The sequence below is a fragment of the Mustela lutreola genome, chromosome 14, assembly GCF_030435805.1.
Source record: "Mustela lutreola isolate mMusLut2 chromosome 14, mMusLut2.pri, whole genome shotgun sequence".
Classification (NCBI taxonomy): Eukaryota; Metazoa; Chordata; class Mammalia; order Carnivora; family Mustelidae; genus Mustela; species Mustela lutreola.
In genome coordinates, this window is record NC_081303.1 from 70,602,242 (window position 1) to 70,653,369 (window position 51,128).

General features: G+C 49.0%; 1 protein-coding gene across 3 annotated transcripts; it reads left to right on the top strand.

Moving 5' to 3' along the window:
- The first annotated feature begins 777 nt into the window (after nt 1-777).
- On the top strand, nt 778-22,805 carry F11R (F11 receptor). 3 transcript variants are annotated; one of them, XM_059145254.1, is made up of 10 exons: nt 1,052-1,214; nt 18,110-18,175; nt 18,339-18,446; nt 18,611-18,757; nt 19,033-19,235; nt 19,645-19,747; nt 19,895-20,002; nt 20,220-20,232; nt 20,493-20,541; nt 20,653-20,830. In XM_059145254.1, exons 1-10 carry the CDS (start codon nt 1,154-1,156, stop codon nt 20,686-20,688), a joined length of 894 nt encoding a protein of 297 aa, XP_059001237.1. In that variant the 5' UTR covers nt 1,052-1,153; the 3' UTR covers nt 20,689-20,830. The 3 variants fall into 3 exon arrangements, with proteins under 3 accessions (XP_059001238.1, XP_059001237.1, XP_059001239.1); XM_059145256.1 differs by lacking the exon at nt 19,895-20,002 and adding an exon at nt 20,051-20,120; XM_059145255.1 differs by lacking the exon at nt 20,220-20,232 and having other exon boundaries at nt 778-1,214; nt 20,653-22,805.
- Nucleotides 22,806-51,128: the final 28,323 nt, after the last annotated feature.

The window sequence follows — 51,128 nt, forward strand, 5'->3', positions numbered from 1 at the left end:
GGTGTTGAAAGTTCTTGAGAGAATATAATCCTGCTTTACCCACTTTGGGGCTGAAGTCTCCCTTCCCCTTCTCCTTCCTTTCTTCTGTGTAGTCCGCTCCAAGCTTAATGCTGTGAATGGGGTCCGGGGTTGGAGAATTCTGTCAAGGCATCATTCCACGTACGTCCCAGTCCTCTCCCCACACCCCCCCCCCCCCTTTTAAAAGATTTTACTTGTTTATTTATTTTTAAATTAAAAAAATATTTTAATTAACATATAATGTATTATTTGCCCCAGGGGTACATGTCTGTGAATCATCAGGCTTCCACATTCCACAGCACTCAGCATAGCACAGACCGGTCCCAGGGTCCATCACCCTATCTCTCCCCCCCCACCCCCCACCCAATTCCTCCTATCAGAGAGATCATATAGTAACTGTCTTTCTCTGGTTGACTTAGATTTTACTTATTTATTGGACAGAGAGAGACACAGCGAGAGAGGGAACTCAAGCAGGGGGGAGTGGGAGAGGGAGAAGCAGGCTTCCCGCTGAGCAGGGAGCCCCACGCGGGGCTGGATCCCAGGACCCGGGATCAGGACCCCAGCCGAAGGCAGGCGCTTAAGGACTGAGCCACCCAGGCGCCCCCTCTCCCCCCACCCCTGCCTATGAATGTGTGTTTTTCACCGGCCAACGGTTCCGTACAGTTTACACCCAAACACAAACCCAGGAAAACGCGGCGAGGCGGGTCCACGGCTTCCCCTCCCTCCTCCTTCGAGGTAGCCCCTCCGCCCCCCGCTCTGCCTCAGGACCCAGCCAGTCGGAAAGTCCCTACTTCGGGATCGCCGCCCAATCAGGGTGTCCTCACCTGCGGAAGGTGAGCCCCGGCCTCTGACGCGACAGTCCCCTGGGCCAATCAGAGGCGGCTGGGGCTTGGCAGGGCGCCCGGCGCTCCGAGTGCGAGAGGTCGCACCTGGCGGCGGTGAGTCACTCAACGGAGTGGCGGCTCCCTGCACCAATCGGAGCGCGCGGGGCCGGGGCGCCGGCCAGTCGTCGCGGGGGGCGGGGCCGGGCGGGGCCCAACCTGGCGGCCGCAGTTTAGTCCCGGAGCGGCGGTGGCTGAAGCTGTGTCTCTGCGCGGGGCTCCTGCGGCCGCGTCGTGTCGGGACCCTGATCGTGATGGGGACAGAGGCGAGAGCCGGGAGGAAGCAGCTGCTTCTCTTCACATCGGTCATCCTGTGTAAGTTCCCGGAGTTTCGGGAGGAATCGGTGGGTCGGGGCAGAGGTTGGAAGGAGGCGCTCCCCACGCCTCTCGCCCGCGGGAGGGGAGGAGTTGAGAAACCTGCCAGCCTCACCCTCCTGGTCCCCCTTTCCTTCCCTCCCCTCCGCTGCCTCCCCTCCCCCTCACTCTGGCGCTGGCTGGCTCCCCTCCCCCACACCCGTCCCCTTAGAACCCCCGGGAGGGGGCCGCGGCCTCCGCACGAAGCCAGAAACTACGGAGGGGGTAGCCCCACCTCCCCCAGCCTCACTCCTTGGGGGGAGCCCTGCGCACATCCACCCAGGCGTGCCCCTCCACACGCGCCTGGGAAGGGCCATCCTGCCCCCCAGCAGGCGCCCGACCAACAGCTCACAACCCGAGAGAAGCCTGAGCCTGGCACCGCTGACTGTCCTCAGGGAAGGTCTAATGGAGGTCAGGTGCGGTGGGCATCTCTTTGCCTGGCTGTTGCTGAGGGGCTCTCTTTAGCTCCCCTGGATCTTTGGGGTGGTGGTGGTTGTTCTGGGAAAAGTGTCTGGCTGCAAACTCCGAAGAGGAAATAAATTTGAAATATCGCCTTTCTCGGAGCAGGGACTTCAAGTTCCTTCCTGGGGAAGCTACCTCGAGAGTCCTTCCTAAGTGTTGTTGACGGAGTGACTATTCCCAGGGGGAGGACCTGCCTGTGGGTTGGCTGGGTCCTTCTCAGAGCCAGGGCTCTGCCCTCCCCCAGCCGCTCCTGGGAGTTTTTGTTTCCTTTGTAAACTCCCCTTCCTGTGGAACAATGAGGCTCACTTGCGGGGGCACACGGCTGTCTATAGATAGGTTTGGGCGGGACCGAGTGTGTGTTTAGGGTCACCTCGTGAGGCAGCCTGGGTCCCCAGCTTGATCCGTCAGATTCTTGAGTGCCCGTGCCTCCGTGGATTCTTGTGTATGTGATCTGTAGGAATCTTTGTTTTTCCCTCGAGGTCTGTGCTTTAGGAAAGGTAAAAGAAATGAACAGTCACAATCAGCATCGGTGGTAATAGGGCAGTTCATTTTGTTCAGGTTTGAAGGGTGGAAATGGATTCCCTGCTCTTAGACAGCTCCTTTGTCTCTTTTCACAAAAACAGAAGCTCTTGGGGTAAACTGGACCAGAAGCAAGTCTGATCCTCTCCCTATTGTGCAGATACGGAAATAGGTCTGAAGAGGGGAAATGACTTTTCCAGATTGACGAAAGGACCTGGGAATGGAACCAATTTTTCCTGAGCCCCTTCTCCTTTTTCCACTGCTGGATCCAGCATCTCAAGCACCCTGTGGCACAGGAACCATGATCTCAAACATCAGCTTGGGATAACGCCCCGGGTCCACTCTCCTGCCTTCTCTCCCTTGTCCCTTTCATTCTCAGCCTCCACTTTCCTCTTTGATTGAGTTGCTGCTCTTTTCCTGTTCTTCGCCTTTCTTACTTCTGCCTGTATCTTCAAACTGCTCAGGACACCCATGGTTCTTCTTTGGTTCTGGGTGGTCCTCCTGGTGATACTCAACCTCCCATCCCCCACCTCCCTGCCCCCCCTCCCCCCGGCCTGAAGTTTCCCATCACTGGCATTGTCTGACCATGTGTGTTGGGCTTACAAGCTTTCCAAAGCCAGCATCTTTCTTCCTTTTCCTCTTTCTTTTTTCTCTCATTTTCGGCATTGTGACTTACCCCAATAAGCACATACTGGCACAGAAAGAGTTGGGATAGCCCCCATCCTGACCTTGGGAGTGTCCTCTAGTCTGTTCAGGGATTCAAATGGAGCCTGAGGCCTGTTGCATTAGCTTGACAGGACTGTGGGTCCTGGGAAGTGACCATGTCACATTTCAATGTGGCTGGACCCCAGGGGGAGTGATTTGATTACTACAGTGAGGATGGAAATAGGAATCAGGTGACCTCACGGGGTTCTAGTTTGGCTCTCTGCCTTATTTGTGATCTTAGGCTAGTGCCCAGTCTTTCTATCTGTGGAGCAGGAGTAATGATACTTGCCCTTTGGGTCGACCAGGATAATAGCTACATTACCTGTACAGGAAGGGATAACTATTATTGGGCAGCTGTTAACCCCTTTGGATTTTGTGAGGAGGAAATAATACTGCCCCAGGAGAGTTGGTCAAAGGAAGCAATGTATCCCCCTGCTAGATCCCAAATGGCAAAGGTTAAAAAGGTAAGGGTTCTTTCCTGGGTGTCTGGTCTGTCCTCTGGACCTGGGATGTCTGGAGCATATGTGGGTGCCCTTGTGTTCCTTCTTCTCCCACTATGGCTATTGCTCATCGCGGGCCCTGCCATCAGGGAGGAAGAAAGGACAGAATATGCTCACGTCAAGCAAAGGCCCAACCCCAGCCTGGGAAGCCTTGTGGAGAGGAAAGCCTGAGCTGCTCCAGGAATTGGAGCCCGCATACTGAGGGAATGAGGTCTGGGAAAGCACAGCCAGTGACCAGAAGCACCGTCTCCCACTCCCTGGGGAGCCTGCACTTGGAAAAGTTTCCAGCCATCTCCCCGGCACAGGGTCATGTGTGAATAGCATGACTTCTCATGTAACCAAGGGGAAGAAGGAGAACCTGGGTTGGAACCCTTGTTCTCTCCCCCAATCCCACTTGAGTGGGGGACCCCACCTGACATTCCAGAAGGCAGGAGCGGCTGCCCCGTGTCTGAGTCAGTCTGTGTGCTGGTCTCCTCCGCTGATGCTTCTGACTCAGGCCCTTTCACCTTTGCTGTTCAGCTTTGCCTCCAACTACAACTGGTGAGTCACTTCTCTTCCGTCCCTCTGCTAGCCAGCTGAATTTACTCCTCAGAGACGGTCCCTCGAAACCTGAAACCTAGTGGCTGACGGAGCTCAGCCGGAACTAGGAACTGGGAAATGTGCAAATGGTGCAAATGCGCGGTAGTGGAGTTCCAGTGCCTCCCTCTGTCTACCTCCCGGCTCCAGGATGCTTTCACTTCTCGGTGTTTCTCGCTAGTGTCTTTGTCACCTGGGCATGTCTGGGGTCTCCAGGCCAGTTTTGGTTTGGGGTAGAACACCTGTAAATAAAAGAATAAAAAAGTTTTATTTACTTAGAACAGGTTGATACATTGATACACACTACAGACATTGTGTTATCTCAGGCACCTTGTTTATTTCACTTGGGATGTCCTGGAGGTCTTTCCCGGTTGGCATTAGGGGCGTTGTGGTCTTGGTCTTTAAGATCCCATGGGCGCCTGGGTGGCTCAGTGGGTTAAGCCGCTGCCTTCGGCTCAGGTCATGATCTCAGGGTCCTGGGATCGAGTCCCGCATCGGGCTCTCTGCTCAGCGGGGAGCCTGCTTCCCCCCCCCCCTCTCTGCCTGCCTCTCTGTCTACTTGTGATTTCTCTCTGTCAAATAAATAAATAAAATCTTTAAAAAAAAAAAAAAAAGATCCCACCGCTGCCCACCGTGCCCCTGCAAGTCACCCAGTCAAGGGCCACCTGTTCTGTGGACACCAAAAGGGCTGACACCTTTGTTATGATTCAAGATTGTAGATTGAAAAGCTACACCCATTTTGCACGATTGAGTAGGAAATAATGGAGCATAGTTTTCACATCTGTTAGTATTGAGAGACTGTGGGGGCCTCTAAACTCATTTGTTTCCCTTTCAGTGGTTCAGGAAAGATCTGGATGACCACTTGTCAGATGTAATTGTGAAAGAGGGTACAGCACTGTGAGGGGGGGCAGATGGTGGGAAGCCACGTGAGTGGATGCACACTGGGCTTGTCCAGGCATTGAAAACCCAGAATTCATCTGTCTGGGACTCCCTGATAAGCAGGGTTTCTGTCTAAAGTCCGGCTGTGGCATTAGTTTCGCAACGTTGGGGTTAGGGCAGGAGGAAGCAGCTGGCTGACAAGGAAGCTTGACGCCAGGCCCCTGGAGAGAGCCCTGTGCGGGTGGGGCACAACCTTCCCTAGTACTGGGGAGATGGGTGGGGAAGGGGAGGAGCGGAGCAGGTAGAACTAGAAATGGGAATTCTGCAGAGAGAGGGCAGGAGGGAACCATGAAGTGAAAGCTTTCCTGTCCCACACTGCTAATCCATCTTCTGCTGTCCTGAGGGCCGTTCCACCTCTGACGTCACTCCAGGTGCAGCCAAGAAGGGCGGTTTAGGCTCAGCCCACCTGTTGCTGGGCTCGCAGAGCCTTCCTCTTGCCCACGCATTCCTTATCTGTTCTACCCTAACCTTCAGGAGCAAGTTTCTTCTTTACAGAGTGACTGGTGGGGAGGAAAGGGGAAACCGGGGGCAGAAGCCCTAGGTCCAGGTTCTTTTTTTTTTTTTTTTTTTTTAGGATTTTATTTATTTATTTGACAGAGATCACAAGTAGGCATAGAGGCAGGGCGGGGGGTGGGGCGCGGAGCAGGCTCCCTGCTGAGCAGAGAGCATGATGTGGGGCTCCATCCCAGGACCCCGGGATCGTGACCTGAGCTGAAGGCAGAGGCTTTAACCCACTGAGCCACCCAGGCGCCCCGACTGGGTCCAGGTTCTGATAGGACTGCTTTGCCAAATGCATTTGTTAGTCTAGGAAACATGGGTGTCTGCAGGGTTTTGAGCACTGTGCTAGAGAGTAGGAATAGAGCAGTGAATAACATCTCAAGAAGTCCTGAGGGAAGCTCAGGGAACCCACGTTAGGTAAACGGAGTATCCTTTCAGAACCAGACGCCCTGGCTCTTCCTCCTCATTCCGCCGCTCCAACTTCCTTACGGCGGGAGGGTCCTGTGGAGCTCGGATGCGTAGAGGGGAAGTTTGGGTGAATTCGTAGAGAAAACCAGAGAGGCCGGCTGGCTGGTTTCCCTCCTTTTCCTTCCCTTTAAAAAAAACGAACAACAAAACCCCATGGAATTCAAACAAACTCATGGCACAAAAGCAGCTTAAGGAACATTCTAATAATTAACAGGATGTATAAAGGAAATAAGGTTTCTTGATAAAGCAGCAAAAGGGAGGAGCTTCCCTGTGGTGGGTTTGATTGCCTGTACAGGGGTGGTTGGTGGTGGGTTCTGTTAAGTGTGGACACCTTTGCCCTCTGTGACCACCTTCTCATCACGGCGAGCTTCAGTGGGGGGCACAGAATGCTTCTCGGGGCAAAGCACAGTGCTCGGAGCCGGAGAAGCACAGAGAGCTTGGATTCTCTTCCCAAGGAACTACGACATGCACTGACTAAGCCAAAAACAGCAGAATGTGCCAGGCACAGTCATCAAAGTACAGAGTGTTTTGGGGGCATACGAGTAAAGAGATACATTTTTATTAAGAAATAATATGTGTTCAGTGCAGAAAAATGGGAAAACGGGAATATAGAGAAACTAAAAATTACATGTGATCCTATTATCAAGAGATAAACAGTACTGGTGTTTAATTGTAGTCTTCTCTATGAATTATATAGTATATATGTATATATACCTTAAATAATATGTACATGTATTTTTAAGCAAAGTGGGCTTTAAACAAATTCCATTCTGTAGTATTCTACTGCATGGCTATGTCAGAACGAACTGTTCACCTTTTGTCGGACTTTCAGGTTTTTTTCTTCCGCTGCGCTAAATAATACGAATACTGAATAATGAATAATAATGTGAAATTCTCCCTGGACATACATCTTTTTTTTAAACAGCTGCTGCTTTTGTTTTTTTTTAAGATTTTTATTTATTTATTTATCTGACAGACGGAGATCACAAGTAGGCAGAGAGGCAGGCAGAGAGAGAGAGGGAAGCGGGTTCCCTGCTGAGCAGGGCTCCATCCCAGAACCCTGGGATCATGACCTGAGCTGAAGGCAGAGGCTTTAGCCCACTAAGCCACCCAGGTGCCACCCTGTACACATATCTTTAAGCTTATTTTCTTAGACTACATTTCTGGAATTTGGGGAGAGATTAATGTTGACTGGGGAAAGTCATCATGGATCAAGGGGCATTTGAACAGGGTCTTGGAGGTTGGGTGGGCTTTCCTTGGTCTGATGGAGATGATCTGTAGTGTCATAGTTTTGGAGCCTCAGAATTAGACAGACTTGGGTTAAGATTCCCTTTCCACCATGGGGCACCTGGCTGGCTCAGTTGGTAGAGTTGTAAGACTCTTAATCCCCAGGTGATGAGTTTGAGCCCCACATTGAAATAGGATGCCCGTCTTACTTTGCTGTTTGTAGCCGTGTGATTTTGGACAACTGTTCTAAGCTCAGTGTTCTCATCTGAAATGAGATGATAACAGTAGTACTTGTCTCACAGCGTTTTTGTGATTAGAATCTAAAGAGACAGGGACACCTGGGTGGCTCAGGCGGCTGCCTTCGCTCAGGTCATGATCCCAGCAACCTGGGATCGAGTCCCACATCCGGCTCCTTGCTCCGCAGGAAGCCTGCTTCTCCCTCTGCCTCTGCTGCCACTCTGGCTGCCTGTGCTTGCTCTTGCTCCTCTCTCTCAATCTCTGACAAACAAATAAATAAAACTTAAAAAAAAAAAAAGAATCTAAGGAGACAGTGCGGACCCCTGGGTGGCTTGGTTGAGTGTCTGCCTTTAGCTTGGGCTTGATCTCGGGGTCCTGGGATTGAGCCCTACATTGGGCTCCCCTTTCAGGGAGTCTGCTTCTCCCTTTCCTTGTTACTCCTCACCATTCATGCTCGCTCTCTCTCTCTTAAATAAATAAATAAAATCTTTAAAAAAAAATGCATAGGGCACCAACCTTAATGGGAGGGCTCACTGTGCCATTTCTGCCATGAACCTCCATTGGTCGAGGCAGTCCCAAGACCTTGCCAGGATTCAAGAGGAGGGAACCGAGACTCAAGTCACAGTGTAAGAAAAGCATGTGGGATGAAATAAACATGAAGATCCATATGTCTATTTTGGAAAATACAATTTGTCACAGTTTTATTATTCAGATACATAGCGATTTTCAAGAACTATACACTCCGTCTTACAGATTTCTACACCATCAGCTCTCTTCTGAATTGTATGAAAGCATGCAGGGATTGATTGAAGTATTAATGGCTACATCACCACCTCGGCTCCCTTTCTCTTGCGCTTCCACTTCCACCCCCTTGTGCCGCTGCCTACCTACTGCTGGCAGCTCCAGTCCTCACCAGGTCACCTGTGCTGGCCTTTCCTCCTGCCCTTTTTCTCTCCTGGAGATTTATCAGACTTGCCTAGACTCCAGGATCTCTCTGTCAAATAAATAAATAAATAAATACAGTCATTTAAAAAAAAATAAATGTAGGGGTACCTGGGTGGCTCAGACATTGGGTGTCTGCCTTCAGCCCAGGTCATGATCCTGGGGTCCTGGGATTGAGCCCTTCATTGGGCTCCCTGCTTGGCGGAGAGCCTGCTTCTCCCTCTCCCACTTCCCCTGCTTGTGTTCCTTCTCTTGCTGTGTCTCTCTCTGTCAAATAAATAAAAATCTAAAAAAAAATAGTAATAATAAAATAAATAAATAGATAAATGTAGATCCCACATATACATGAGATCCTATGGTATTTGTCCTTCTCTGTCTGACGTATTTCCTTTAGCATAATGGCCTCAGAGTCTATCCATGTTAACCCAAATGGCAAGGTATCATTCTTTTTTGTGGCTGAGTAATAAAACATTGTATACATGGACCACATATTCTTTATCCATTCATTCATGAATGGACACCTAGGTGGTTTCCATATCTTGGCTATTGTAAATAATACTACAGCCAACATAGAGGTGCGTGTATCTTTTCAAAGGAGTGGATTTATTTTCTTTGGAGACACCCAGTAGTGGAATTGCTGGATCCTAGGGTAGTTCTGTTTTTACTTTCCTGAGGCGCCCCGAACTGTATTCCGTGTTGGCTGCACCAATTTGCATCCCTGCCAGCAGTGCACGAGAGTTCCCTCTCTGCATCTTTACCAATACTTGTTACGTCTTGTCTTTTGATAATAACGTGAAATGACATTTCATCGTGGTTTTGATTTGCCTTCCCTGAAATGCATGATGTTGAGCATCTTTTCATGTACCTGCTGGCTGTCTGTAGTTCTTCGGAAAAACATCAATTCAGATCTGTGCCCATTTTTTTTTAAAGGTTTTATTTATTTATTTGACAGAGAGAGATCACAAGTAGGCAGAGAGGCAGGCGGAGAGAGAGAGGAGGAAGCAGGCTCCCCACCGAGCAGAGAGCCCGATGCGGGACCTGATCCCGGGAACCCGAGACCATGACCTGAGCCGAAGGCAGCGGCTCAACCCACTGAGCCACTCAGGTGCCCCTGTGCCCATTTTTTAAATGGATTCTGTGGCGTTTGTTGCTATTGAGTTGTGAGTTCTTTATATGTTCTCAATTTTTTGAATAGTAATCCTTTATTAGATAGGCGACTTTCAAAATTTTTCTCCCATTCAGTAGGTTGCCTTTTCATTTGATGATGGTTTCCTTTGCTCTGCAGAATGTTGACTCTTGCACTGTGTGGAAATGTCATCACAAACCTAGGTCAAGTTTGTCTTTGTCGTCACTGGGGATTCAGCCAGAATGTCCACTGCTGAAATTCAACGTAGACCTGTGTATTCATGCACCTGGTCCGCCATCAGAAAAGATCACAGACTGGGGCTTAAACAACAGTTATTTATTTTCTTTTTAATTTTAAAGATTTTTTTAATTAAAAATTTTTTTGAAGATTTATTGATTTGAGAAGGGGAGAGCATGAGGCGGGAGAGGGGCAGAAGAGAGGGAGAAGCAGACTCCGGGCTGAGCTCAGAGCTGGACGCAGGATTCAGTCCCAGGACTCTGGGATCAGGACCTGAGCTTAAATCAGATGCCTAATGGACTGAGCCACCCAGGCGCCCCAACAGTGATTTGTTTTCTCACAGTTCTGCAGTCTGGAAGTTCAAGACTACAGGGCTGACGGCCTCTGTTCCTCTGAAACCACACTCTTCGCTGGTGGTCTTCTCTGCGGGAGGCACTTTTGCTGTCTCTCTGTATAAAAGACACTGGTTAGATCGGATTAGGACATGTCCCAAGGGCCTTATTTTAACTTAATCATTTTGTGAAAGGCCACATCTCCAAATACAGCCCTATTTTGAGGTATGGAGGTTTAGGGGGATCACAGTTCCGTCCCTAACAAGCATAAACCATTGTGGAGACTCCCTCTGCAGAAGGGGCAGTGCTCTGATGAGCATCTCCTCTGGAGCTCCTGGGAGGCTCAGTCAGTGGAGCGTCTGCCTTCAGCTCGGGTCATGATCCCAGATTCCTGGGATCGAGCCCCACATGGGGCTCTGTGCTCAGTTGGGACCTGCTCCCTCTGCCTTCTATACCCCCACGTGTCCTCTCTCTCTCTCTCAAATAAGTAAATAAAATCTTAAAAAAAAAAAAAAAAAACACCCAGGATCTCCTCCTCTACTGACCTGGGCTTCTTTGGCGCCTCTCGGTTGTATCTGTCGTGAAGAGGGTGGAGGTGTTTTAAATGGATTCACATCTTCCCCCACTTTCTTCTGCTGTTTTATTTTTTATCATTTTTAAAAAGATTTGTTTATTTGAGAGAGAGAGAGGAGCAGGAGCAGGTGTGAGTGGGGGGTGGGACAGGGGGACTCCCCACCGAGGGCGGAGCCTGCCTCCGGCTTGTTGATCTTGTGGGCTGTGAAGTCAGGACCTGAGTCGAGATCAGGAGTTGGATGCTTTTTTTTTTTTTTTTTTTAAGCTTTTGTATATTTATTCAAAAGAGAGAGTGAGAGAGTATGAGCAGGGGTAGGGGGGCAGAGGGAGAGGGGGAGGGAGACTTAGACTCTGGGCTCAGCAGGGAGCCCGATGCAGGGCTCTATCCCAGGATCCTGAGATCATGACCCGATAGGAAGGCAACCCCTTCCCTGACTGGGCCCCTCAGGTGCCCCTCTGCTTGCATCAACAACCTCCTGGCACTTGCACTTCTGTCTTGCACACTTGCATGGGTGCAGAAAAGCAGCCTCTACCTTGTGCATGGGGGCGCCTACAGACCTTCTGCAACCAGGGGCCGAAATCAGGCCTTGTTGCAAAATGGCTGTTGGGAATTGCGCATGTGCAGAGAAGTTTGGAGACTGTTTAAAAACTACGAGATTTTAAAACACTTGGGGCACCTGGGTGGCTCAGTGGGTTAAGCCTCTGCCTTCGGCTCAGGTGGTGATCTCAGGGTCCTGGGATCGAGCCCGCATCCGGCTCTCTGCTTAGCGGGGAGCCTGCTTCCCTTCCTCTCACTCTGCCTACTTGTGATCTCTGTTAAATAAATAAATAAAATCTTTAAAAAAAACAAAACAAAACAACAACACTTAATTTGGGGGGGGGTACCTGGTGGGCTCAGTCAGTGGAGTGTGTAACTCTTGATCCCGGGGTTGTGAATTTGAGCCCCACGTTGTGTGTAGAGATCACTTAAAAATGAAAGAAATCTTAACAAAAAACCAGACCATTTAATTATTAAGTTCTGAAGCTAAGTTGAAGAAAAAGATTAATGGAGGGGCACCTGGGTGGCTCAGTCTGGAGTCTGCCTTTGGCTCTCGTTGTGATCCTAGGGGTCCTGGAGTTAAGCTCCGAGCTGGGCTCTCTGCTCAGCAGGGAGTTGCTTCTCCCTCTCCCTCTGCCCCACTCCCCTCGCTCCTGCTCTGTCTCTCAAATAAACAAAATCTTAAAAAGAAAAAAATAGAAAAGAAATAAATTAATGGAAAAGCATCATTTCCCCCCCTGAAAGTAGAACAGTTTATTAAACTTTAAAAAAAAATTGAGCTGTGGGTCAAGTTTGTTTTTCATTTGGGCCTACCCTGTCTGCCAGCTTGAAAAATGGGCTTATCTTTGTAGATAAACTTTAACAAGTAGATGTGGTAGTGAATGGTCTGCTATGACCTAATTTGTTAAGACTCTGAGTTGTTCAATGTCAACTCGTACCAGGCATTATGCTGAAGTGCTGAGTACCCAGAATAATAAATAACACACGGTGCCTGCTCCCTGGGGGTTTGCTGTCTGGTAGGGGAGCCGTCCGCTGGCACAGATGATGTCATTAGAGTGGGAAGTGTTTCGCCTGGGGTAGTTAAAGCCTCAGAACGAGGAATGAGGTCGGAAGCCAGGTCTGAAGCCAGCTCTGGTAGGATTGGGGGTGGGTGGGTCATTCCTTGGGCAACAGTGCGGATGCGCAGCTGCTGACCAGATGAAGAAAGGGGAAAGGGTGCTCCGCAGAGCTGGAGCGGCAGGAGCAAAGCAGAGCTTGGGAAAGGGCCCTTTGCTGGGAGTTTGAAGGAGTCTCTGCCGCTGGAGGAGAAGCTGAAAGGGTAGAGACTTACCAGAGGGGCAGGTAGTGCTAGACCACTTGCCTGGGTGAAGAGTCTGGATTTTCTCTTGAGAGGCAATATGCGATCCTTGAAAACTTGAAGCAAGTGTTAGATGTGTGTTTTTAGGAAGGGTGTATGGTATCCAGCTGCCTCGATTTGAATATGCACCACCACTTAGCTGCCTGGGGCCTCAGTTTCCCTGGGTTAGCAAACAGAGAGGGCAGGGCCTCCTGGGTGGCTCAGTCGGTTAATCGGTTAAAGGTTAATCGGTTAATCGCAGACTCTGGGTTTCAGCTCAGGTCATGATCTCAGGGTCTTAGGATCGAGCTCTGCCTTGGGCTCCACACTCAGCGGGAGTCTGCTGGAAGTTCATTCTCTTTCTCTCTCAAATACACAAGTAAATCTTTAAAGAAAAATGGAGATGATAATAATAGTATCACCCAAGTCTCGAGGTTGTTGTAGGGATAAAGGAACATCCAGGTAATATGCTTGTAGCAGTGCCTCGCACACAGTAAGCGCTCAGGAAATACCAGCTCTTCCTCAGGCAGTGGAGTGGAGGACGGATTTGAATGGGTCAAGACTAAAGAAGACGAAAAGCAAGTTTACCCGAGACACCAGTCGCAATCCTTCAGATGTTGGTGGTACTAAACAGCGGTGGTCGGAATGGACGGCGCAGCGCTTGCTGTGGGATTGACAAGAGTGAGGGAGAGACGGTGACTGCGGAAGGCTTCCCGTTTGAGTGAGCAAGTAGTAGATGGTGATACCACCAGCCTGGAGAGGGGAGCGGGGGTCGGGGGTGGAGGCTGATGCGGGACAGGGTGTGTGAAGTCCTGGGGGAGAGGGCCGGAGGAGGCTCAGCCCTGGACAGGTAGGCACCTGCGGCTGTGCTGGGAGGTGGGCACCGGAGCTGTCCCCAGGTGGGTGCAGATGAATTTCGGGCTGTGTTTGAGATTTCCTAGAGAGAGTGTGGGAGGGAAAAGAGGCCTGAGATGCAGTGCTGGGAATCACTCATGTTAAGGTATTGACAGAAGAAGCAAGATTCAAAAAGGAGAGCGAGCCAATTCAGAGCGGCGGGAGGACCAGAGGGGGCGGCACACAGAAACTTAGGGGCTGAGTGACTTCTTTTTAAGATTTTATTTATCAGGGGTGCCTGGGTGGCTCGGTGAATTAAAGCCTCTGCCTTCGGCTCAGGTCATGATGCCAGGGTCTTGGGATTGAACCCTGCACCGGGCTCTTTGCTCAGCAGGGAGCCTGCTTCCCTTCCTCTCTCTCTCTGCCTACCTCTCTACCTATTTATTTTGAGAGAGAGAGAGAGAGAATTTCAGGCAGGCTTTGTGCTGAGCTGGGAGCCTGATTCAGGGCTCCATCTTACAGCCCTGAGATCATGACCTGAGCCAAGGTCGAGAGTCAGGTGCTCAATCGACAGAGCTGCCCAGGTGCCGCCGGAGTCATTTTCGGGGAAGGCAGCCGTCTGCAGGGCCTAGGCGTGCATTTAATACGATGTCCCCCCAAGAAGCTGTTATTAAATCAATGTAAATCATATAATCAGGGCTTCTTAGAATTGAGGAATGCCATAGCTGGTGATCTTAGTAAAAGCAGTTTTACTTCCAACGTGAGAGCCCAAGACTACTGCAATAGGCTGAGCAGTGAACCAGTGTGTGGGGCTGGAACCCCCAGGAGGCCTGTGGAGGGAGGAGCAGGAGGCTGAGGGCAGGCTCAGTGCACAGGGAAGGGCCAAACATCGACTGAGGCCTTTGAGTTTTGTGGCTTTTCTTATTGTGAATTTAGAGTAGATCAAGCATCACCATGAAAAGGACAAATTTTCCTTCTGCTTTGTTTAGCACGTGCATGAGTGGGGGGCATCTGAGTGTGTGTCGTGAGCCAAGTACGGGTCCAGGCTTCAGGGCAGAGGAGTGGGGGGCATGACGGGGCAAGGGGAATACGAAATAGATGAGGACAGTCGGAGGGGGACTGCAGTGTCCTGATGGAGGTCGGGTGCAGTGAGGGCCGCTCTCTGCTCTGCTGGTCTATCTGAAAGTTCTAGAAAAGAGTTAGCCTTTTCAAGGCAGATACCATGAGAGAGGACAGTGGTTTGGTGGGCTGGGACATCAGCATTTTGCAGGCAGAGTTTATATTTATTTATATGTCTTTTTTGAAAAGATTTTATTTATTTATTTGACAGAGAGAGAGAGAAGTCACAAGTAGGCAGAGAGGCAGACAGAGAGCCAGACGCGGGGCTCAATCCCAGGACCCTGAGATCATGACCTGAGCCAAAAGCAGAGGCTTAACCCACTGAGTCACCCAGGTGCCCTATTTATATGTCTTACTGAAGAAACTGTGAGGTCAGAAAAATAAGTGTGTACAGAGGATCTATGGGCAGATGAGGATAATAATAATAATAATAGAAGATAAAGTAGTTAGTTACTTGGTGCTTCCTGTTGTAGGCATTTTATTTGTATTAGCTTGTTTAACTCTTAACCACAGGCCTTTGATGTAGAAACTGTTATTATCCCCATTTTACAGATGGGTGAACCGAGGTTCAGAGTGACTAAGGTAGCCTGCCCGGGTCCCTCAGCCTAGGAGGTCCCAGAGCTGGGATTTGAGTCAGGCAGCCTGGTTCCAGAGGCTTGTTCAGGAGGGACGAGCGGAGGCCGGGTGGGGGGGGGGGCTGGGGAGTGGTCCACGATGGTGAGGTGTGGAGGGCGTGCGGTGTGAGGCCCGGCCAGGGCATGCAGCGACTCGCAAGCACAGTAGAGCTTGCGTATTGGAGGTCAGGCCACAGGAGGTCAGCTGCGATCCTGCCTCTGAGGGAGGTGGGGGGGGTGTGGCAGGTACTGACCCTGAGATGTCAATTACTGAACCAAGACATTTATTAGGGAGTGCTCTTGGGGTCCACACCTAGGGAAGGGAAGGGAAGCAGGACTGGGCAGAGGGAGAAGTTCAGTTGTATCGAAGCCTCAGCCTGTTCCCCAGCAGAGCTTTGGGGTGGGAATAGCCTTTCTGTGTTTTCCCAAGTTGGGGGGTTGGGGCATCAGGGCAGTAGAGCTGGGGCTCTCTGGAGCTGCCCTCCTGCTCTCATTCATTGCTGGGGCACTGCCCCTGCCCTTGTGCCAGGCATGCCCTGGGCCCGGCAGTGTGCTGTCTGTCCCCAGAAGGGCTGGGGGCCGAGGGCCTCATCTGGCAGAAGTCCCAGCAGCTGGAAAACTAGTCCTTCATTCCTGAAGGGAGATCCTGCTCGAGCATCCTGCCGCACATCACAGGTAGCAAGCTGTAACATTTGAGGATCTTAAAAACAGAGTTCCCATCATCAAAGCAGAGGAGGCTGACTGGGGCGAAAATCAAAACATTTCATTATCAGCATTCCCAATAACAGCTGAGTAAGAATGTCAGTGTGCCCAGTTTTCAATTAAGTGAAGGCTGTGTGATTTCGTTTCTTGTCTCTCATTACGTTTGGTTGTAAATTTGACATTAAAATGTAATGCCCAATGTTGTACAGATACAATGTAATAATACTATTAGAGATAATTCACAGGTGAAACGGACCTGACTTTTAAAAGAATAACATTTATTGTGTAGTCTGCCCCCATTAAGCCATGGCTTTTCTGAGGAACCGCATGGCTTATAAAAGTGCGGTATGAAAAGGGGAAAGGGCATCGGGGTGGCTCAGGCAGTTGTGTCAGACTCTTGGTTTCGGCTCAGGTCATGATCTCCGGGTGGTGAGACCGAGCCCCGAGTCAGGCTCCCTGCTCAGCTGCCCCTTCCCCCAGCTCGCTCTCTCTCTGATAAATAAAAAATCTTTAAAAAATAAAAGTAAAAAGGGAGAAAAGAGAGTGACGGGGGAAGCTGTGTGCTCATCTGAGCTCTGGTCTTGTATAGTTACGAAAACATGGGCTAGCCCCTTAACTTTTTAGATATATAATTTTCTCATACGTAAAATGGGAGAGAGAGAAACTTAATCTGGACTAATTCACGGTGTTGTGTCAAGTTGAGAAAAATGTATAAAAGTATTTCTAAAATTTAATTTAATTTATTTAAAGATTTTATTTTATTTTATTTGTCAGAGAGAGAGAGAGAACACAATCAGAGGGAGCCGTAGGCAGAGGCAGAGGCAGAGGGAGAAGCAGGCTCTGTGCCGAGCAGGGAGCCTGATGCAGGACTCAGTCCCAGAACCCCAGGATCATGACCTGAGCTGAAGGCAGATGCTTAACCGACTGAGCTACTAGGCACCCCTGTATAAAAGCACTCTTTATATATTAGTTCGAAAACAAAACCAAAAACAAAACCCCTCAAGGACTTTAGAGAACATCTAGTTCAAACCTTAAGTGTTTCAGGTGAGAAAAAGGAGGCTCAGAAGTCACCAGACTGAATTCAGTTACGTGAGTAATCACAGAGAGGCAGAATGTGCTCGCATTAATCTAAGGAAGACGGACTCTTAGAATTATAACGAACGCACACTTGGTGGTTGGTTGAGCGTGGAAACCCTGAATGGGATGTTTGTGCAAGTGCAGGTCTGCAGCCGAGTCTGGCTCTCCCAGAGTCTGTCTCTGGTGCTGCCTGTCGAGTGCTGGACCCCCTTCCCCGCCACTGGCCGTGGTGGCCGCACTTGGTTAGCCCTGCCCCCCCCACCCCCCCACCCCCCTGCCCCAGCCCTTCCCCCCAGTACACACCATGTCTTCCTTTCCTTCTCCACTGGGCAGGAGGAGATTCTTGGGGGAGGATCTCGCCCAGGCCTGGTCCTGGCTCCCTCTCAGGCCCGGCTGTGTGATCTTAGGCACGATTCTTTCCTTCTCATTGGCTTGGTTCCTCGTGTAAAACTGGATAATAACACTTGTCCTGCTGATCTGCCACGCTTCTTTCAAGGATCAAACGATGTAATGCATGTGAAAACACTTTAAAAAGCACAAAATGCCCTACAAATGTCAAGTGTTGTTATTATCCTCATTATTGCTCCTTCCCTCCCTCCCTCCACGACTCCCTGCCTCCTGTCTCCCTCCCCCCTTCCCCCCCTCCCCGCCTCCCCTCCCCGCCTTCCCCGTCTCCAGCTTTGCTGGCTTCCTGCCAGGAGTGTCTGACAAGTGGTTGCAATTAATTATTTGTTGAGAAGCTTTCTCTGAACCATGAAATGTCAGTGCGGAAGCTGTTCTTGGATGAGTAGGAATCCAATTAGATTATTGGGAGTTGCTGGGGCTCCTGGGTGGCTCAGTTGGTGAAGCGTCTGCCTTTGGCTCAGGTCATGATCCCGGCGCCTGGGATCGAGTCCCATGTTGGGGTCCCCGCTTAACGGGGAGCCTGCTTTTCCCTCTCCCCCTGCATCTACCCCTGCTTGTGCTCTGTCTCTCTCTCAAATAAATATATAAAATCTTAAAAAAAAAATTAAAAAGATTATTGGGAGTTGTAGAGGGAAACAGAAGGAGTAAAAGAAATTACATTCGAAAGAAATACTTCATTTCCATTGATAATGGAAGGATTGGCCTGCCGTTATGGCAGAAAGCAGTTAAAGAAAATGTTTAGGATATTGGCGATGTGAGACCCAGGAGGAGCTTGGATCACAGAATCTCCTCACCTTGGAGAAGCCATGGGAGGTGCCCAGCCTCCGAAGCCCCGTCAGCGGGGATGCTCTTCTGTCCCCTCCTGATGGGGCTGCCCCTGTCCTCCTCAGGCTCGGCGCTGAGCAGGGGGGCGGTGTACACGTCGGAACGGGAAGTCTCCGTTGCTGAGAACAAACGTGAGTGCAGGGCAGCTCGGGGGTGGGGGTCTGGGGCGGGCGGGAGCAGGTGCAGGTCCCCAGGGACTTGGAGAGCATCCAGCACGGGCCGCTGTTGGGGGCCTTTTCCCCTTTCCCATGTGCTGCTGCTCCTTCCTCCTCTTCACTTCTGTCCCGTCTGCAGCCGCCAAGCTGTCCTGCTCCTACTCCGGCTTCTCCTCTCCCCGCGTGGAGTGGAAGTTTGCCCAAGGTGACATCACCAGCCTCGTCTGCTATAACAACAAGATCACAGGTGAGTTGTTCTCCTTCCTTTCTGATGGTCCCGGCTGTGGAGGGACTGATGGGCCTGGATTCCAGGGGAGAGCTGCGGCCTGGGGCACATGCCTGTCCTGCCACCATCGCCGGCGTCTCTCATCTCCCCGACTCATTCAGCCTGTCCTTCCTCTCTCCTGGTAGCTTCCTATGAGGACCGAGTTACCTTCTCACACAGTGGCATCACTTTCCATTCTGTGACCCGGAAAGACACGGGCACGTATACGTGTATGGTCTCCGACGAAGGCGGCAACACCTATGGGGAGGTCACCGTCAAGCTCGTCGTGCTTGGTATGCGCCACACCTTTTCTGTGTGGTCTTGGCATTCATTGCTTCCCTAAACCCTCACAGGCTCTGGTGAGCTTCGGAGCTCCCTGATGGTGAGGACGCTTCTGGCTGGGGGCATTCAGCGTCCCGGTGCCGGCAGAGAGGGGCTGAGCCCCTGGGTGGGGGAGGCTGAGGGCATGGTGTGGGTTGGAGGCCAGAGCTGAGGAATGGGGTATCAGCGGTGTAGCCTCTAGGCAGTGCCCTCTGACCTGGGCTCAGCCCCTTCTGTCCCCTTACAGTGCCTCCATCCAAGCCTACTGTCAGCATCCCGTCCTCGGCCACCATCGGGAGTCGGGCAGTGCTGACCTGCTCGGAGAAGGACGGCTCTCCCCCGTCCGAGTTCTCCTGGTACAAGGATGGGGTCATGATGCCCACGGACCCCAAGAGCAGCCGCGCCTTCAGCAACTCCTCCTATAGCCTGGATCACAAGACCGGGGAGCTGGTAGGGTTGGGGTAGCGGGGGGGGGCGGGGGCACTGACAGAACCCTTGAAGGTGGGGAGGAGTAGCTACAGGTGGATTTGGCTTCGGGGTCAAGAGACCAAAGATGGGCACTTGGACACATGGCGGGATGAACACTGCATAACGCGTAGAACAGTGGAGTCATCCTGTCGTACACCTGAAAGTAACGTGATGTGATTTGTCACCGCTAGTGCAGTTAAGAAGCAAAAACTGAGGTGCACCTGGCTGACTCCGTCACTGGAGGCTTGCGCGTCTTGGTCTCGGGGTCGTGAGTTCAAGCTCCACGTTGGGCGTAGAACTTAAAACACACACGGAAAAAAAAAACACACGAAAAAGCAGAAGTAGGTCCTTGGCTTCTCGGGCAGGAAGCCACCTGTTTTCTTCCCTCCAGGTCTTCAACCCCGTGTCAGCCTCTGACTCCGGCGAGTACATGTGTCAGGCACAGAACGGTCACGGGACCCCCATGCGGTCAGACGCTGTGCGCATGGAGGCCGGTGAGCGCGGGTGTGCGGAGCGGCGGCGGGCGCGTGGACCTGGGGTGGGGGTCGGGGTCGGGGTCTGCTCTCCCTCCTGGCGTCGGTGGTGGTGTCAGCAGTGGGAGTGAGCCGTCAGGGCCCTGACCTCTCGTTTGTGTCCCATAGCGGAGTTGAACGTGGGGGGCATCGTGGCAGCTGTCCTTGTGACGCTCATTCTCCTTGGATTCTTGATTTTGGGCATCTGGTTCGCCTATAGACGAGGCTACTTTGACAGTGAGTATCTGCCCTCAGAGGCTGTCCTTTTTATCGCCCCCGTTTCAGGGCACGGTTCTTGGGTGCCTCCTGAGCACAGAGCGGATAGTGAGCCCACACGTGCGGGGTTCTCTCCCGGGTGAGCGCCACTTACCGCCTGCGTGCTGTTTCCCCTCTCTTGCGTGTCCGGCCTGCTTCTGCCCTGCTCTTGCTCATGGTCCCGGTTCTTCTCTTTCAGGAACAAAGAAAGGGTGAGTGAGGTGCCGTCGTGGGGATCCCTGAGGTTGAGAACGTGGACGCCTGTGGTTTGAAGCTGAGATGGGCCCAGGGGAAGGGGCTGGAGACGGAGGTGGGGGCAGCCCCGTGTGGGCGGACATCCGGCTCTCTACCTGTCCCTGTAGTCTGAGAACTCTGTGCTTCTGTGACGCTGAGTCCAGCCTCCCCCGCTGGCGAGCAGCGGCTAAGGGGAGCACTAGGGACTGAGCATCTCCATCCTCTGGCTTGTCTGCAGGACCTCGAGTAAGAAGGCGATTTACAGCCAGCCCAGTGCCCGCAGCGAAGTGAGTGTGCTACCCTGGGACAAAGAGGGGGCTTCTGGCCTGTGTCCCCCGCGCGGGAGATGAGCAGCTAAAGGCCAGGATAGAGTTGATTTGATGTCTCTGTTTCCCCAGGGGGAGTTCAGACAGACTTCGTCGTTCCTGGTGTGACCCTGGTCCAGCTTACCTCCTGTCCTCTGTGCTTGCCTTACGCTGGTGCTACCAGACTCTGGCCCATGATATCTGTACTTTCACAGAATGCCTTACGTGTCTTCTAGCCCCACAAGGGTCCCCACTTTTATCTTAGTTAGGATGTGTTTTTTTGTTTTGTTTTGTTTTTTTTTTAATAATGTCGGCTGTGGCCCCTTCCTTCTGCCCCTCCCCTCTGTTCCCACCACTGCTGAGTGGTCTGGGACTTGTTTAAAGCTTTCGATCCCCATCCCTGTGAGGGATCGGGCAGGAGTCCTGATTGATACGCGTTGACCTCCCTCCAGGCAGGCGGCAACAGTGGCAGGCACTCTCTACCCACCCACCCCAACCGTGTCAGGGCCCAGGAGTAGTGACCTTGAGCTTATCCCCGGCCCTTTCCTCCTGCTGAGGAGGTATCTGCGGTTCCAGGGTGGAGACTGGAGACCGAGCTGCTGACGGCTGACAGGTTGCTTGGGGACCGCACCCCGTTTGTTCTGTCTTCCCTCGGGAAGTGCCACTGCGATCCTCTTGCACTGTCCTCGACACAAGCAGACCGGCACCAGCTGTGTCTTCGGGGAAAAAAACAGGAGCTTTGGTTCTGTGTGGAGAGCACAGCCAGCTTTCAGGGGACACGGAGCAGAAGCGCTTTAAAACCACAGAGAAAAGGAAGCTGGAGCTGGAAGCTCAGACTGTCGCCGTTGGCTGCAGCAGCTGGGCGGACGCTGTTGGGATACGTCTGCAGGGCGGTGGGAATGTGTGCAGGAGCTCTGAGCCCTTTGCGGAGCGCGTGTGTGCCTGCGTGCGTGGTCTCAGTTGCTGAAATCCCGTGTGTGCAGGAGGGCTTCGTGGCTCTTCGGTGAGATTTTGTTGGTGTGTGTTTGGATGTTGCTGGAAATAAAACCTTGGTTTATCAGAGCTTCTTGCTGTGGGAAGTGGGGAAGTGAGGTTCCCGGGCTCCGTTGTACAAACGGGAAGCTGCCCGAAGCGCCATTTGCCTGCAACCTGGCCTGGTCCCGGCTCCCTGTCCCACCCCTTCCTGGTTCCTGTCCCAAGTGGAGCCTCTGGGCGTCCGACCCTCAGTCTAGAGCCCTCTTGTGGCAGAGGCAGAGCCTTCTGCTGGAGGGTGCCCCGGGGAAGCCGAGCCGGTGCTCGGGGCTTCTGCAGGGTCTCCTCCACCGCGTGGGAGGAGAATGTGCCCACCTCCCCTCTGCCAGCCAGATGCGTTAACAGACTAATCTGCGGCTGTGGGGAAGCTCCAGAGCCCGAGGCAGGAGGATTCCTCAAACCTTTTGAAGAAGTTCTTCTTTAGTAGTAGTTTAAAGCAGCAATTACTACTTTATTTAAGCTGGATGGTGGGGGGGGGGCTGTTTGAGGAAAAGACCGTTTTGAGAGCAGGACAGAAGACTGGGTGGTTGGGTGGGAGTGAGCAGCAGTGAGCAGGGCGGCCTGCCTGTCGTTGCTTCCTTCTGTCCATCCGGAGCCTTTTCTGCCCTTAGATTTCTGTTTCCCCATCTACCACGGCCCCCCCAGTCCATTAACCAGCAAGAGGGCAAGTACGGGGTTTCCCAGGGCTGACGTTGCTTCTTTCTGTGGAGGACGCTGAGCCCCACTTGGCCATGTTTTATTCCCTTATCTGGAAATCCCTAACAGAATCGAGTGTTCTATCAAGAATCCAAAAGGAAAAACGAAACCAACCAGACCATCAGTTAAGGGTCATGCACCAATAAAAAGTAAATATTCCAGATGGAAATAAAATTTAATGAAACAATAAAAGTAGGGATTATGGAACGGTTCAGTAAGTGAGATTTTTAAAGTATGTTTCAGCTTTGGGTCTTGCTTGCGAGATGGGGGCGGGGGGGTTGCAGAGAGAAAACACCACAGGAAAGCAGAGGTAGGTGATTCATTGTTCCTTTAAGTCTGAGGGGAAGGGTTCCTCACTCCCTCAGTGGCTTGTGGTGAGCTGGAGTCCTTTATTACCGGCCTTGGGATTTACTTCTGCAGCTTACCGCAGCCTCTATGAGTTGGAAAACACCTTGTCTTGTTTTCATTTTGAAATGTCAAAACTCATTTTTGTAATAAATGTTTATTTTTCACATTGAGTTTGTTTAAAATCCTGAGGGTCTGTGTTAAAAGAAGAGGGTCTTTGGAGTGACTTGGAAATTCAGAATCTTCCTGATAGCCTTATTAAGAGATTTGAGGAATCCTTCCACAGAGCCTGATAATGTGTCTTAAACCTAAGAGTTGGCCTGTGCCTGAATGGGGTTGATGCAAATGGACATTCTCTTAAATTGAAGTAGCACCTGGGGGAAGCAGTTCTATGGAGACAGGTGTTTTGAGAGACAAACCCAGTGTGACTGGGGAGAAAATGATTGTCAAGGATGTCTGCTTTTTTTTTTTTTTTTTTTTTTAAGATTTTGTTTATTTGACAACACAAGTTGGGGGAGTGGTGGGGAGTAAGTGGGGGAGGGAGAAGCAGGCTTCCCACTGAGCAAGGAGCCTGACCCAGGGCTCATCCCTGGACCCTGGGATCATTCTCTCCGAGCCACCCAGGTGCCCCAGGATGTGTTCTGTCTTAACAGATTCTACAGACGGGGCACCTGGCTGGCTCAGTTGGTGGGACATATACCCCTTGATTTGGGGGTTGTAGGTTGTAGGTTTCAGCCCCATGTTGGATGTAAAGATTACTTAAAATCTTAAAAAGGGGTGGTTAAGTGACCAACTTTTGATCTCAGCTCTGGTCTTGATCTAGGGTCCTGAGTTCAAGCCCTGCACTGGGCTGCCCACTGGGCATGGAGCCTACTTAAAAAACAACTTTAGAACAGAATCTATAGAGGAAGAACAGGAGGGAAATAGGTTTGGTCCATTTCAGAATGAAGGGACAAGTATGTTTTATGGAGGTATGGGACAACTTAAGGGGAATAAGTGAAGAAAAATGCAACTTTAAGGAAAAAAAAAGCTCTAGTTCTGTAGATCCTTTGATTTATTACCCCTTTGGTATTAGCTGTAAAAATTTAATGAACTGGGAATTTTTCTTTCTTGAGGGGGAACTTGTTGAATGATTATTATCACCCATTCAATTATTTACTGGTATTACCAATTTCTCTATTGCACAGGTGGGGAAAAGAGGCACAAACGCTAAGTAACTTGACCAAATTCACAACCAGTATTCGGCAAGTGAAAGGTCTGGGATTCAAGAGAGCTGGGAGAGAAGGTTCCGAAAGGGAAAGAATTCGAAAAGAGGAGGAGCTGGAAACAAGTTCACTTTCTTTTTAGAAGTGGATGTGTGGGTGTTCAGAGAGAGGACATTGAAAGTAATGATGTCCACCTGGGCTCCCTGCCCCCCACCCCCAACTGTGACGGTCACTTGAGTCTGACGTCCCAAAAGCACCTATAGGACAGAATAGCTTAAGAGTGCCACCTTCTGGAATGAAGGATAAAGCCACTGCACGTTTGCCAGTGACACAGAGGCAAGGCATGCATATATTTGTGGACGGCAAAGAGAAGAGCAACATCAGCTTGCAGAATGAGAATTCAAAAACATCTCGATGGAACAAACGTGGATACCAGAGGGGAGGCGGGTGGGGGCTACGGGTGAAACAGGTGAAGGGGAGTGAGTCCATCTCTCTTGACTGCTGAAATACATGAAGTTGTGCACCTGATAATACGACACTGTATTAGCTACACTGGAATTAAAAATAAAATCTCGGGGCGCCTGGGTGGCTCAGTGGGTTAAGCCGCTGCCTTCGGCTCAGGTCGTGATCTCAGGGTCCTGGGATCGAGCCCCACATCGGGCTCTCTGCTCAGCAGGGAGCCTGCTTCCTCCTCTCTCTCTGCCTGCCTCTCTGCCTACTTGTGATCTCTGTCTGTCAAATAAATAAATAAAATCTTTAAAAAAAAAAAAAGATGGGAAAATGTAGAGCATCTGGAACTAGGCAGTCCGTCTGCTGATGGCATTTACCCCCGTATCAGCTTCTTGAGGTGCCACACTTCAAGATCTTGGACTATAGACCAACTGGAACCTGTTCATAAACATGACGCTGATGGTATAAAAGAGTCGACAGCAAGGTAAGAGTCAAAGACTCTAGGAAGACAAAATTATGGCCTATAGATTTTAAAGATTACTGTATGGATGGCTCAAGGAAGAAAATTAGGACCAGTGGCTAGATGTCTGAAGGAGACAGCTTATAATTCAGACTGTGCTCTTCAGAGCTCTCAGGAGCATGGTGAGGGCCAGCTTTGGAGTCGCGGACCGTGCTTGACTCCCCCCTTTGATGTTGGCAGAGTTTTCTCTGTCAGTATCTTGTCACCTAACAAATGGTGGTAATACCCAGCCTGTGACGTTTTTAGAATCAAATGAGGCAAGATCTGGAAAGCACTTTATGTTACATCACACAAGAGCTGAGCATGATTGCTTTCAAACTGGGTATTTTAAGCCAGATGTTGGCAAATTTACAGCAAATGACCAGAGAATAAAATTTTTATAAGTATTACAAAAGTTTATTTAACAAAAAAAGTTTAATAAGAAATGTGCTTGACCTAATTTTTATATTGCATTAAAACGTGCTGTAGAAAAAAGACATGGCCGCATTTGATTTCTCTGGTTTATATTCTGGTTTAGTTCATACTCTGTGGAAGGCTCCTACTGTGATGATAGTCATTCCTCCAATTATCATCATTCCAGTGTTGCTCTGTCTCCCACTGGCCGCCACTTCGCACGCTCATCCTCACAGATTTCATGAAGGGGTCCAATCATGATATTCCTTAGATGTAGCTGCTACCATTTAATTCCAACGATAACTTCTTGCCCATAAATTTTTCCAGCTCAGCATGTGGGCATTCACCCGGCAAGCTCAAAGATACCTTCATAGAAATTTTTTTAGACTTTTAGACATACAGTCTCTATACAACTTTGTATAGCAAGAAAACATGCATAGACTGTGAATGAACATGGCTGTGTTCCATTAAAACTTCGTTTATGGGGGTGCCTGGGTGGCTCAGTGGGTTAAAGCCTCTGCCCTCGGCTCGGGTCGTGATCCCAGGGTTCTGGGATCGAGCTCCACATCGGGCTCTCTGCTCAGCGGGGAACCTGCTTCCTCCTCTCTCTGCCTGCTTCTCTGCCTACTTGTGATCTCTGTCTGTCAAATAAATAAATAAAATCTTTTTTAAAAACTTCATTTATGCACATAAAAATGTGAATTTCAAAATTTCCATGTCATAAAGTAATGACCTTTTGGTTTTTTCCCCATTACGTAGAAATGTAAAAAGCAATCTTAGACCCTAGGCTGCACAAGAACAGGTGATGGGACAGCAATTAGTATTTTACTTGAGGTTAAAAGAAAGTGCCTGACCCCATCTTTTTCTAATTAAGTTATTTTATTATTTTTAAATGATTTTTGGTTACTTAGGCATTATATTTATTTAAGAGAGAGAGAGGGAGAGCATGTGTACACACTCCTGAGCAGAGGGGGAGAATCCCAAGCTCAGTCTCAGGACCCTAAGATCATGACCTGAGCTGAAGACAAGAGTTGGACACTTAATTGAGCCATCCAGGTGCCCCTCTAATTAAGTCATTTTAATTTCAGTATAGTTAACATACAGTGTTGTATTAATTGTAGGTATACAATATAGTGATTCAACAATTCTATACATCACTCAGTTCTCATAAGAGGTAACTCCATTTGGTTTTGAATGCAGACTAAGATTCCTTTGGTCCAGGTCTGTAACCTCTCTAGGGAGAAAGGAACTCAAGACAGAGTGGGTGGAGCTGGACAAGTATAAAGTGAAATCATCAGAGGGCGCAGGAGAGAAAGGAGGGAAGGGAAAAATCAATATGCCAGTGAGCAGTGATGGGGAGGAAGGTCTAACTGATGGAGAGATCCATACCCATTGAGTTATTTATTTTATTTTATTTTTAAAAAGATTTATCCACTCATCTTTTTTTTTTTTAAGATTTTATTTATTTATTTGACAGAGAGAGATAACAAGCAGGCAGAGAGGCAGGCAGAGAGAGAGAGAGGAGGAAGCAGGCTCCCTGCTGAGCAGAGAGCCCAACGCGGGGCTCGATCCCAGGACCCTGAGATCATGACCTGAGCCGAAGGCAGCAGCTTTAACCCACTGAGCCACCCAGGCACCCCTATCGGTTTTTTTTTTTTTTTTAAGCAGTTGTTAGTTTTTTTTTTTTTTAAGATTTTATTTATTCATTTGACAGACAGAGATCACAAGTAGGCAGAGAGGCAGACAGAGAGAGAGGAAGGGAAGCAGGCTCCCTGCTGAGCAGAGAGCCTGCTGTGGGGCTCGATCCTAGGACCCTGAGATCATGACCTGAGCCAAAGGCAAATGCTTAACCCACTGAGCCAATCAGGCTCCCCTGAAATCAAGATTCTGATACTCATCTGACTGAGCCATTTTATTTTATTATTATTATTATTATTATTATTATTATTTTAAGATTTTATTTATTTATTTGACAGAGAGAGATCACAAGTAGGCAGAGAGGCAGGCAGAGAGAGAGAGAGGAGGAAGCAGGCTCCCTGCCGAGCAGAGAGCCCGATGCGGGACTCGATCCCGGGACGAGAGATCATGACCTGAGCCGAAGGCAGCGGCTTAACCCACTGAGCCACCCAGGTGCCCCGTATTTTATTATTTTTTGAAAAGATTTTATTTATTTATTTGAGGGAGAGAGAGCACGAACAGGGGGGAGGAACAGAGGGAGAGGGAGAAGCAGATTCTCCGCTTAGCAGGGAGCCCAACATGGAGCTTGATCCCAGGACCCTGAGATCATGACCTGAGCCAAAGGCAGATGCTTAACCAACTGCGCTACCCAAACAATCCAGCCACCTAAGTCATTTTAGAACAACACCTATATTCAGTTTCTGTTTCTAGTTGATTCCTAGTTAGTTATTAAACTATGTGGAAATAATGCAATAGTTTTCAGTAATAAATCTATTATTTATAGCTCCTTAGATGATGTCACCAACTTCCTTAAGGGTGGGGAGCCTGTGTTATTGTATGTGTCCAGTGTCTGGTACATTATGCCAATCACTAAATGGTGAATGAGTAAGTATCCCATTCCAAAATTTGAATGAGGTAAATTGAGATAACTAAAGAGCTGCTCTGTTGGCTGTCAGTATTGTTACCTCTTGTTATTTGTATGTAAGCCAAATGAAAATAAGCAGGAGGGGAACGGTGGACAGAGGATCTCAGACTCTGAATTTTTAAAGGTTGGCACCACGAACATTTTGTTGTTGGTTTGTGGGCAGTGGAGACAGCAGAACAGGGTGCAGGGCCAAGAAAAATAATGAAGTGGACTCATTTACTTATCTCTGGCATACGGAGTCCTTTCTAGGTGGCTGAGCTCCTGGGTTGAGTGCTATTCCTACCTCTGCTTAGGTGGCCAATAAGGAGCACATTGAAACTCCCTGGAAGACTACCTGCACACAAAAAATCTAAGTGCTGAGAATGAGATCTCTTTACCTGCCCTTGGAAGGTCCTTGGCAGGGAGAGTGTAGCCAAGGGGATAGATGAGGAGCAACAATAACTCCCAAGGTTCAGACCTTCCTCACCCCTTTCCACCAATGTTTGGGCAACATTCCAAAGAGGTTGTAACTTTAATTATTTGCAAACAGAACACCTGCAGTCAATGTCTATGGTAGGGGAAGAAAAAGCATTTTTCCATCTACCCTCCTAGGTTCTCAGGTAGGGGACCTGTGATTCAGAGTGCAAAAGGCAAATTAACAAGTAAATATATTTACTTTAGAGAGAGCAGGGGTTAGGGGTGGGGAGCAGAGCAAGACTGAGAGAATCTCAAGCAGACTCCCTGCTGAGCGCAGAGCCTGATATGGGGTTTGATTTCATGACCCTGAGATCATGACCTGAGCTGAAATCAAGAGCCTGACCCTGAACTTACTGAGCCACTCAGGCGGCCCCAGACTAACAAGTATATCAACCAGCATATCACGAAATTACATGGGAGCCCTCTGAGATGAGTAACTCAAAGTAGTGGGTTAGAACTCAGGCTTCTGTGGGGTGCCCAACTGGTTCCGTTGGTAGAGCATGTGACTCCTGATCTCAGGGTTGTGATTTTGAGCTCCATGTTGGATGAAAAGATTATTAAAGAAGAAGAAGAACAACAACAACAACAACAATGACGACGATGACGACTTGGGCTTCTGTAGCATCTTAACAAAAGAATAACACATTTTTAGATATGTGACAAGACAAAGGAAAAAGAATTTCTAGGGGAGCAAATTATGGGAAAATAAATATGTGCAGAAAATGAATGGAAGATAAGGGCTACATTTTTTTTTTAATATATAATTTTTTCTTCCCTATGTAATCACTTTACTTATTAATTTCTCTTTAAATTAATCTCTACACCTAACAACACCTAACATGGGGCTTGAACTCACAACCCCAAGATGGAGTTGCATGCTTTAGTGACTAAGCAGGCAGGAGCCCTGATAATGGCTGTTTTGTAAGGGTTGTTATGTAAGTTCTTCTGGTGCCATCTCTGGGCTAAGGTTCTAGAGCTGTCACCAGTGATTAACTTCTGTCCTCCTGGTGGGAGAGACAATTTTACAAATTGATGTCCTGCCATTAAGTCGATAGGGGAAGGGCAGAGAGCTTCTTTTGTATCTACTTCTTAGCTGCCTTCAGCTCAAAATTTTAATATATCTGAGTGGCATCTTTTGGGGTGGCATATTCTTCCATGCTTCAGTGTGTATTTTTTTGGAGGGGAGTATTCTATGAAGCACAGGTTGAAATCCTTAAGGATGTCCAGGCTGAGAAAGGTGGCATTAGCAGTAGATTGGGGCATTTGGAACTTTGATCCCCACGATGGGCATAGAGATTACTTTAAAAAAAAAAAAAATCTTAAGAAAGAACCATCATAGATTAAAAAAGATGTGAGAAGGATGCATACTCTTTAGAGCTTGAGATAAGCCAATTTAGGTGAAAAGTGGTCATCTTCTATTTTCCCTATATGGAGCTGCAAATTTAGGAGTCACAGAAGAAGTGATGTAGCTGAAGTTGTTCCACAGGGAGCAACAATCTGGTTGGAGGGCAGGAGCTTGGAGCTGTATTTGCTTAGTGCCTTTCAGCATAGTAGTTAACCTAGAGTCCAAATAGTGCCAGGCACTGTTCTACAGGCCTTATTTATTTATTTAGACAGATGTTATTTATTTGATTGTCAGAGAGAGAATGAGAGCACCAGCAGGGGGAGCTGCAGGCAGAGGGAGAAGCACGCTCCCTGCTGAGCAGGGAGCCTGACGCAGGACTCCATCCTACATGATCTGAGCCTAAGGCAAACACTTCACTGACTGAGCCACCCAGGCATCCCTGTTCTAAGTGCTTTAAAGGCATGAACTCATTTAATACTTCACCCAAGAGGAGACACTGTTATTATCTGTATTTTCAGGTGAGGATTGGAGGCAGGTGGAGGTTCAATGCTCTGCCCAGGGTCCTACAGTTGTATGTAAGTGGTACCAGAATGTCAGCTGGATAGACAGGCTCCAGAGCCCGATTTGGAAAGAACAGTCTTTGCTGCCTGTACCAAGATTACAGAAGCTAGTTACCTGTATGGAAAGAGATATAGGAAGGCTTTCCTAAGCCTCCCCAGCGCTGTCACTCTACAAAACTCCAGAATGCTTTTTGGTCCATTGGTAAATAAGAGAACCCATGTCAGGAGGCACCACCTCCCAGGTTCACAAACTCACTTGGGACCTGAGGCACCACTTACCAGAATTCATTGTGAGTGTCGTGCCTGGGGGAGTACAGTCTGGGGCTCCAGCATGCGGCTCCCACCAGTGCCTTCAAATCCTAGGACGGATTGGAGATTTCAAGAAAGCATTCCTTATGGATGTTGGGAAATTTCTCTGTTCACTGAAAAATTTTTTTAGTCCTAAGTCATGGCCTGATGGTGTCACCTTTGGCCTTGGGCATGTGGAATTGAGCAGGGGGTAAAAAAAAAAGAAAGAAAGAAAGAAAGAAAGAAAGAAAGAAAGAAAGAAAGAAAGAAAGGAGAAGAGTGCATTATGGAGGGAGCAGGTGCTCACAACCTCTAGCCCCCAACGCTAGCATAGAGCTAAGTTCTAGGTGGTCTACAGGTTGCTCTCTGACATAGTCTGGCTGGTTGTGTTCTGTCCAGATTCCTCTGTGGAAGTTCTAGCCTCTAAAGGGGATGGTATGAAGAAGCGGGGCCTTTGGGAGGAGGTTGTGGCTTGAGTGTGGAGCCGCTAGGATTAGTGTGTTATCAGAGAAGTGCCAGAAAACTCCCTACCCCTTCTGCCATGTGAGGACCCAGCAAGAAACCTGTATTCTGGGGGTGCCTGCTGGCTCAGTCAAAAGAGCCTGTGACTCTTGATCTCTGAGTTGTGAGTTCGAGCCCCACACTGGGTAAAAGGATTACTTAAAAACAAAAGCAAAAAAGTCCGTGTTCTGGAAGAGGGTCTTTGCTAATTCTATCGGCATTCTCATCCCAGACTTCCAGCTGTAGAACTGTGAGTCGTAAATTTCTGTTGTTTACAAGCCACCCAATCTATGTTCTGTGGTTGTGGCAGCCCTAATAGATGAAGACATCCTCTAACATTTTAAAGAGTCTATAGGCAAAAGGACAAAACTGCAGGTAGATTTGTGAAATAAGGTTGGTAAAAAAAGTGAACACAATTTCTGGCAAGACAAAGGAAAATTCCTGTACCTTTCCCAGTCTGGAACTTAGTGACAGAGGCCCTGCTTGCTTGCTGTCTTTTTTTGTTTGTTTTTGTTTTGTTAAACTAGGGAGCCCAGTGGAGCTAGAGCTCACAACCCTGAGATCAAGACCTGAGCTGAGTTCAAGGGTAGGATGCTTAACCAACTGAGCCACCCAGGCACCACAAATTTTATTTTTTATTGCTTGCTGTCTTAAGTTGAATGCTGGCTCCCTGCCAAATCCCTGAAAATCACCATCCAGAAAGTGAAGCTGGCTTGATTGTCTCCTGTAGCTGGGGGAAGAACAACGTTGAGAAAGTAGAGGCTCGGCGGGGGCAGGCAAAGGTAAGATGTTGAGAGTTTTGGAGTCTTTTTTTTTTTTTTAATTTTTTTTTTTAAAGATTTTATTTATTTGACACAGAGAGAGATAGTAAGAGAGAAAACACAAGCAGGGGGAGTGGGAGAGGGAGAAGCGGACTCCTCACAGAGCAGAAAGTCGGATGTGGGACCGATCCCAGGACTTGATCATGACCCAAGCCCAAGGCAGATGCTTAACAACTGAGTCTCCCCCTGAAGTCTGGTTTAAACTAAGTCATTGTGGTGGGGCCTCTGCAGCAGGTAGGGGAGAGTTTCCTAACCACCGTTGTTTGAAGAGCCATTTTACTCTAATGAGGCTTAGTTGGGATGTCTAATTACCTGCAACTTCATCTTCTGGGCAGAGTTTTGTAGAATACTAAGGTCTGATAATGCAGGCCTTATAGTCAGGTCACCTAACATAGACAGCAAATGGTGTGGGTTTTTGAATATAGCTGAGGTTCGGTGGGGTGAGGTCTGGAGCCCACAGCCAAGAAAGGATTCTTGACACGTCTCTGGTGCAAAATGGTGGTTTATTAAAGCAGGGGAACAGGACCCGTGGGCAGAAAGAGCTGCTGCCCCAGGATTGTGAGAGGTGACTGATTATATTCTTGGGAGTTGGGGGTGAGGAAAAAGGGAGGTTTTCAAAAGAATTTTTGTATGTTAAAGAGGACCTACAAGATATTGGAGGCCTTGAACTGCCAACGTTGTTCTTCCCTCTAGAAGAGCATTAACATGAAGACAGTGGGGAGTTCCCTTCTGGAAATTAAGTTATTGATAAGAATGCTTTTTTCTTGTAAATCACGAAGACATTCTGTAAACCGAGGGAGACTCCTGTCTTGCTGGACTGTGATCTCTGTAAGCGAACCGTTTGTTTTTCCTTCCCTTGGTTTTAGGGCAGCTGAGAGTGACTGAGGAATGTCACCTGGGAGTTTGGGGATGGGAGTCTCCGGGGTGTCAGCTTGGGCTCTGTCCTCAGCTTGCCTTCTGCTCCCACAGGTGCAGACTGGTTTAGTACTCAACTCAAAAAGTTTGGAGTGTGGCACGTGCTGCAGCCCAAGGAAATGGATTGGGATGCAGGCTTATTAGAGAAGAAAGGACAGGAAATTTAATAGGTAAGGGTAAGTGCAAGGGCAGGTATCCGTGCAGAAAGGGTACTTTTCCTGCAACTGGATGCTGCCACCAGGGGGAGCTAGACCCTTCTGGCAAGGCCCTTCCTTTGCGATGCTAAGTTACGGGCAGGGTTTTCAGGAGGTAAGTTAAGCAAAAGGGAATAAAAATAGTTCATCTCACCCATCAGACGGAGGAAAGTTAAAATGTTTGTGTAGGGGAGGAAAATAACTTTCCTTTACTCTTCTAGGTTCTTGGGAGAGACCCCTTTTTAATAGAAGACAGTTTAACAGGAGAACAAGTTTAATAACATGTATACCTCCTGTGTGCTTGAGATACCCAGCAAAACTGAGTAACTTCCCCAAGAGAGCTGAGTCAGCATCTTAAATACTCCAGCTAAAGACAAAGACGTTGGGGCGGCGGGGGTGGGGGTGGGGGTGGAGGAGCCATTCTTTAGGAAGCTTTTCAGGTAAGCACGATAAACCAGGGTAAGGAGGTTATACAGATTTAAGTTTTGAACTTCTCTAAAGATAAAAGTTTCTAGTGATTAGGCCCCTCCCCTCTTCCTGGTGCAGTGCGGGAGACACCCTTACATATGGAAATTTCCCTTATAAATGCAAATATCTCTTACAAAAGGTCACATCTACCTATTTTTCAGAGCTTTTCCTGCAGACTATGTTTCCTTAAAACATCCCGCTCGAGGTCATTTTTATGCCAAAGAGGCATTTTTGGCGGTGACATTCTGCTTCCCTTCACGTGATTGATGCTCGATTTGGCAAGGCTGTGGGGAAAGAAGTACTGGTATTGTTGGTGGGGATACAGAAAGGTATAACTGTGACGAGGAGCAATGTGGCAGCATCTTAATGAAACAACATATACATTGAACGTTTAACCTGGCAGCCCTATATCTGGGAATTGATTCTGAAGCTTGAGCTCTTAACAATACAAAAATACATGTACACAAATTTATTTAATCGCGGCATTATTTGTAATTGCAATATATTGGAAACTACCCCCCAAAGTTCAAATATGTAGGCATTTGGTTCAATTACCTATGATATATTCATACAATGAGATCCAATGCAACTGTAAAAAAAAAAAAAAAGATTTTGAAGGGGAGAAAATATCCCACCCCAAAGTATGCCTCCGGCATACTGGTTTTTAAAAAATGGTTATTTTTAAGGACTTGCAAGCCGAGGAGAAGCTGTGAAAACCTGTGAAAACCGAGAAGTGACCCTTTTGTAAGAGATATTTGCATTTATAAGGGAAATCTCCATTTGTAAGGGTGTCTCTGGGGCTTGTATCCCGAAGAGGGAATCTGCATGACAACCTTAAGTCTTGTTTACTGTGCTTCTCTAGGTCTCTCCGATAATGGACTCCTCACCCCCAACAGCTTCTTTATCCTTTAAGGTGATTTTCCTAGGTGTTCCCTTGTATACAGGAAGTATATATCAGTAAACTTCTGCTTGATTTTTTCCCCCTGTTAATCTGTTTTATATCCATTTAATTTTTAGAACAAAGAACTTAGAAGAGAATAAGGAAAAAAAATTTCCTTCTCGACAATTTGTATTAACTGATTTGAAGTATTTTCCAGGATATATTTGCTAAATGAAAAAAAAAAAAAAAAGCAAGGCTACCTTTGTTGTAAGAAAAGGAGATAAAGTAAGAAGGCATACTGTATTATTTTTGCGGAAACACACAGGATGATAAAATTAATGAGACCGGTTATCTATAAGAGGTGATAATAAGATTAGGGTGAAAGAGGACAAGGAGTTTACTTCTCTGAGCGGCCGTTTGTCTAGTTTTGGCTTTTGGAACTGTTAAATAGTAAAAATTCAACTGAGTAATTAAATTTTTTTTAATTAAAAAAAAAATTCGGCTCCATGCTCAGCAGGGAGCCCAGCATGGGGCTTGAACCACCGACCCTGAAATCAAGACCTGACCTGAAATCAGGAGTTGGATGCTCAACCAGGTCACCCAAGTGCCCCTCAACTGAGTAAATTTCATGTTTTTAAAGGCTTTATTTATTTATTTGTTAGAGAGAGAGCACACAAGCCCGGGGAAGCAGCAGGCAGAGGGAGAGGGAGAAGCAGACCCCCTGCTTAGCCCTGTGTGGGACTGTGGGACTGGATTCTCAGGTCCTGACCTGAGCAGAGGCAGACACTTGACTGACTGAGCTGCCCAGGTGCCCCTCAACTGAGTAAATTTTAAAATACCTAATGGGTTTTATTAATCAAGTCGTGAATAGGAAGCACCACTTCTCCCAAGTAGAGGGGCGCTCTACTTGCAAGGGCTACAGAAATTGAAAGGTTTTTAAAGGTGGGGGGGGCACCTGGCTGGCTCAGTGGGTTAAGCCTCTGCCTTTGGCTCAGGTCATGATCTCAGGGTCCTGGGATGAGCCCCGCATCGTGCTCTCTGCTCAGCGGGGAGCCTGCTTCCCCCTCTCTCTCTGCCTGCCTCTCTGCCTACTGTGAACTCTCTGTCTCTGTCAAGTAAATAGATAAAATCTTAAAAAAAAAAAGCGGTCTGGTCAGACACTTGTCTGGTGCTTAGTTTAAAGGTAGAGAGGGCATGGGAAAAAGGAATTAATAAAGAATCTATTGCTTTAGGCAAGGTAGTCTCCTAAGAGTGGTAGGGGTCCATCAGTAAAATTCCTAGTGCTTACCCGGAAGTCCTTTGTTGACTGGTTAGAGGTTAGATTTCTGGGGGTGGTTGAAACGACTGTTAGCTTAGGCAGTAAGTTTTGGTCTACTGACTTGGGGCCTTAACCTAAGTGACACCATTTGGTTTTCTTTTGAACAGAACCATGTTAATGTTTTGCAGATAAAAAAATAACTCAGTGAGGGCTCCTGGGTGGCTCCATTGTAAGGGCCTGCTTAGCCAGAGTGAGCCATTTTGTAGTTTATGCAGTAAACTTAGATTGACCCTGCCGCGCCCCCCCCCCCCCCCCCCGGAACTTACTTAGAAACAAGTCTGGGAAACCAGAAAAATATGACTGACCAGACCCTGATAACAGAGCCCATATACCAGAACGTGTCAGGTCAGGGGGAGGTAACAGAGCCCAGAATACAAGTCAAGGTGGAGTCAAGCCACTTGAGTCAAGCCAGGTGGAGACATCCAATCAGGAAAGCACCTCCCTAACCACCCAAGAATGTGGGCCCTGCCTTTTGGGCACCAATTCTGACCAGAGTGATAGGCTAGTTCAAATAGCTACTATAGGGTGAATTGTAATTCAGTTGGCCACCTGTGTGTGGCCAGGCTCAACCACATGACCTTTACTCTATAAAAGTTAGTCTGTGAGGCTGGGAGGGGTCGCCTCTTTGCAAGAGATGGCCCTCGCTAGTCAGTTTGATTCTTGATGCTTGGCGCGAAATAAAGCTTTGCTTGACGTTCGCTTTGTATCAGTCTCGCTCCTTTGACCATGGACCCAACACAATCAGTTAAGAGTCTGCCTTCAGCTCAGTCATGGTGCCAGGGTGCTGGCATCGGGCTCCCCACTCAGCAGGGCGTCTACTTCTCTCTCTGCCTTTCACCCTACTCGTGGTCTTTTCCTCTCTCTTGCTCAAATAAATAAGTAAAATATTAAAAAAAAATAAATCAGTGTGAAAGAACTGGAATTACATGGGAGTGCTTGCCAAGAGACTCCCATAGTTGTGAGAAGGAGCTGAGCATTGGTCACGATTGGGCTAGGATAGTCTGGAAACCACACTCAAGAGACAAACACAGCATGGCCAAGGTCTCAAGTCCGGGCTGCACATTTTGGGAGAAGGTACTTCTAGAGATGGTTCAATGTGCTGGGTGAGGGGTCAAACTTTAAGAACCACTAAGTGACTGATTAAAGGGAGAAGTCTCCAGAAGCAGGAAATTAGAAATTAAGGCATATTGGACAGCAAAAATGAACACAATTTGTAAAGTTTTTTCCGGCGAGATAAACACAACACCAGGCAAAGTGGGTGCAAGGCAAGATTTATTAAAAACGCTCTCCAGCGAAGTTTCAGGGCTCAGGAGAAGGGGAGCCAGGAAAGTTGCGCCGGGAGGAGGTGGGCACCCTCGGGCGAGGTTCCGCCACTCTGGAAAGCAGAGTGGCGGAAGTCGCGCCCAAGGCAGGGAGGAGGGGGCTTTTAAGGGGTCTTGGGGAAAGCTCAGGGGGTCTTTGGGCAAGTTTCCCTTATTTGGATATCCCGCTGCTCATCCGGATCCCATTGGTCCACAGGAGCCCGGGGCGGGGGTCTCAGGTTCCTGCTTGGGCCTTTGTTCTCCTGTCCGAGCTCAGGTCTTGTGGCGGGAACTTTCACCATCTTTGGTAGCCCCCTTCCTGCCAGCCCAACACAATTTAGTAATGAACTTCAAGTCCCTTATTTTACTAGGAAGCAATCCATGGGTTGGAGAGTATCTCACAGTAGTGTGGTCAAAGAGAGAGTCTTCATCACCTGGCTCTTGTGGGCAGTGTGGTGGCAAAGCCCTAGAGCATGCGTGTGGTGGGTAGATGGTGACAGGATTCATAGCCCATTGGCCTCGGCAACCAGCCAAAAGCAAGCACTGCTCCAGAGACCTTTGTTGCCAGCCACCAGGATACAGAGGAACAGGGCTTGGAGGGAAGCTCGGGGCAAAGGAATACACTCAGAAAATAAGAAACAGCTTGGGACTTTTGCTACCCAAATTCTTGCAGCTAGGTAAGAAAAATTGTGAAGGATTCTGAAATGGCAAATACCGAGCAACTGTCTAGACCAGAGGACCCTCTTCGGGGTTTGTGGTCTCTGAGAAGTGTGTATTCCTCATTATCTCTGACTGTTTTGCAACTCTGTGGGGAAAGGAGTTAACTGGGAAGTCTGATGTTGATGTGATGGTCCAAGAAATGCGAATGATTTTTATCTGGTACTGATCTGATTGGGTTTGCCTCTGTAGAAGGGAGGTGATTTCCATCAATTACATTCTTGTCCTGTATGACTAATTCATTAATTAGTTAATTAATTAACACTAATTCATTAATTAGTTAACACCTTCCCTCCTCGCTCCCTCCCTCCCTTCTTTCTTTCCATCCTTCTTTTGTATTTCTACGGGAGCCATGATTTTACCTTAAAAGCAAAAATAAAAACAAAAAGCTTTTCAGGATGCCTGGGTGGCTTAAGCCACCAGACTTGATTTGGCTCAGGTCTTGATCTCAGGGTCCTGGGATAAGCTCCACCATCAATTACAGCATGGTCTGCTTGAGATTCTCTCTCTGCCCTGCCCCCTCCCCCACCCCTTTCTCTCAAATAAATAAATAAATCTTAAAAAAATAAAAGTATCACAGGGCTCCTGGCTGGCTTTGGTACGGGACGGGACTCTTGATCCTGGGGTTGTGAGTTTGAGCCCTGTTGGGTCGGCAGGCTCTGGGAGTGCAGGAGGAACAACAGAAATCTCCCAGCCCCCTCCCCCCTTTCCTTAAACCCCTGACTCTCCCGCCAAAAGGATAGGTAGCCCGATACCTATGCAGGAAACAGAAGTATCAGGACCCCCCACCCCATACCCTTTGATCACCAAATACCCTACCATATATGGATGTGAGCCCATGCCCTACCTTGGCCTGATAAAAGACCCCCGCCAACTCCCTCCTAGTGCGACTTCCCCCACTCCCCTTTCCGGAGTCCCGAGGGTGCCCACCTCCTCCCGGAGCAACTTTCCTGGCTCCCCTTCTCCTGAGCCCTCAGACTTCGCCGGAGATGCCTTTAATAGATCTTGCCTTGCGCCCACCTTGCCTGTGAAACTTTACATTTGGTGCCATGAAACCTGGGAGGAGATTGAACCCCCACCCCGGTAAGGAGGCTCTCTCCTCTCCTAGCCAGACCTGGATCTGCCTTTCCAAATGCCACTTCCGAAGCTGTGGTGAGTTTCCCCAGATTCCGCACCTCCGTCCGGAAAGCCCTGCCCTAATTGGACCTGGATCTGCCTTTCCAAATGCCACTTCCGAAGCTGTGGTGAGTTTCCCCAGATTCCGCACCTCCGTCCGGAAAGCCCTGCCCTAATTGCGGCCACGTCAGGGCGGACCCCGCCGGTCACCAGGTGACCTCCGTGACTCCGAGAGGCTGGGAGGCGTCCTAATCTCTACGGCAGTCGACACAGTTTTTCTGCAACCCAGTGGTGGACGAGGGGACACCTTCCTCCAGCCCTTGGGTTGCCCGGCAATGAATCATGGGGAACTCCCAATCCACATTTGACCCTAAAACATCCCGGGGGTGTTTTAGGTCTGTTGGCCAATCTCAGAACCCTGGAACTGGACCAGGACTTGAGAAATGATGTTACTGTATTGTCGCCTGGCCACAATACCAATTAGACAATTGGTCCCAATGGCCTCCAGCAGGCAAGTTTAATTTTCAGATTCTCATGGACCTAAATAACCTCAGCAGACACCAAGGCAGATGGGCCAAGGTCCCTTATGTTCAGGATTTCTGAACCGGCGCCCTTATCCACCCCTCCCCCTGCCCCTCCCCACTCCTATCCCAACTCCTGACAAAGTTATTAGCAGTAAACGTGAAACTGCAATCAAAGTTTACTGAAGGTCAAATAAGCTTATGTTATTTGTTAAAATCTATTAGCAAAGAAATGACTAAACTGATGGTTAACTGTCTGTCTCAAAGTTTTAATGGGTAATTGCTGAGATAGCTTTCAAAGTCTTTGGTAACCTGAAAGTTTAAAGTTTTGCTTGGATGACAAATGAGATTAAATTTGTTGGACATTTAGGTCTTTTCCAAAGAGGATAAAATGCCAAGTCATTGATTACTGAACATAGGTTTGTGCTTTTGACTTCTCAGAGCAAAGAAAATAAGAATATTTAAATCTGTTGGTAAGCATGGTCTGTGCTTAACTGATTCATAAATTGGCATCTGAAGAATTCTGTTGTAACCGTTCACAATTGATTAATAACTGACTCGAGGTTAATAACTAAAGGTCTTTCTAAGAGTACAAAATTCTGTGAACTGTAAGACTGATGGAAATAAAGGAAGCAACTCTGTATGTAGGAAAGTAGAAGATATGTAAGAAAGATTTAAGGAACGGGAGTACAGTTTGTTGAAAGTAAAAGGAGGTAATTTTGTCCTAAATGAGATGGTTGTTTGGGACAAAACCCGAATGCAAAGGAAAGTTGTAGAAGGCTTGTGAAGGGAAATCATTCAGGAACCCAATGAAAACCCGGCCATGTTTCTTAACCGACTTACTGAGGCGCTGACTCAACACACTCGCCTAGACCCGGCCTCTCTGGCAGGGGCGACCGTTTTAGCTACCCACTTTATTTCTCAGTCAGAAAGTGGAGGAGGGCCCTCAAACTCCCATTTCTGATCTGGTGAAAATGGCATTTAAAGTCTTTAACTCCCGAGAGGAGGCAGCAGAACTTAAGTGCCACGCCAGACTCCAACAGAAGGTCCAACTGCAGACCCAAGCCCTGGTAGCAGCCCTGAGGCCGGCAGGTTCTGCGGTCAACAGAAGGGAGCACCTAACTGCGTCCCTCTGGGGGCCTGTTTCAAGTGCGGAGCTGAGGGACACTGGGCCCGTCACTGCCCCAATCCAAAAGCGCCTACTAGGCTGTGCCCGCGATGCCGCATGATGGGCCACTGGAAATCGGACTGCCCCAGCCTCGGGGGATTCCCAGCGTCTCCACACAGGGGAGACCCTGAGACGATAAGTCCTGCCTTCCAATTTCTCGGATTGGAGGATGACTGACGGAGCCCAGACTCGGACACTCCTCTCACCCATGCCGAGCCCAGGGTCACGCTCCAGGTAGTGGGTAAGTCCATTTCCTTTCTGTTGGACATGGGGGCTACCTATTCTGTCCTGCCTTCCTACTCGGGTCCTACTCGTCCCTCCCCAGTTGCAGTTATGGGAATCGATGGTACTTCTCCACTCCAAAGGCCACCCCACCCCTTATGTGCAGCCTGGATGGGTTCCCCTTCTCACACTTCTTCCTCTTCATACCTTCCTGCCCTGTTCCCCTACTAAGCAGGGACATCCCCCACAAACCTCAGGCCACCATTCGTCTGTCTCCCTCTCCCTCGACTTCTGCTCACCTCGTGCTCCCTCTACGCCCCTCTGACTTGTTCTCTATCCTAGGCTGTCTCCCTTCCGTGGACCCGCAGGTATGGGACATTTCCAGATCTATAGTAACAACCCACAGGTGACAACTTAAGCCCATCATCGACTGCCTCCGGCAGCAGGGTCTCCTTATCCCCATTAACTCTCCAAGCAACTAGATGTCACCACCTAGGGATGGCAGCCCTGCCTCAGGGCCCTAGCAGCAGCCGCCTCTGACAAAAGAGGCCCTCAAACTTACCTTAGGACAGCCCCTCACGGCCTTCGCCCCCCATCGACTAATGGACTTAGTCAGCCACAAATCCTTGGCACAACTCACTCCTTCCCCAACTCTACCACTTGCTAGTCATAGAAAACCCGCAGGTCACACTCTGTCTCCCCTCGCCTAAATCCCGCCACTCTCTTGTCGACACCTTCGTCTACCCACACTCCTTCCCACTCCTGCTCTCAACTCCTGGAAGAACTCTGTCCCTCCCATCCAGGACTTTCGAACCAGCCACTGCCTGACCCCGATCGCACTCTGTTCATGTTGGGAGCTCCCACACAGCGCTGGATGGACAGCCACACGTGGCCTATGCAGTGGTCGCTCTGGACGTTGACATAGAAGCGGCCCCCCTTCCCACTGGGACTACTTCTCAAAAGGCAGAACTTGTGGCTCTCACCAGGGCCCTTCACTTATGTGAGGGACAATGGGTCACTATTTATACTGACTCCAAATAGGCTTTCCTTATTACCGACACTCACTCTGTCCTCTGGTGAGAAAGGGCATTTCTCACGATCAGGGGAACTCCCATAGTCAACGGGCCTCTTATTGCCAAAGTCCTCGAGGCTCTCAATCACCCTACGGGGTGGCTATTATCCACTGCCATGGCCATCAGGCCTCCAAGGAACCCATCTCTTTGGGGAATGACAAGGCCGACTCTATTGCCCAACTGACGGCCTTAAACTCCTCTCCAGCCCCTCTCCTCTTTCTTAACACTCCCCGCAGTCCCTCCTACACTGATGAGGAGACTCGGGCCCCCAAAACATGAGGTGGCAGGTTGGGTGACAAGGGATGGCATTTTTTCCAGGACAAAATTGCCCACATGAACAGCCTAATCCACACCCTCATTACTGACATCCACCAGTCTCTCCGCATCGGTCCAAAGGCCCTATACCAATTTCTCTAACCTCTTTCACCACCCCCTCCTCCAAAAGACCACTAAGGAGGTACACCAGGCCTGCAGAACCTGTTTTGCGGTCAACGCCCAGGGCCACCTCCTCAGACCGGGACCCACCCACCAGCTCAGAGGGCATCAGCCAGGGGAGGACTGGCAACTTGACTTCACTCACATGCCTCAACACAAAACCTTTAGATACTTACTAACTTTTGTGGACATTTTCACAGGCTGGATCGAGGCATTCCCCACCACTAGGGAAACAACAGACGTGATTGCCGCGGTTCTCATTGAACACGTCATCCCGAGATTTGGACTCCCTTGAACCCTACAATCGGACAACGGACTGGCCTTCATCTCCAGCATCACACAACAAATCTCTGAGAGCCTCAACATCACCCGGAAACTCCATATCCCCTACCACCCCCAATCCTCGCGTAAGGTCGAGAGGCCAATGGCCTCCTCAAGGAACAACTCACCAAATGCACTCTTGAAACCCGCCTCTCTAGGCCAACCCTTCTCCCACTAGCACCCATCTTAGGGCCTCTCCTTGCAGCCCATTAGGACTCAGCCCCTTTGAGCTCCTGTACAGCAGCCCTTCCTGCTCAGTCACAACCTGCCTGCCGCTCCCCCACCCTCCTGTCCTGTCTGCCTTATCAGACCCTCTTAGAGCCTCCTCAGGGCTCGTGCAGATGCAACCATCCCTGCCCCCAACAGCCTTGGCAGAGATTTCTTTCCCCCAGGCCCTAAATCCTGGGGACCAAGTTCTCCTATGAGAACTTCACCCAAAGTCCTTACAGCCCAGGTGGACCAGCCCCCATACTGTTATTCTCACAACTCCCACAGCGGCAAAACTCCTAGGACACCACCCATGGGTACACATCTCCAATCTAAAACCAGCCCCACCACAGGATGCCTGCACTTCCCCAACCCTGGGGCCCACGCGGTTGCGGATTTCTCGCACCACTTCTCCTCACACTCCTCCTTCTACCCACCCCCCCCATAGCTGCCCCTCTGGTGACCCTGGGTTCAGGTGGCTCTTCGTCCTAGTGGAAACTTGGACCCATGGGGACACCACACAGTCTAGTCAGCTGGTCACCACAGATTGCCAGCCCAGCAAGATGACTGTGAAGATGGCTGTGTTTGGAGATAGGCCCTATAAAGAGGTAATCAAGGTAAATGATGTCATTAGGGTAGACCCTAACCCGGTGTGACTCTGGTTCTTATAAGAGGAAATGAGGACATAAATGCAGACCCAGGGATGACCTTGTGAGGACACTGCTAGGTCAAGGAGGTCCCTTTGTAGGTCAAGGAGAGAAGCTCCAGTAGAAATCAAATGTGCCCACATCTTGTGATCTTGGACTTGCCAGCTCCCTCCGGAATTGTGAGAAAGTAAGTTTCTGCACAAGCTCTGCACAAATCTTTGGTGTTGGGTTAGGGCAGCCCGAGCAAACAGGTGATGCTCTATTTAAGGATGTGCCCCTGAGCACAGTCGTAGCTTCTGCAGGAGAAGTTTGCTAGCTACAGTCCACGTTTCTCTTCATTCTTGACTCACAATGCAGTCTGATTTTCCGCACACACGGGAATCTCACTCCAGTCCTGTGTTTTGGAGGCATACCCTGCTGGGGATCCTCTGCAGGTTACATTTCCACTGGGTGGGTCCCTCTGGTCCAATGTGGGAGCTCCACGTGAGGAGTCCTTCTTGTGTTAGGTGACCCAGAGTGAAGAAAAATGCTCCCATTTTTCTTCATATAGAAGACAGGAAATTATAAGCGGCATTTAAATTGAGAGTCTTATTTTGCATGGCTTAGTTTATAGCAAGACACAAACACAAACAAAATTACACTCTTTCATCAGGGTGGGGACACTTTGGGAAAGGGGCGCATCAGTGGACTGGTGGAGGTCGTGTGCGTGGTCACAACCTTTTTCTGGATGCATTACAGCCTCACCTTTCAATGGCCATAAAACTGTTCACGTTCTGAAGTTCAGGAATCCCTCTCCTGGGAATCTGCCCTAAGGATATAATTAAACAGAAGCAAAAGATCCTATACGGACAAATGTGGAAGATATTAGTTGTAGCATGCTTTGTAAGAGGAAAAAGTTGGAAAGCAACCAGATCCTCAACAGTCAGCAAGTTAAGTTAGAACACAAAAGCCAATGAAATATATGCAGCTATTAAAAATGACAGTTATGAAGAACGTGTAAAAGCATGAATAATGTTTATGATTTTATGCATGGCCCTAATGAGGATGTAAAATAACATCCATTTTATAATTACATCTGTGTGAGAAAAGTTATAGTCAAAAATTGAGAGATGGTAAGAATGAATACAAAATGTTCTTAGGGTAGCAAAGCTGTGAATTGCTTTTTCTTTTAGACATTTTTTAAAAGATTTTATTTATTTATTTGACAGAGAGAGACACAGCGAGAGAAGGACTCAAGCAGGGGGAGTGGGAGAGGGAGAAGCAGGCTTCCCACCTACCAGGGAGCCCGACGTGGGGCTCATCCTAGGACTCGGGAATCCTGACCTGAGCCGAAGGCAGACACTTAATGACTGAGCCACCCAGGCGCCCCCAATTTAATGGTTTTTAGTGTATCCATAGCGTCGTGTAACCGTGGCCATACTCCGTTTTAGAACATTTCCATCACCCCCAAAACACCCACACCCACCGCAGTCGCACCTGGTGTCCGCTCCCAGCTCCCTCCAGGCCTAGGCAACCACTGACCTACTTCCTGTCTGTATGCATCTGTCTCTTGTGCACATTTCACATAAATGGTTCATCCTTCTTGTAGCAGGTGTCTGAAAATTAACCCTTTTTAATCACCAAATAATATTCCGTGTCGTGGATTTGCCGTATTTTATTTATCTATCATCTGTGAGACGGAGAGACTGGACTTGGGTCCCCTCAGCCCCGACCGCAGAATCCAGCGTTCTTTGGCTGCCTCCATAAGGAAGAGAAAAGGCTGAAACTCAGGGCTCTGGAGTAGCATCTCGGGGGACTGCAAAGGGAAAATGGTTACTGAGAGGAGCACATGGGCTCTGAAGACTGGCAAGGATGGGACCAGACCAGTCTGCTCCCAGATGGACGCTACTGCTGATCTTTCATGGACTTTCCCCTTCATTATAACAGTAAAAGTCATGCTCAGGGGTGGAGATTTAACAGGCTAGTTAGACATGACCATGCATGAAGAGGCATGACCCTTCAGCGCATGGGTGCTGACGAATCCCTACATCCACGTGCTTCCTCGTCACCTTCCCCACCTCTTCTCTCCTCCTTCCTTCCTTCCTTCTTTCCTTCTATCCTTCCTTTTCTGCCCACAGTACTTGTTAGTTGTTCATTTATCAAGAGAAGCTATTCCATAACCCGGTACTCACGTTCCATAGTTCAGGAACACAGGCCAGGGACAAACTTCAATGGAACTCAACCCAAAGAAGCTCTTCACATTCCAAAATCACTTTGCACTCTGAAACATACCAGCCTCTTGGTCTCTCAAAATCTTTCACGGACTCGTCGTTTCTATAGAAATCTGCGTATGCCCTTTCCTGGTTTGTGGCCACCCCACACTTACAGAAGGTTGGAACCCTCAGGGATACAACGAATGCCCCCAAAATGTGAAGTCACAGACCCGGGGGCTGTTGGCCTCTTATCTGAGGTTTCATCGAAACTCCGGAAGCTGTGGTTGTTATTTTCTTCTACGCTGAAGAGATGCTCAAACCCAAAGTCCTTCCTTTTTTTTTTTCTTTTTTCTTTTTTAAGGTTTTACTTATTTATTTGACAGAGAAAGAGACACAGCGAGAGAGAGAACACAAGCAGGGGGAGAGGGTGAGGGAGAAGCAGGCTTCCATCCCAGGACCCTGGGATCATGACCTGAGCCAAGGCAGATGCCTAATGACTGAGCCCCCCAGGAGCACCCCAAGTCCTTCCTGACACAGAAATGGACGGCATTCCCAGCACCTAAGTTTCTTTAAAAGCTCTCCCTGATCACCTCAGGGAGTCTGCCTGAAGATTCTCTGTGCTGCCTCCCTTGTGCTCAAGCAAAAACCCCAATAAAGCCTTGCCTGAGACTCCATTTGGTCTTTTCTCAGTTTCTTTTTTCTGTTTTTTGAAAGAGTTGATTTATTTATTGATAGAGAGTGGAGGGTGGAGGCGGGGGTGGCGGTGGGGGTAGGACCTCAAGCAGGCTCCACGTTGAGTGCAGAGGCCAACCTCGGGCTCCATCTCAGGCGCAGCACTGAGATCATGACCTGAGCCGAAATCAAGAGTTCACCAACCCAGCCATCCAGAAGCCCCCGCCTCTTGTCGATTTCTGTTGCTTAGCGAGCTGAAGGGGTCAGCTCAGGGACAGATGGACATTTGGGTTATTTCTCTGGATTCTGTGTGTTGACTGAGCGATGCATCTCATTCCCTGTCAGACAGGTGGCTTCTGCCGCTGCATTCAGCTGGGAACTCTGAGGGGGCTCCTTCATTCTCCTCCATGGGCCTCCAGGGTTTGGGCTGGGTTCCAAGAGAGCAAAAACAGAAGGGCTTGAGGGCTGCACTTTTGTCCTTCCTGCTACATTCTCTTGGTCAAGGGAGGTCACCACGCCAGCCCCAATTTAGGGAGAGGAGAAGCAGGCTGCACTGTTGATGGGAGGGGTGACCTCCGTGTAGGGAGGGGAGGGATTGTGGGTGACTTTTTTTTCTTCAAATTTTTATTTAAATTCGAGTTAGTGAGCATCTAGTGTAATACTGGTTTCAGAAGTAGAGTTCAGTGATTCCTCACTTACATGGACACCCAGTGCTCATCCTAACAAGTGCCTGTCTTTAGTACCCATCCCCCATGGAGCCCCTCCCCCAGTGGGTGACATTTTTGGATTCTACCGCCTTAGCCACATGGACCAGTCCTCCCCAAATAAGGTGGGGTGGTTTGACTAATTGCGGACAGTGAGGTACGAGCAAAAGTGACAAGTTTCTCTTCCAGGCTGAAGCAAAGCAAAGTCTGCACCCTCCGCCAAATATTAGCATCCCTTCCGCAGTCAAGTCTGCCTCATGGAAGACAGTTACCATGAGTCACCCCACACCAGACCCGCTGCTGACTTTGCATTCACAAATAACAAGTCTCTGTTGTGTTAAGCTACTGGGGTTTGGAGGTTGTTTGTTAAGACAGTGTAACTGAGCCCATCCTTATTAAAATACATGGCTTATGTCCTTCCCCTGCCCCTAAATCCCATTCTTTTTTCTTTTTCTTTTTTTGAAAGATTTTATTTATTTACTTGTCAGAGAGAGAGAGAGCACAAGCAGGCAAAGTGGCAGGGAGAGGCAGAGAGAGAGAAGCAGGCTTCCCCTGAGCAAGAAGCCTGATGTGGGACTCCATCTCAGGACCCTGGGATCATGACCTGAGTCAAAGGCAGTGGCTTAACCGACTGAGCCACCCAGGCGGCCTTTTTTTTTTTTTTTTTTAAGTAGGTTCCATGCTGGGTGTGGAGCTCAATGCGGGGCTTGAACTCATGCCCGAGACCTGGGCTGAGATGTCAGCTATGTAACTGACTGAGCCACCCAGGTTCCCCACCTAAATCCAATTCTGATGCTGTTTCTGCTGCTCTGACTTTAGCCTCTCTGCTTCATCTACTGAACTTGCCCCTCTGTGCTATTGCTTCTGACTTCCCTGGGTAAACTTCTGCCTAATATAGGCTGACCCTGGGACCTTATAGCCCCTAGTGGCTCATGTACCTTGGACTTGGAGCCCTCCCTAACCCCCCCGCCCCTCCAATGTGGGATTCATGGAATCCAGTGTGGGATTCATGGAAAACAGAAGGAGTGACGGCCAGGTGACCAAGATCTTTATGGCAGGAGTTTAGACTTGACCTAGTAGGCAAAGGGGAGCTGTCCATGACGTTTTTAATGTGGAGAGATTTTGGGGGGGAAAGGTGTCTGAAGAATTGTTTGTGGATGAGAGCAGGGTATATGGCAGGGAAGTGAGGGTGAAGAGAGTGGTCAGTTAGGGAAACGGTGGGGTAACTGTGAATGTCAAAGGTAATAATTAAATGTACATAATGTTTTATAGCTTTTACTTATGCCAGGCAGCCCTTCCTTGTTAATTCTCATAACCCTGCAAATTCTTTCTCTTGCAGTTGGAAAAATCAAGGCTTGGAGAGGCTGGTGGTTTGCAGTTATTAAGAGGCAAAGCTGATGGGGCACCTGGGTGGCTCAGTGGGTTAAAGCCTCTGCCTTCGACTCAGGTCATGATCTCGGGGTCCTGGGATCCAGCCCCACATGGGGCTCTCTGCTTCGAGCCTGCTTCCTCCTGCCTCTCTGCCTACTTGTGATCTCTGTTTGTGAAATAAATAAATAAAATCTTTAAAAAAAAAAAAGAGGCAAAGCTGGTACTTTGAGTTCATTCATTAATTCACTCATGGAATCTGATTTAATTCAACCCACTTTTTTTGAATCTTGCTGGGTCAGTGCTTCCACACCTTTGCACCCCAGCCCACACAGAAGAGGATGCTATTAGCGGGGCATTCCTGGGGGAGGGGCTCCTTGCTGTAGCCCATAGACAGCACTCTCTGGTGCTGGGCGTTAGGACTGAAGTCTTCTGCCAAGATAATAACTGAATTCAGGGAGTGTACAACAAGAGGCCGTACAAATAAGGATCCAGTATAATTTTGACTGCAGTAAACATTTAAATGGTTGTAGGAACATGGCTTGGTTTTTGCATCACTATGAAAAGTCTTCAACCATCCACAAAAAGATGGGAGTAAGAGAGAAGACCAGCCAGTGACCTCGGGCATCTCCTTTCCCCTTTGAGGACAATGGAGATTCAGCTTCCTGCTGTTCCTCCCCGTGGCCACTAGAGGGTAGAGTGCAGGCGTGGCACTCACCGGGCACCGCTCTCCAGCTCAGGGTGCAGGGGAGTGGAGGGAGCAGAGCTGGTCTGGATGCTGAAGTCCTGGGCCAGAGGGGCAGTCGCGGAGATGCCCAGAAGCTGCACTTGAGATTGGTCTAGATATTGACCACTGGCTTCTCCTGGGGTCTGGTCTGAAGCCATCAAGGTGTTAGGTAGCTAAGGCATGTCTTGCTGGACCCTCACTCTGTGTGTGGCTGGGAAGGGGCTCAGGGGTGAGAAGGAAAGGGCTGTGTGCCCTCCTGGCTGTTCCTGCTCCTAAAGCCTTAGCCTTGGGATTTCCAGAGAGAGCAGTGTGGTCAGTGCTGTATCCAGGAAACATCCTCGGATCCTCTGGTCCCCATCTTCCCGATTCCATTTTTCACCATCAGCCTACTGATAGTTTTCACTTTTATTTAGCTGAGCAGAAGAATCCAGGGCTTGCGCCTGTGTTGGAGAGTGGATCAGATGGCCTCAGCAGAGAGAGCATTGACCTTGGGGGCCTCATGGCCTCGCGGTGGCCCGCTGAGGGGACAGCAGCTGGGAGCTGGTGGCCAGGAGGGAAGATATTTGTGGCACCAGACTGTTACAGAAACATATTCTCACATCCTCTAACAGTGGCCCATTCTCATGAGATGTCCCAGGGGAACACAGCCTATGCCTTTTCCCTTTCTTCCCGTAGAAGCTGCAAAGAAGCCCAAGAAATTTGCCGAAGAACAGGTGGTGAGTCTTAAACCAAGCCAGCATCCTCTCCCTGAAGCCACCATCATGGGTGCCAGTCCTGGGCATCGGGGGGGGACATCCACCTGCTGCTACAGTCTGTTCCTGCTCCAGCTTCTACCTGAGGAGGTTTCTAGCATGATTCTTGAGGCTTTTATGACCACCCAGCCAAAGCAGATGTTGCCTGAGCACGGGGAGAAAGCTGTGTTCCAGGGGACACTTAACGGTGGTGGCAGGAGCTCTGGTGAGTCCGAGATTTCCCCGCACTTGTCAATTAATGGGTTAGCCTGCCACAGTTTCCTGGATGCTGGCACAACACAGACGCCAAGACTGGGACAAAGGCTTTGCATTTCACAGCAGCCAGAGCATCATCACATGGCCTTGTTCTGGCTCGGAGTCCCAGTTCCAGCCGAGGGACGCCCGCGTGTACGGTGGGTCTCTCCCGCGGCAGGCACGCTGGGCAGGTCAAGGAACAACAGCTTTTAATTTAATTTTTTAAAATTATTTTTGAGAAATAGAAAATCTGTTTTTTATTTTAAAACATTTATTTATTTAAGAGAGAGTGGGTGAGAGCAGAGGGGAGGGCAGAGGGAGACACAGAGAGAAGCAGACTCCCTACTGAGCAGGGAGCCCAATGTGGGGCTTGATCCCATGATCCAGAAAGGTGGGAGGTGGCAGACCCCACAAGCTTCCCAGGACCCCTCCCTACAGACACTCACCCCAGATCCCTAAGCCCCTGCCCAGAGATAATCACTGCTGTGTTTTTGTTATCATAACATTTTTGACCTACAAGAGCTCTTTGGTACAGGAAGGTGCTGAGTGACAAGCTGGACAACATGTCACTTTCTTTCTTTCTTTTTTTTTTTTTAAAGATTTATTTATTTATTTGACGGAGAGAGATGACAAGCAGGAAGAGAGGCAGGCAGAGAGAGAGGAGGAAGCAGGCTCCCTGCCGAGCAGAGAGCCTGATACAGGGCTCCATCCCAGGACCCTGAGATCATGACCTGAGCTGAAGGCAGCGGCTTAACCCACTGAGCCATCCAGGCACCCCAACATGTCACTTTCTGACCTGCCTCCCTGTCCTCATTCAAGGCACACACTGTTATTTGTAAATCAAGAAAAATATCTCCATTTGTCTTATAAAATTAAGTTCGTATCCAGAAGTTTCTGTCTCCCTAAGACATCTTGGGGATTTGTCATTATTCAAAACATCACACTCCACTGGTTCAACTCGTTTATTTTTGTCTTTAATTCAATTTTAGTATTTCTTACAGTTTTTGATCTTAAGCAAGGAAAGACTTGGAGCTCTTTTGAATTATCTGGTAGCATTTAAAATGTTGAAGTCACTGTGTCCTTTGATGAATACCAGCTCCAGAGGAGCTAGACTATTTATAGAACTATCAAGCTAAAGGGTCTGTCTCCCAGAATCACATGGGTGGCTACAGCTCGCGGACAGGGAGCTGTCCAGCTTTCCAG

Bases quoted from the DNA above. Each gene is read 5' to 3' on its own strand.
- F11R (XM_059145255.1), top strand. From the start codon at position 1,154: ATGGGGACAGAGGCGAGAGCCGGGAGGAAGCAGCTGCTTCTCTTCACA. The intron at 18,176-18,338 runs GTGAGTGCAGGG...TCCCGTCTGCAG, and splicing joins CTCCGTTGCTGAGAACAAAC to CCGCCAAGCTGTCCTGCTCC. The intron at 18,758-19,032 runs GTATGCGCCACA...GTCCCCTTACAG, and splicing joins CGTCAAGCTCGTCGTGCTTG to TGCCTCCATCCAAGCCTACT.